The sequence below is a fragment of the Sebastes umbrosus genome, chromosome 21 (genome assembly GCF_015220745.1).
Source record: "Sebastes umbrosus isolate fSebUmb1 chromosome 21, fSebUmb1.pri, whole genome shotgun sequence".
NCBI lineage: Eukaryota > Metazoa > Chordata > Actinopteri > Perciformes > Sebastidae > Sebastes > Sebastes umbrosus.
The window spans coordinates 6,715,935-6,776,882 of NC_051289.1; the positions used below are offsets into that span (position 1 = coordinate 6,715,935).

Below are 60,948 nucleotides of genomic sequence, written 5' to 3' on the forward strand. Positions count from 1 at the left end.
TTAGCTCAGCATAAAGACTGGAAGCAAGGGGAAACAGGGTCGTATGTAGAAGGTAAGGTGAATTGCGAAAACGTGCAAAAACTCTTTTGAGACTCGCTACCCGACGACCTATCTTAACCTTAACTATTCGAGGTCAATGCCTAACCTCAAACATCTCGCCGCAATTGTGGGTTACCTTCTTAGACACGACCGGGAAACAGCTAGCCTGGCTCTTTCAATGGGGAAGGAACTGCCTACCAGCACCTCTAAAGCTCTCTAACGAACATGTTGTATCCAACACGTTTTCATCTCAACATGTCCCACTTTCTAACGTACTGGGTAGCTGGTATCAACTTTCTCATCTAACCTGGTACCTGGTTATTTAACACGAGACAATTTTCAGCCCATTCTCATTCCAAGGGCGTCAAATACCGCCACTTTGTCTCGGCCATCGGCGTTCGATACCGCCGGACAAGGCACCCTTTAGTAACGCCTGTATGAGACGCACCGGGCTTTCCATTAACTACAATGTAAACACATCCGTGGAAACAGTTAACGCTCAGAGAAAGCGATGTGGTGACGTAGTTTAAAGAGCGAAAGAGATAATGTTCGCGTCCCGTATGTTAAGTTTCACTTTCACGTTACAATCAGCTGATCGTTCGTGTCCATGTTCACAACGTCAAGTCACATTTTCACTTTACAAACGTGGTAATTTTAAGCCCAACCATGTTGTTTTTTTCCTAAAACTAACTAAGTGTTTTTGTTGCCTAAACCTAAGCTAAGAGTTTTGTTTAATTCACAACATTAAGCACGTGTTTACTGCGACCGAGGAGTCTGACAAAGCGTCAGTATGTGACGAGTTGGGATGAGAACGGGTTGGATTTTTATACAGTATTTGTGTTTTTGTCTGTGCTCTTCCCACTGGTTTGGGGCTGTATTGGAAAAAAAGGTGATTTCAGGTAATCATGAGTAAGAATCTTTGGACAGTCGATGAAAAATGTGCTTTGTTGGCACAGAAGCGCCACTGTAAATTTGAGTGCCAACAGGTTTACCTTTATTTTTTCCTTCTTTAGTCACAAATATGTAATTTGTACTAAATATAATGTTGTCAGGTGCTTTCACATGCTTCGCTGCCAGAGATTCCCTAAATCTAACAAGGTGCTGAGCATTTCTCATAAAAATGGTATCACACTGGGTGTAGCAGATTTTAGGATCACTTGCTCTTTTCATGTAACAGGCCGGCCACTTAAATCCAAGACGAAGCCTCAACCTCGCCTATTACACACACTTTAGTATGAAAATAGGATAGAGATGGATTTCCGTGCCTTGAGAAAGCTAACAATAGTGGGGTTATGACAGAAAAAAAGGGGAGTGAAACTAAGTAGAAGGAAGATGGGCTTAATATTTTGTACGCTCAGTGTACGTCTCAGTGTATCGGGATTTAAACTTCAACCTGCCGACTGAATTCAATATAGCAACCAGTGATGGAAGACAGATTGAAATATGGAAACAGACAGAGCCAGTCTATCTGAAGAATAGGAGTTGTTAAAAGCTGCAGGAACTACTGATGCATGTTATGGGTGTCTGCTGTTCAGGTACAACGCAGCTACACGAGGAATTCTGAGCAGGTTGGCCGTGTCGGAAAAAAATGTGCTATATTCCTCTATCAGACAGACTGATGCCAATTATTCCAGCTCTCATAAAGGAACACTAACAGGTAGCTGGCACGAGGATTAAGTAGCACGACTGTCTCGGCACTTTGCACCACTAGAAGAAGAAGAAATATTTTCAGGCAATAACATACAATAAAAAAAAGCACAATTCATTTATGGCAAGATTTTCCTTCTTGGGCACTTTCCTTTGCTTTCTACACGCGCCATGATAAGCCTACACGCGCCATGATAAGCCTACACGCGCCATGATAAGCCTACACGCGCCATGATAAGCCTACTTGGGGTCGGGGGTAAAGTGTATTCATGTATTTAGTTTGAAGGAAGGTTTCTACTATTCTAGGTTATCATAGTAAACTGGAATTTAAAGAGAAAAAAAAGAGGATAGTGGTTACAAAACAACGAGAGAAAGGGTCGCACGTCACATGGAATAAACCACCGGTTAGTCGAATCGTAATAAATAAGCGGTTCGTTTGGTTCGTCCCTCCGTTTCTTGAACATTATGTGTTTAAAACGCCGTCGTTAAAAAGGCTGTTGGCTTGAAACGATGGCTTCGCTGAGCAGCTGACCTTAAACACAAAGATGGGAGAGCAGTTTGTGCTAGAGGAGCTTTGAGGGGGAGTGATATGAAAGACAAAGAAGCAGAGTAGTAACACATTGATATGTCTTTGAGTTTCATGTCACTGCATTTGACTAGGCCTATCATCCTCTATCCGGCGGGAGCCCCTGTGTTAATCGGTTTTCTTCTCCTCGGGATCCTTCTCTCCAACATCGTCTTCCTCGTTCTCGCCCTCTTCGGGGCCCTCCAGCTCAGCGGTGCGTTGCCCCTCCTCCTCCTCGTCCTCCTCCTCGTCAGTCAGGCCCTCCCTCTTGAGCGCGTCCATGTCATCCGAACCGTCGTCCGACTCAGCTGTGCAGATGCCGTAGCACATCAGGCTAATTACACCCAGCGGTAGGCCGAAGAGGAAGCAGCCCAGCAGCGGAGAGCTGCGAAACACTGACTGATGTAGGGGAGAGGAGACAACAAAAGATGAGAGGGAGACACAGAAGGGGAAGTGTGAGGGAGTCAAAAGTGAAGAGATGTGAACGAGGGAGGGAAATAATGATGTAAATGAGGACAGAAGAGAGAACGATATTGGAATTTTCTTTCACAATCAAGTATTTTCATAGCGTCCAGTTAGGAAGATGTGTAAGGGCGCTTTCTGTTTAGTCCAAATCAGAGTTAAATTGATACTTTTGGTTTGTTTTCTATTTAGTCTGGTTCGGTTTCACAGTGCACAAATTAAAGGAGACCAAATAAAAAAATACTTTGCTGAGGGGCATGTACGAAGGAGTAAATTCATCTTTTTCGTGTCGAGAGCTGCCACTTCTATGCAGAGAATCGCAGACTTTGATATATTTCTGTAGAAGTGTTTTCACGTTGACTCAGTCCTCCTCTACTGTGCGCACAAATTCCTTCTCCAGTTTATCTTGAATGACTTTATAAACGTCTCTATATGTGGACTTTATTTAGCATAATCTGTATGTTCTCTTCAGCCCAGATTTCAAGAAAATATCGGACTTCTGCAGAAGTCCAGGTCAGTCCTCTCCTACTCATGTTAACCTGTCGTTTAAATGCTCATACAGGCAGCCCATAACCCGGCGTAAAGTACGATTACTGTGTTCACATCTGCCCAAACGAACCGCAATATCAGTGTAAGTGTACGATGTATTTAGAATATGTTCATTGCCTTACCTTGCCGTAAGACAGCCCTTTCTGATGAGGAACTGAAGCCGGTATTTATGCTCTCTTCAAAGCAACCAGGCTCCATTGACAAAAACAGTAATTTTACCTCGCAGAACACGAGAGTTGCTGGTTTACTGCTGCTTTAATTGACCTGTTTGTTTGTGTTATTGTGTGACTTTGGTGTTTTAAAGGGTTAGTTCAGATTCACTATAGTCAAAGAATAACACAAACAAACTAAACGATTGAGGCAGCGGTAGACCAGCAACTCCTGTGTTCTGCGAGGTAAAATTACTATTTTGTCAAAGGAGTTTGGTGGCTTTGAAGAGAGCATTGACAACGGCTTCAGTTCCCCGTCGGAAAGGGCTGGCTGACGTCAAGGTGAAAATATTCTAAATATAGAGTACACTTAAACTGATCTTGATTTTTTTTTTGGGTGGCTAAATTTGTTTTGCTGCTGCCCCCGTCCACAGCAGTACATTGCTTTGCTCCCGTGCTGGTACTCCTGTCAGTTTCTCCAAACTGGGTGCCGACCGTCATCTACTGTAGGTAATGCACTAACTACGGATGACACAACCCCCACTTCAAAAAAACCCTAACCATCCCTTTAAAGAGCAAAAAGGATGCATAAAATTCTGTTAAAATGGTCTACAAGCTCATTTTGGCCCCAGGCCCCCAGATGGGTAAATCTGGTCGTGACCTTATTTCTTTAAATTCACACATAAAACCACAAATACGCCAATGTTTTATCTCTTTCTTTCATTTCTCTCACTGCTTCTTCAACATATTACAGCACAAATGAGGAGCGAGTATCTGGCTGTTTAATAAAAGTGTAACATCTCTCTCAACAGCCAGAGTTTACTATAGTAAAAAGCCCCCCATTAGCTATTAGGTAGAGGGAATTCACAATCCTATTTAGAGATCCAAAAATATTTGTGTGAAAAATTGCAGACAGGCTTTTATGTTTTTAGCGGAGATACTACATTTTTTATTCATTCATTTATTCATTCATTTGCATTACGCCATTAAGCTTCACGAGTGTGTTTAGAAGGCAGGTCACAAATCATTTGCAGAAACCCGGGCAGGCTTTAATATATTTTAGTATTAATTAAATTTCTGTCATGTAATTTCCGGATGTCTGTATTATGTTATACTGTTTGTGTTTTTGCCTCGTAATGTGCTGTCTTGTTTGCTTTTGTTTTGTTTCACAATGATGACCACGTTGGAGAGTTTTACCCTTTTATCTGTAACACTTTGGGTTTCTTGTACTTTCAGTTTGAACTGAAGTAAATAAAGAAATCTCACACTTCAAACACGAGCTAAGGTCCACCTTTATACGCACGAAACGCTCTGAAGATATTTTCTGTTCTTTTTCTGTCTTCCTCGCTTATAATTATCTCACCTCCCATGACTACACACTCACACACAAACACATACTGTAGCTACATGTGCGCAAAGGTTGCATGCACACACACACACACACTGTAATGTTTTTAAAGGGGACCTATTATGCTTTTGTGCTTTTTCCCTTTCCTTTAGTGTGTTATATCATTTTTGTGCATGAAAAAGGTCTGCAGAGTTACAAAGCCCAAAGTCCAGGCCAAAGGGAGAAACACTGCTCCTGAACTGCCAGAAACGCCTTGCTTGAAGTCCTGCCTTTTCTTCCGTAACGTGGTGATGTCACGAAGTAACACATTTGCATAAGTATAGTTTAAGGCAATGCCCTCAAACAAAGCTAGTTAAGGTGGAGATGGAGCAGCGTCCGATTCTATCATGATACTTAGGTGCCGATTACTTAGGACCCTCCACCGCTTTCTACTTTCTCGTTTCCGCTCGCTGCGGTTTGTTTTGGTTGATGGATAACTTCCTTCTACCTCTGCATAGATTCAAATGAAGCAAATATATTGATTCTGGCATTAAAAAGTCAATTTCAAATCGTGAAAAAGAAAATCGCGATACATAGGTGAATCGATTTTTTTCCCCGACGCCTAGTAAACATGTTCTACCAGAAACCCAAAATAAAAGTATGCACCTGAAAATAAGCATAATAGGTCCTCTTTAAGAGTGAATTACTACAGTTTTTCTTGTAATGCTTCAGTAAGAGAAACTATTCTAGACTTTTCTCTTCATTTACAACCTGTAGATTCATTAAAATTTGGTTACAGGCCCCTAACAGTCGGCAACATTTTGGTAAATGGAAGTGTCGGTGCATTAATCCCTAAAAATCACTTAGAGTAAAACACAGTAAATGCTTCACATCCACGCCCTGAACCTGCATATAAAACTGAACATTTCTGTCACACGTACCACTCCACTCAGGCGAAACACGATCCCTGCGGGCACAACAATGCCCGAGTCACAGAAGGACAACTTCTTCTTTAAATGATCTCAGTGACAAATGAGTCATTTGGCCTTAATATAGCAGGATACATCAAGAGACAATGTACCTAGGAGGGAGTATTCGCTCACAACTTCTGTCAGCCGCTGAGCTGAGAAGGAGAGAGATATTCATGCCCCCTCCAGTCATTGCCACAGGAAGAGGGATGGTAATTGCCGGTGCCGTGTGACGCTAGATGAGGTAGAGATGGGTATGCTACGCTAACACAGCTGGCTGTGAGTCATTGGGCCTAATGTGGCTGCTTCCTCATGCTCCTGTCAGATGTGCATTTAGATAGACTCTCCGGGGTGCAAGGTGACGGCTGCTGTCTATCTGCTTTGTATCATGTCATGTCCCTGTAAGCAGGACCAGCCATGATGATGCATGCAGCTCGCTAAATTAGGGAAGCAAGAAGAGAATTTCCATCCTTTTACAGGTGTAAGACGAGCCGTTCACATGTGGATTCTTATGTCCACACTTTCCACGCTTCTTATTCATTGTCTATGTAAGCAGCCGTGCAATGCATTCTGGTAGCGTGGCAGCGCGGTTCTAGAGACGGGGCGTCACATTGGCCGCTCCTCATTTGCATAAAGTTGAGGTCTAGGCTACTTTATGCAAATCAGAGGAGTCCAGTGTGACTCGTCTTCTCTGGAAACTCCCTAGAAACTTTTAAACTAAGCGTTGTCTATCCAAAATAAAGACAGATTCAGCAACTGTATGGTCACATCACCTTTGGTGTTTTTTCTGGTCTCCGAGAGTTGAAAAATGATATTCCGTATCATAGCAACCAGATGCAACCAAATCGTCTCAGCTAAAAAAAGAAAAGCTGCGCCTCATTGCCCTTCTGTGTTCTGCATTTAACAATAAACAAGTATTTAATTAGTTTGTCATCTTTGCCATTTAAAATGCAACAATATACCTAATAAGAGCCTAACAATAAAATGTAATTTGCAGAAAAAAAAAGCCTGTTGAGCCAATCATTATCATCGCAGGGGATATTCCTTCACCATGACAGCCCTAACTGTTGCTAATGAGAAACAAATAACACCCTGCACACTTTGATCTTAGACAGCACAAAGAAATAATTGTTTTTTGTATTAAAACCTTTTTTCCGACAGCTATTATTCTTCCACTGATTTAAACTGCCAAACAAGACCTGACAGCTACAAAGTTAAACCTTCAATATAAATATTTCTCGGTACCTCAAGGTTAACTTCCAGAAGTCACTATCGCTTCTATTTGAACATGTTTCCTGTATAAAATCTATAATTTTCCTCTAGGAGTTCTCTACATCCCTGTAATGACATTGTTGAAGGACGGCGTTAAGCTTTACTCGTGGCTACAGTACAGCTGGAGCATTACAACCCAGCTGTATTTACATTCCTATCACACCCGCGGTAAAAAATAAACACCAGTTCCCCTAAAAGAACCAACTACTTAGGGTCAGGAGGCTGAACTTGCTTCTCCTCCCACTTTCACTCCATCTACTCCCGCATCACTCCACCTCCTCCTCCTGCTGCTCCGCTGCCTGGTTCTCCTTCACCGTACTGTGTTTACTGCCTGCATTGCATATTCTCCGTCATACTCCCCTCGTCTTGTTCTCCGAGTGTTGTTTTTCTCCCACAGGGAAAGAGCAGCAGCACTCCGGCATGTGTTTTACAGTGTTACTGAACTTGACGCCTTATGCAGTATACTGTATTTACACTAAATTGGAAAACCCAGTCAAGGTGAGGCATGACGTGAAGCATATCAACAAGTACAAGGTGTTCGGTGTTATTATAATAATGAATGGTTTAACCGTAGAGGTAAAGACAGACCAAAGCTAGGACAGAGGTATAGAAGTTGGGTAGCAGGACGCTATAGTAAATAGGAGCAAATAATATTAGCCTGAAACTAAAATAAAATAACCTTTAAGCTGCACTTATCAATATTTTATAGATAAACAATGGACAAATGATTATGTATAATGTGAAAGTCATACACATGAACACGAACCCAAGGAGAGGATACAGTTTCTCTTTGGTCTACTGAGCATTTTAGCGTCTTTCAGCTCATTGTTTTAGATTACGCGTCGCAATTTTATTGTTTTGGGTCACTATCATCTCTCTCATCAACATTATTTCCAAGCTAAACCCACTGTACGCTACCTCTCCAGCACCAAACGGCAGACAGACAAACTAGCGGGGAAACATAGCGATGCATTTCGCAGCAGGGAGTGTGAATATTGAACTTAAGGTGGCCAGAAACGCAACTCCATATTAATGCTAATTGTTGTGTCTGCTGGATGCGTACATAAGCAACATGTTTGTCAGATAAACTTTATTAGTAATTGAATAACTGAATTTTGGTCTAATACTTTTCAGCTAACGTTAACGGAGGTTACATTATGATGCGCTCTATTCGGTAAAAACTAGTATTGGCCGACGGTAAATTATAATGTTATCATGATGTGTTTAAATGTAATGGAGTAACATTTAGTTTTTTGGTAAGAAACGGTAATAAAGGAGTGTATGTTGAAGTACATGGGATTTATCGTTTTGTTTTGTTTTTGTTTTTTACCGTGGTATGGAATTGCTATCAAGAATCGTGGAATTTCACTGGTATTGGTATCGACAACGAAATTTCTGGTATTGTGACATCCTTAGTTATGAGGGTGATGTGCTGCAGACTGACATGTTTTCAACTATTTTGCAATTATTTATTGCTAAATGGTTTAAATTGAACTTCATTGCACTTATAGTGGTAACTAATTTAATTAAATAAATAAAAATATATGATATTATTATGATACATTTGAGCATTTTGAACTTCAATAATACTGTGCTTGGGAAGTATTTTCCGACTGCTCATGAAGTAGCCTAAAATGAACTCTCACCAACTTACCATAATGGTGGATCTGGCATCAAAGGCCACACGTTTGATCCTCTGGATGAAGCCATCACCTCCTTGTGCCTGCAGAGAGACAGATCATTTGATATAGTTTATATCCCAAAACTTCTCAAACTACTCACTCACGCAGCACGCACACAGAGTTTTCTAAGTCGCCGTTATCCCGTCATCTGGTCAGTACATCCCAGACACTTAAAATATTGTTTAATTAGCCGCTCCTCTGCACAAAACGATCGGATGTGCCCGACTCTAGTTTGTTCACTGTCCAGCAGTTCTACTCCGTCTGAGCTCATCTGTTAGCAACAGCACCTGGGCAGCCAATGGGTGATCTGTCCAGACGCTAATTCATCAGGATGGCCAATTACTGAGCTCTGACTGAGCAGGACTTCTGTGAACGAGCTGAAGGTGGACATGGGGTGATTTCTGTGGAAGCAGCTGTTGCACAGACTTATGCCGATGCTGTGTGAGGACTGCATAAGTAGTTTGAGAACATATTTATAGCGTGTTGTTGGAGTTGTTCTTTCTTAATTGGAAAGGATGGAGGACTGAGAAACCGAAGCCAGCCGATGTACCACTGGAGCAGTGAGTGGAGAGATACTTCAAATTTGTTTTAGCAATTCCCTAAAAACCTGCTGGAGAGATGCCTGCCAACTCTGTCCTCATCTGGCTGGTTCATGCTTCATGCGAGGTTAAACACACCGTCTGTGTACCTTAAAGGGATAGTCAGGGTGTTTTTAAAGTGGGGTTGTATGAGGTATTTATCCATAGTCAGTGTATTACCTACAGTAGATGACGATTTGCACGCCCCTAGCTTGGAGAAGCAGACAGGAGTTACCACACAGAACCAAAGCAATGTACTGCTGTGGACGGGGCCGGCAGCAAAATGTATTTTAGCCACCTAAAATCAGCCCCCGTCCACAGCAGTACATTGCTTTGCTTCCGTGTGGTAACTCCTGTCTGCTTCTCCAAACTGGGGGCATGCCGACCGTCATCTAATGTAGATAATACACTGACTATGGATAAATACCTCATACAACCCCACTTCAAAACACCAGAACTATCCATTTAATGTTCAAGCTTCTTATGAATTCAATTCAATGCATTTAACACACATTATTCTATGTATTTCTACATGAAGCACTGACTCACGGCAGACGTCACCAGCATGACGTGAAGACACTGAAGCTGTCCAGGCTTTGGCTGCTACTGGACTGCAGAAACATGGAGGTTTCTGTTGCTGTTTATTTGGTGGGAGGTGGTTTGTTTTGCCAAAGCAAAAAATAGCTCAGACCTTTTCTTGGAAAAAAAAGGACAGGACCTCTGGCTGTTTGGCTTATGGTCTCATACATCTGGTGACTGTAGTGTAGTGCAGAGGAAAGAGATGACTTTTCTTTTCCAGATTAGTGTGTACACTACAATACAGAGTCATGTAGTAATCTCAGTGTTTGACTCAGAGAATAATTATTGCAGATAATCCATTCAGGAGAGACAGCAATATGAAATCTAAACATGCAAAAGGAGATTGCAAAAATACCTCATCTGCTGAAAATATTTTGCAGGGAGGACTTAAAATGCAAGGCAACATGGTTGATTAATGAAGACCACTGGTGTGATTACAATGGTACAACACAGGGGAAGGGGGGGAGGGCGACACTGAGCTGAATGCATAAACAGAAATCAGGAGAGGAAGGAGGGAAGAGGAGAAGACTTGGACCTGTGCAGAACCGTTCAAAACACCGTTGATGAATTGGACCAGCTGCTCCATGGTCTCAATCGGCTCGCCGGGCAGGAAGTACTGCTCGTTGGATGTGTTGAGGATGATAACGGAGGGCACCGTCACCTCGCTGAGGAAAACAGGAAAAACAGCTTTTAATCTTCTTAACCTCGGCACCTTGGACTGCCATCATCAGAGTGCATCATTAGATGGGAACGAATTGGGGTTTCTTTAAGAACAAATTGCAACACGGAGAAAACAATAGTGAGATAAACAAACCCTTTGTACTCGGAGCAACCTAACTTTTCCCATGGGGGTTATTTCAGAGGGCTTTTATTTTTTTTGTCTGAGGAAGAAGGCGATGCAGCCTGGCCTATTTCAGAGTGGCATTTCTTCTATCTTTTATGCATACAGTGTGCAACTCAGGGGCTTTATGGGTCTGTGCCGGTCACAGTTAAAGAGACCTTTACAAATTACAGCTGACAAGTGAATCGCAGGGAGTCCAGAGGAGAGCATCCACTCTGAGACTTATACAAAACATATACAAAGAAGCCTCATTTCACAGAGACAGAAGCGCCACACGCTCTCTAGCACTTATTTCAACAAATCAGGAATTACACAACTCAGTGAGATAACGAACAAGGTCAAATAAAAAAGCAATCCCTCTTTCACACGTCTCACACAACACCAAATCCTGGCTTAGACAAGGTTAGACACACACATATGCACACACACAGTCCATCACGGCGCTGCCACCGCAGTGTACCTCAACCCGGCAACAAATTGCACGCACACGTATCCATCACTGTCCCACCCAGCTGGGATTAGGAGTGCAAACACACACACACACGCCTGTGCTGTAGAGTCATCAACGCCTCACTACTCTGTCCAGCTGAGATCTGCACGCACACACACACACACACACGCACTGAGTGTGTAGTCCATCTGACATCCAGCCTACTCCAACAGATGGCACCCATTTAAAATAAATATGGATTAGCCTATTCACCTCTGTGAGTGGAGACTACTGGGGGTTTGCCGCCCATAATGAAGGGTCACACACTGTACTCTATAGAATTAGAGCTGGCAGGAAACACACATTTAAGACATTTCCCTCTCCGCCGCCAAAAACGGCTGCCATACTGTATAATTTAGGGCTAATTATTTTTTATTATAGTGGAATTTTAACCCTGTTTATTTGGATTATAAAAGGAACAGTTTGACATTTTAGTAATTAAACTTGCGTTCTTATCTGTGCTTTAAGTATGACCCTAAAATTTCCTTCACATCTTTCACATTCAACAGAATGATAAAAGGAAACCCTCCTGATCTGTCATCCCTCAGCCTGTCTGTCTCATTGGTCGTGACTCACACAGTCAGGCGTATCGTAGCAATGCTGTCACTCATGATATACATGACAGCAGCGCAAGATTTAAAAAATGGCAACCTACGAGTGTAGTACGTTGGCAAAAAGAAGAGATATGAAAAATACAGAAGGGAATGGAAGAATCTGTTTTATTCTAAGAAATGAAACAATAATATATGTTAGCCTGTTAACAATCCGACTGCCCCCGGTCGCTATTCTGTCTTTCAGAGGATGCAGCGGGCTCAGTTTTAAAGAGTGAAGATACCATATGAAACTAGAAAATGAATCCATTGGCACCAACCATGTCATACTAGCTTGTTGAGAAGGAGGTTAAATAACGCTTCAAATTTGCGCTAAATTTTGGTGAGGAAAAACTGGCATGGCCATTTTCAAAGGGGTCCCTTGACCTCTGACCTCAAGATATGTTGATGAAAATGGGTTTTATGGTTACCCCGGGTCTCCCCTTTACAGACATGCCCACTTTATGATAATCAAATGCAGTTTTGGGCAAAAACCATGCAGTATAAATGGTTCAATTTAGCACCACATCTGTGTAACAAATGGTATCAACCCCAAAATTGCTGTAACAACTTATGAGACATAAGAGAGCATGGGAACGGCAATCACAAACTTATATACGGTGTAAGACCCATCGTATTAGACAAAATGAGCATTTTGAAATAATCCAATATTTGCTATAGTATTGAGGAGCATGTTATAGTCGGTGCTCCTCAGTCCCCCCACAGCTAAAAATACACCTCTAAACCTCACTATATGATTTGTTGTATCTACTTTATCTACAAAAAAAGACGACAATTTGTGGTTTTAGTGAAAGTTACATGGGAAATAATGTCCTAGTGAATATGCTATGTTACATTGTTGTAAGCGTGGCTTTAGCTCTATATGTGTGTTCTTGATCTAACGCCCAGCAAAAATACTAAACGTTGGAACTATTCTATAGAAAGATAAATGAATAAATTAAAATTCAATAGAAATCCAAGTGAAAACTGGATTTAAAAAATGCAATTTGCATGTTTGTTTTTTTACTTACGTAAAACTCTGGCTCATTATCATCAGTTCATTAGTCTTCCCCAAATTTTCTTTTTACTTTCTGTTACCGGAGGCATTTCTGGAGCTTTAATTATTTGCAAGAGGACTTAATTAAACAAACTGTGCTAATGATTATCACAGTGTGTCCAGGAAACATACATTTCATACAAAATAAAACCTGGATGGCGATTAATCTGCCCCTTTTTGATAAAAACATTTATTTGTGTGTGAGCTGAGACACACGTTGTCACCGAGTACCATCACGATACATTTATTAGAGGTTCCACAAATGCATTCTTTAGCATACAAATCAAAAGGCTGGTTTGTGTGGTAATAATCTTCCACCTTCTATGATTACAAATCTTCCCTTCACACAGACTATCCAGTCACCTCACATCTCCGTTAAGTTTTTCACAGCACACAATGCATCCCATATACGGGGTTAGCGATAATCTTATGTTTAAACAGAGGCAGAGACAGCCTCGGGCTCAGAGTGGTGCTCACGTGTGTGTGTCTGTGTTATCATGAGCGTGTCTATGTGCCTCTGGTGAATGCAGGGGCAGCCATACGCCAGACAGACCGCTGCCAGAACACAGTAATCGCTGTGATGACAGAAAGAGGGATAAAAAGCCATCAGATTTATTTCCATGCTTTTCCTAAGGGAGAGAATTAGTGGACAGTGACAGGCCAGGATTTCATTCCTCAAAGGAGGGCAATTAATCCCGCGCTACGGCAGCCAAATTCAGCCCCGTAAAACCCGGAGAATACATATTGTATCCACTCATACAAAATTAGGAAGGCTAATCACCTCTTTTATCCTTAAATATACACACTGCCTGTCTAATTTCAGCCGTGCACCGGGACTCTGTTGTTTCAATGTCGTCATATGTCCAATACAACTTTTCTACTGTATTCACTTAATTACACAGGACTTAGGGAGGCCATGTCTGCTATAATCTCCCTCATGCAAACAATAATATCCTCAAATTAAAAGAACATCCTGCAGTGGTCCATTACGCTCGGAGATTCTCACATAAACACACACACAACATTAGACAAAGACAGTCGTAATTAGACGGTGTGATACAAAACAGGCACGCCAACTGCTACAGCCTGTAACACTAGCAGGGTTCTGTCTAATTAAAAGTGTGGGATGTCAGTTGCGGGGCCTCTCCGAGCACGACGCACCAACAGTCGGCCTCGGCGCAAAAAAGCTACTGCAGCAGGGCTCTCTGCATTATTAGCGCTGCTCTTTGACAAGCTATTAAAACACTTGACCGCTATAGAATTAATCCATGCATAGCCTTATCCTCATATATTCCTCTTACTTTACAAGCAGATTTGCAGGATCTGGTGTGGGTTTTTTTTCATATGCACGTGTGCGTCATGGTGGGGGGGGGGTTAAAAAAAGGAATGACAGTCTGTCTGTGTAATTGACTTCTCCACAAGCGAGCATCCTTAATGGCAGAGGCTGACATTACAAGCGAGTCCAGATCTGGATAAGGAGCTGACAGAAGGTAATATGAGGTAGAGAATAAGAGGAGCGTGACATGAGAAGAGAGAGGTGTGTTGGATTGGAGACACTCACCCCATGATGAGGCTGTTAATGTAGTCGTTCCCATCCATGTGGCCAAACTGGAAGTCCCTGGAGATGCAAGACAAATCAATGGCATGAGAAAACAACACACAACAGAGCAAAATGAGCACGATTTCACGTCTCAGTGGACTGCTTAAAAAACTGGGACGCCAACTTTCCTGCACAAAAATGAAATGAAATAAGTAAAATAATATCCCCAAAGCTACATCCCGTGCTGTCTCCTGTTTCTCCTCATCTCTTCCCACCACAGAAAAAAAGACTCAGATGATTTATCTAAACGATAAGGCAGGAGGAGGAATTCAATTTGTATCTCATTGTGCTGCACTGTGTCTGAGCAGAGTGTATTGTGGGTAGACTAGGGAAAAGGGGGGAGGTGGGGTAGGTGCACGAGTCCAGGAAAGCCAGTGACTTCCACTGAATGACTGATTATGTGGGCCTCTACATATATATTATATTCATGTTGAATCATAGCTACATCTCGCACGCTCGTCCCCTGGGTGCTACACAATACTGCCTGCGCTTATATCAATGACATGATTATGAAGAGACTGAACTACATAATAAATCCACTAGATGCAATATAAAATCAGTCTGTGTTAGTGATAATATTGCTGACAATAGTGGGACAAACTGGGAATAAAGCTCATCAAAAAGTCAGTTTGTAACTCGTGCTGTGAAAGCTGCAGCAGTGTGGATCAGACTTCGCTGGAAAAGACTCACAAAATGTGGAAATTAAACTCCTTTCTTTCTTTATTATCAATACTTTGTCTGTAATTTAAATATTTACAGGTTTTGTTTCCCCCGTGCGTGTCCGTCCTCCCACTCCCACTGACACTTCTTGGCCAGGCCGCTGAGCAGGCCGGCCAAGAGGGGTGTGTAACTAACTGAGAAACTTGCATGTGTGAGCGGAGGCATGGAGCAAGTTATTTCTGGTAAACACTTGCAGATTTGTCCGTAAGTGTTTTGCCTGTTTACTCAAACGTTCCCTTTGGAAATATGCAAGTGCCTGTTGTTCATTTAACTCAGGACATTTTTTATAACATTATCGGTTACGTCATGTGGTTCTCATGAAGAGAGGAGTGTTTTCTGAAGAAAGGTTCCCACAGAATTAGTGTTTCAGGGAAAGTGTGTGTGTGTGTGTGTGAGTGTGTGTGGGGGTTGAACGACATTAAAGAATGTTTTACAGGAAAATCATGTCATCCTTCTCACCGGGAGCTCTCAGATAAACTATAAAACACAAGATGTCTTTGTGGACAGGGATTAATTATTGAACAACAAAGGATCATATAAAAAAAAGAGTGTTTTTGAACTATAATACTATGGTGGGTATGGAGAGAGAAATCACCCACATATACACTCTGGAGAGGATTTAAATCACAGATCACCACATGCAATATCAAAAGCAACCCTCTGTAATATTTTTATGTGATTTAAGCATCTTTCAAAATATTCAAATGGCAAAAGCTTTTTGTTAAACTAGAGTTACCGCCTCGTTGGTTCTATGCCATCCATGTCTGTCCAAAATGTCATCACTTCATCATTTTATTCTATTCGACATTTGTGTGAAATTGTCATAACTAGCATATGAATTCTTGAGTTACTGGACGTTTGTGCCAAATTTGAAGAAATTCCTCCCAGGCGTTCCTGAGATATCAGACGGCAACCCGAAGACATAATGCCTCCGTGCCGGTGAGCTTGCACCACAGTTAGATATTCTTATAGCTGTAGTAAGTGATTCATTTTGGCCACTTTGTGCAGCAAAACAAGCTGTGAATGCAATATTAACCTCCTGAAGTTTGGCTCTGTTTTGACCTTTAAATATCTGACTCTTTAGCTGCAAAACACTCCTTTATGTTCACCAGCTAGTCGCTAACTATGTCTGCTGTTTGGTGCTGGGCAGGTAGCCTACAGTGGCTTTATGGGAGCCTTTTTGGCTGAAAAACAGCTGCCTGCTGCTGCTGCATCTGGAAACAGCAAACGGTGGGAATGAACCAAAACAGTAAAGTTGCTGACCACAAAAACCAAAGCTTAAAGACGGTATTCTGTACACACGACATCTACTGCATGTCTGTTCTTTCTCAGTTGCTCTTCCTAAGGTTTCTTCCATTTTTTCCCAGTTAAAGTTTTTTTTGGGGGGCTGGGAGGGGAGTTTTTCCTTATCTGAAGCAAGGGTCTAAGGACAGAAGGTGTGTCGTAAGCTGTACACATTTGTGTTATTGGGCTATGAAGCTCTGTAGAGTTGAGGAGAACTGTAGAATCAAGAGATCACTACGAATTACATCTTTCACATTACATATTTAATCGGTTGTAAACATAAAGGATTTTCGTTGATGGCCTTTGCTCTCTAGAGAACACAAAGGCCTAAGTAAGTAAAGTACGTAAACTCAAAGATATAGATTAGTGCAGCTTTAAGATGTCCTGAAATGTTACAAATATTGCTCAACGTCTAGTTGCCTTTCAGCAGGTAAAACCATCTGAAAACTTAAAAGGTGCAGTGTGTAGGATTTGGCGGCATCTATGTGGTTGCAGATCGCAACCAACTGAGTTCCCCTCCGTTCACTCCTCCCTTTCCAAGACTGCGGTAACGTGAGCTGCCGAGTGAAAAATCGTGGTAATGCCATTCGCCTCCCCATCCTTACCATAATAAGACTACTTTAGGAGCAACGGGAGCCAGGCGGTGGCTGGGAGTACCACGGTTTTTCACTCTGCGGCTCACGTTACCGCAGTTTCACAGGTGTGTCGGAGAACATGGCGGAGCAACATGGCAAACTCTGTGAAGAGGACCTGCTCCCTATGTAAATTTGTAGGGCTCATTCTGAGCTAATGAAAACACAACGATTCTTAGTTTCAGATGATTATACACTAATGAAAACATAGTTATGAATATTATATTTCTGCTAATAGATCCCTCTAACTGTTACACACTGGTCCTTTAACAATCCAGGACCGTTTATGGACAGAATGTCAAAGGTTCCAGTTTGAGAACAACAAGACTTCTTGTCTGGTCTTGTTGCACTAACCGTCTGTGCACCAACTGGCACATAAAAGCCAAGACAATAATGACTCCTGCAGCATTTAAACCCAACACACACCCACTAACTGACGAAATCAGACTTTCCCACAAGTGCAATTTCCGTTCATGTAGGCAATGTGTTTCTCCCCCCCACACACACACGCAGACTAGCTCCCTCTCAGATCTGCATTCATTGTTCTGCAAAATGCTACAAATGGTGGGTGAGCTGAACGCCATGACTTTCATAACAGCATCAAACGGCGTCGGCTCATCCAAAACGTCAATCATCACCTCTGATCTGCCGGCTCTGTGCGCTGCCGCCGCCCACCACCGGGGGCGTCGCTCGACTTGTAATTACAAGTACCGTTTAGGTGTGTCGGAAGACTGCAGGCTGCTCTGATCTCAGTGGGGATTCTCAAACTCAAAAGTCTTTTTTTAAAAAAAAAAAAGCAGCACAGAGTAGCGTGGCAGATAGTCGCCCAATTGATGATAGGGATCTGTGTAATTCAATCAGCCCTAATGGGAACGCCTGGAGAGGGAGAAACACTTTGATCATAGCGGTTTGAGATGCACCTCTTCAATCAAAAGCAGAAATCTATCTGATGAAGGATCGTGGTCAGTGATTGGGGCGCAGTGAGGAACTTAAGCACAACATAATGATGATTTTTTTTTTATGTAATCCTTTTGAGGAAATCCTCTTGTCGCCTAGCACCCTGCTGGGAGTGATCAGAGATAAGGGTCAGCTACAGAACAGCGACCTCAGAGGTGATTTGAATTCACTTCAGTTAAGCACATTTGCTTTAACCTGGCTCCTCCAGCTGCAGGATGACCTACCTACTGTTCTCAGTGAATCACGCTGCTGCTGCACACACACCTACTGTTTGGAGCCCTTTATGTTAAACATTTGTGTTCTTGCATCATCTCTGTTTGCCACCATCTTCCTCTCCGACCTTTACAGCGCACCAGCAGCGAAAACAACCGCAACACAATTGTGAAATTATACATTTGAAGAGCATTCCCCTCTTTGTATTCAATGCCTTGTTTAATTAGTTCCTCTCCAGCAAAAAGAACAGGTCGAACAAGGCGGTGCGTAACACAAACATCCCATTTCCAGTTGTTATTGCACAATTGGAGCCGGAGAAAACAGAAAATTATGCATTAATACCGACCGGAGCTGAGTTTCTGACTGACAGCTGAAAAGAACACCTATATTTGGAAGCTGACATTTTGCATAATTACCTTTCTACTGAGCCTCAACGAAAACAGACGTGCCCCGACAAAGGCATAAACTTGCTCGCGAGTAGACAGGCTGCGCTCCCCAGTGAGTGCACCATCCTCGAATAAATGTATAAATTGGATATTCATCTTTGACCTCATCGCGCCTCCGTGCCTTACCTGTTAAAATGTTCTCTGTATTCCTTCGCCACCCTCTGAATCAAGGTCTTTAATCTAAAAGCAAATGAGAAGAGAGTGAAACACCACATGAGTCGAAGGCTAAGCTTTTTTTAGGCCGATGCCTGTAATTTGTGGAGAGATCTAAACAATAACAGAGAGCCTTATCTTTATTTAAAAGCCGTCCACTTGAACACAACTATAGTGGTGAGTGTGTGGGAGTCGTTTATACGGAGCCATGCTTTTTAATTTCAGTGTTCTTTGTACCTGCCACTCTCCTCTGTGGGGTCCTTCTCATCGATGACTGCAATCGCTACCAATTTGCCTGAGATGGCAGACAGGGATTACAAAACACACAGAAAAAAGAGGGTGAGAAAGACAATGGCAGGCAGATAAGAGTCTCTGGAGGAGACGAATCACCTCTCAACCGCCGAGAAGAAAGAGGCACCGAGAACGCTTTATTCATTCATCACTCAAACATTAAGCTAGCTTAGGCTTTCTACTCGGTTGAACAGGAAACAAGTGGTCACTTTCTGGTAGAAGAGCTATTTCGGTGCCATTCAAAAACCCAAACCCACGACAAGACAAATAGGTCTACTTCAAAAAAGTGTTACACAACTCTAAAGGTCTGTCATTCAGACTGGTGCTGGTTGGAGGCCAGACACCCCGTGTTGGTCGGGTGAGAGAACCAGCCTGCCCCCTGCTGGTCACTCACAGTGGTTATGTGGTGAGGTTGAGGTTATGTGAAGGCAGTGGACTGTCATGAGAAGGAATAATATTTCACATGCAGATCCAGATTGTGGAAGAGGGAGAGGAAGTTAAGCCAGAAACTACTTTTTAAATGTATAAATGTGTTAAAGGGACAGTGCTACCGTTTATGCTTGCTTGTGAGTTTTGTGTATGTAGATATGTTTGTGCTGTGTTCTTTGTTCGTTTGTTGTTTTGTTTCACTTTTGATGAGTAATAATATCATTTAATTTTGCAACTAGCGATTATTTTCCTTGTTGATTAATCTGTTGATTATTTTCTGGATTAATCGATTAGTTGTTCGGTCTATAAAATGTCAGAAAATTGTGAAAAATGTTGATCAGTGTTTCCCAAAGTCCAATATGACGTCCTCAAATGTCTTGTTTTGTCCACAACTCAAAAGATATTCAGTTTACTGTCATAGAGGAGTAAAGAAATCAGAAAATATTCACATTTAATAAGCTGGAATCAGAGAATGATCTCTAAGAAATTACTCAAACTGATTAATCAGTTATCAAATAAGTTAATTTAATAGTTGACAACTAATCGATTACAGCTCTATTATCATTCCCAAAATAACTTTGATTGCATTGTTCTATGGAAAAGAAAGGAATGCAGTGAACATGGGAATACAACCTGAGAAAACGTGCATAATTAACCTTCATCTTTTGTATATTGTAAGAAAAAACAGATCCATTCTGCGAGGTTGCTAAACTACGGGACCTCGAAGACCATTCACACCAGACAGCATCAAAGTGCGGCTCGCTGAAATAATTACATTTTTCTGAGGCCGGGAGGCGTGTTCATGTATTTCGGGGTGGGAAGAAATTCTTTGTAACATGCAGTAGGTCAACATGACACAGGAGTCCCAGGATCTGTTTACTGATTGGCTTCGGGTACTCTCTGACCGCACTTCGCCACTAAGAGTTTAACTTTTTCCAACTAATCAAACTGCCGCAGCTCGCCGAGCTCGGGGCAGCCACCGCAGCTTTGCCACATTGCTTCAGGCCACACTCTGCCGCTGCTCTGGTGTGAATTTGGCGTAAGTCAAATGTTTTCAATTGAAGAAAATGCCAAAATCTCAGGTTAAAAGAAGGGGGACCACTTTCTCATAGGTCACCATTTATTAAGTTGAAACTAATGGCTTAATTTTTTTTGTTGGCTTTTATTTGAAATTTGACAGTATATAGGGAGAGAGTGGGAGGTATGAATCGAACCCGGGACGTTACAGTTAGACATGCACTGTAAGCACTCGGCTACCGAGGTGCTCCCTAATAGTTATCGGTAATGGTTTCTAATGCTTTATAGATCAGTTACAGTTATTTTTTATCCTTTCTGTGTGGTAATGTAGTTAAAATGTTGATAAACCGATAATAAATACTTTTTTTTCTAGGAAAATATCTTAATAAAGTTATTAATAAAAGGGTCACTGGCTTTAGTTTCATATTCCTCTGGTAAAAGCTTAAAGAAAGAGCTTTTAGCACTCTCTACCTTCACTGTGAAGTGATGTAATCGAATTTACAAGACATCCATCTAACAACCTGCACGCATCATATTTCTTAATACCTGCTGAAGCATATTTATAGACTGGAGCAGCTCATTTTCTAATCCACCAGTTTGTGGACTATGGTGTTTATCCAGCTGACTATTTGTGTGTCTAAATCCAGTATGCAGAACGTTTGATGTTGAAGGGGCCAAATTCACACCACAATTTTCATTAGTTGTTGGGGTGATTGTGACATTCTCTCACTGTGCATTTGTACAATACTTTGGTTTACGATGTGGTTAAAAGTATGCCGTGTATTCGCTCTTTAAAAAGGGGTTGTTTGTGTTGTGGTTATCAGACATGCTATCCACTCTCTGCCCCTGAAGAACAGCCTTCCAGTGTTGAAACACGCCACAAAGAAAAACAAACTGTTGTGCTGCGAATTTGTCGAATAGATTTTGTTTTCAATAAGCCACTTATCCTCGCCTCCCTCTGTGTTCTCTCCCTGAAGTTTTGACTCATAAATAGATCTAAATTACAGCTCGGGACTATTCATTGATTTTGGTCACACTGGTATTTAAACATGGGGACATAGACTTGTGTGGGATGAGCGTTAAAAAGTCTCTCAAACCCCACAATGAGCCCAAGGGCATGAAACTTGACACTTGATTGAAAAGCTTTTAGAGACGAGGCTATGCCCGTTTTCACAAATTCACTTCGATCTAAACTCTAAGTTATTGTAACAGACTGAAGCTGCAGACGATGTCGCCTTTAATCAGTCACACAGTGTTTATCCAATTTACGGTGCTTTAGAGACTATTTTGTATTCAGATCTACAAACTGCAAATTTAGTATAAATGGGTTAAAGGGGCAATGTGTAACATCTGGCCACATGCTCCAAACAAATAGGGGGCACCATTTCACCTCTACTACTGGGTCCATACTATCGAAATGTACTGAACACGCAGTATTCGACCAAACTACTGAAACTCTGAGAGCAGGTCAAAATAAAACTGCTATCTTGTAATCTTCTTGTGTGGCGTCAGGTTTAGTTTACGTTAGCCATCTGAGTGTTTACTGTGGCTTCTGTGGTGCAAGTGGTATTACAAGACAGGACGGGCAACACTAGGCGGTTAGCGTGTTATTTTCAGTAGATATCTCTGCAACACAATACATAAACATCTTTGACATAACGTCAACACTGTAAGGGTCTTCACATTCTGTTGATAATGTTCATTTTTTTAATGTTTTAAACAAAAAATTCTGTCCAGATCTCACACATTGTCCCTTTAAAAACTGTGTAAACAAAATCCAACCGTCCAACTGCACTTCGAGAGATAACTAACTGCATCTAATATTAGAAAAGCACAGCTTTCTCTGCACAGAGCATCAGTTTACTGCCGTTTAAGAAACAGTTTGTATCTCACTCTTGAGCTTAAACGTCCTTTGGGAGAGGGAGTGTGTGTGTAGCAGAGCAACGTGGTCTAAATCTAGAGGGAAGTGACAGACTCTCCTATCAGAGACTCGACACACAATTAACGCCGACATTTTTACAAGGAACTTTTGACAAGAGCAGCTCTAAGATGTTTGATTTTTAATTATAAAGTAGTCATGTGGTTGATTGGATATTTAGGGGGCGGAAAGCTAAACATTAGGGAGTTTAGTGTGAAATAGCATTAAAGAGGGAGGCGGAGTAAAGCTGTGTACTTCAGATTATATGTGCTGCTCATCATTCTGTAATCTAAAAATGTTGACTATTGACTTTGGCTTAAGAGTAAAAAGGCCACAAAATATATAAAAAAAATACACACCAACATAATCATTATGCTCATGATTACATGTAAATAAATATTAAATAATGTTTCCAAATAAAACAGAGCTGAAACAATAAATCGATTGATCAGCAGAGAATTAATCAAACTATTTTGATAATCATTTAAGTGTTTTTTTTACGCAAAAATGCAAAATATATCCTAGTTCCAGTTTCTCAGATGTGCTAATTTCTTGCATTTCTTTGTCTTATGTGGTAGTAAACTAATATTTTTATGGTTATGGACTGTTGGTCAGATAAAACAAGACATTTGAAGACATCACCTTGGACCTTGGAAAAATAATTAAGCTCTAAAACTACACCTAATATGAATATATATTAGGGGTGGGGAAAAAAGTCGATACAGCATACTATCGCAATATTTTATTGATACATCGACGTCAAGTATTGATCTTTTACTATATAATCTATTAACCTCTTAACAATCTGACGGTGGGTATGGTGTAGCTATTCTGTCTTTCAGAGGTTGTAGCGGGCTCAGCCGCCTTAAAGCTAGAGTGAAGATAGTGGCATCATATGAAACTAGAAAACCTAAGGAATCCATTGGTACCAACTATGTCATGTTAGCTTGTCAGGAAGAACACTAAATAACGCTCCAAAGGAAAAACTGGCATGGCCACTTTTGAAGGGGTCCCTTGACCTCTGACCTCAAGATATGTGAATGAACTCTGAGATGAACAGAGTGAAAACTGTACCTTATTGGATAAAACAGATGTTTTTACAAACTGCATAATTTACAATACTCAATACTCAGCATATCGCAAAATGTTTAAAATTTCAATAAGATCGTATCTTGACTTAATTATCTTGATAATATTGTATCGTGGGGCCTCTGGTGATTCCAACCCCCCTTACTCTACATTTATATCTATAAAAAATAATATTATTTGGAACAGCAAGCCTTGGGAGTGAAGTGCATATTATGTATAACAAATGTTATGTATACGCCACCTGTTTCTCCGAGCTCATACAGTGTAAAGCCATCAATCTGGAGGTATCCTTGGAAGCGCTCCTTGTTCACCCACGAGGACAAACTAGCATCTTCGTACTCTGAAACACAAAGAGAAGCACAAAATCAACATTCAGCACACAACCTGTCTGTATTAAAAGCAGAGCACAGCCGTGTATTGATGCCTGTAAGAAGATGACAGTGTCTACCACACTGAGAGCGGGACACAAGCTGAGCTTTCATAGACAGAGGTCAGTTAAACAATGATCAGAAAGTGTTATGACAAGCCTCTGGGTTAAATAGCCAGTAGTACGAGGCTATTTTGGGTCTGGAACAGCCAATGGATTGCGAGTCAGAGCGAGCAGATTGGTCATCAATCCAGAAGTAAACAATCAAATGAATCACTTTGGATTAATTTCCTATTTATCAAATAGCTGGTTGTCAAGATATTAAAAAAAAAATGATTTTCATTCACAATAGATGCTGTTTTTTTCCAGGATGCTGGCTCACCTAACCTCGTTTTCACAGCCTTTCTGTCTTTAATAAAAACCCACACATTTGGTTTGTAAATTATTCTCCGTGCGTACGTAGTGTACATTCATTTTCAGGACACAGTTTTGGCAGATTTTTTACACAGTTGGGAGCAAATGCATAATTCAACAGATGCATTAGGTAAAAAAAAGAAAATGATAAAGTAAAATAAAGGATTGCTTCCTGAATGTGAACCACATGTTGCTGCCCTAACATCTGGAGGCGACATGCGAACAGGAACTAGAGTCTGTCCCTCGAGGGTATGAAGAGGGTGTAGCGAGGCTGCTTGAACAACAACTGAGAGAGGCAACGGGATGCTCATAATTGATGTCAAATGTAGCCGGGACCTCATTATGACATGCTAATAAGTTATCATGACCTTTCTGCTACCATTACAGTAATTACAGCAACACTGATGACTTTAACACGGTTCTTAAGCTGCTCCCCAAACGAGCTGGGAGCACAATACCGAACATGACAACCTAAAACCTGAACACGCTTTTAAACCTCCCCCGAGGTCGGCGCTTGTGCTAGAATCAAAATGACCTTAATGCTGTGCAATCTATTTCGCCGCGCCGCTGCTGTGCAAAGGCAGAGTTGTTGTTAAGGCTGCTGAGTCAGTCAATCTGGTAGACATTCCTTCCACAGATGTTCTGGCTTTATAGACAGCATGCAGCTGCCTGACTCTCTCCTCCCAGAAGAGAGAGAGAGAGAGAGAGAGAGCTGAAGGCCCCATACTGGGATCGTACAGCTCGACGAACCTCTACGTCGACTGAACCCGCTTCACCTTGAAACAAATTAGAGCTGCTCTCTTCCTGGGCGCCAACCTCGCAATCACCATACTGCCCTACAGGAGCCAGGAGCCTGTCAGCCCCCGAGTTCACACAGCGGGAGACCAGAGAGAGACATGAGGGGCGGGAGGGGGAGTAGAAACAGACAGTGGGTGGAGTGAGGATGATCCGGTGTCAGAGTTTTTGAGCGCGGAGAGGAGGCAGCTCTGACACGTTTCAAGGATGAAGGTTAATGGCGAAGAGGACCTCCAAGACAATTCAAATAGCGCAGAAACAAAAGCAGAGGGAGAGACGTTGAAGAGAGGGAGAGGAGGATAATTAAATAACACAGAAGGAGGCAGAGGATGAAAGATTGCTTTCTTACTATGTACAAAAGGGAAAACCTTCAAGACAAACAATGAAATGCTTCGGCTAGATGTCAAAATGCAAAAAAGCACAACAAAAAGGCAACAGATGCATGATGTGTGTAGCTCAGTTATGGAATCAGCTACTTCATATGGAAGAAAGCTGGTTGTTAATCACAATTTCAAGCTTCCTTTAGCATGTTAGCAGGTTATCGTTTCAACCCCTATTTACCACAGACCCATTTCTGCCTTTTTTAGGGGTACAGGGGGAGGGATAGCAGGTCAACAGTAGATGACACATAGAAGTGGTGTACATCATCTGAAAGCTGGGAACCTGAAGATTAATTTGAGATGCAGCTCAGCACTGTGTGTCAAGTTGTTCTAGTCAAAAATCAAAAATAATGAAAAATAATTAATTATTTTATTAATTAAAATAAATTGTGAAAGAGTATAAGGGTTTATAACATTATGATAGAAGTATATGATGGTCATTCTCATGCTCTATTATGTCTCATAAGTTGTTGCAGCAATTTTGTGGGTCGATACCATTTGTTACACAGATTTGATGCTAAATTTAACAATTTTTTACCACTTGATAATTGATAAAAATGATCAATAATCCCTCCAAAATAACACATTAAGACACCAAGACCTCGAGGAACACCATAGAAAAAGCCCTGCTGTGATTTGGTATCAAAAACTTTTGACATTTGGAGATTTCTGTAAGAATTTCATTTTTCTGCGATTGGATGGCGAGCACTGCTGTTCTGGAAGCTGCTCAGAAACCCCCTTATTGTCAATCTAGCTGGGAAAGCCATCCATCCTCTGAATGCTCTAGGTCTTTAGTTTGTGGTTGTAAAGTTTCATGAGGCTGTGGTTATCCCAGAGGTCACCACAGGTCTCAGGTTTTAAAAAAATGGTCTCAATGGTCATTCGTTTTTCCAGATATTTGGCCAGAAACTAAAGTATTGGACAAATTGATTATTATCACTGGATAACAGCACGATAGGAAAAGTCAGGGGATCACCAAAGCTCTTACGGTTCATCCTCTGGGGGCAATGATTGTTTGTACAAAATGTCATAGCAATCCATCAAATAGTTTGTGAGATAATTTACTCAAAACCAAAAGTGTCAACCTCATGGTGGCACCAGAAGAGAAGTCAGAGGATCATGTTACATGTGTGGTAAATACGGCCAACTCTTCTCCATGTCATCCACACTGACCTTGTCTGTCGTCTTTGCCGATTCAAATAACCGATGGAGTGAATACTCTCAATGTGCGCCGTCACAAAATATCATCAGCGTGTTATCACCTTTTCAAGTGTGATCTCATCTTGTCATCACATTCATGGACTGTTAATCCGCCTGTCATTTGAGTGCTACCAATAAAACACATGCAAATCAGCGCTGCCTCACAGCTGGCCGCATTATGTACAGTTCCATACAAGGAGTGACGAGGCCAAATCATAAACCACCGAAACAGATTAACAGAGAGCCTGATGCTGAGTATTAAAGGGATAGTTTGGGTGTTTTGAAGTGGGGTTGTATGAGGTACTTATCCATAGTCAGTGTATTACCTTCAGTAGATGACGGTCAGCACGCCCTCAGTGTGGAGGAACAGACAGGAGTTACCGCACGGAAGAAAAATCAATATTAGTTTAAGTGTACACTATATTTAGAATATTTTCACCGCTTAACCTTGCTGCCAGACAGCCCCTTTGTGACGGGGAACTGAAGCCGTTATCTCGCCAAAGCAACCAGGGTCCATTGAAAACAACAGTAATCTTAATTAAAATGTAATTAATTTGACCTCGCAGAACACAGGAGGTGCTGGTCTACCACTGCCTCGATCGGTTAGTTTAATTGTGTTATTTTGTGACTTTGGTTAGTTTCACCAAACTCACAAAATAGTCCAAACAAACTAACCGAGCAAGGCAGTGGTAGACCAGCAACTCCCATGTTGTGCACGGTAAAATTATATGTTTTTTCAATAGAGTCTGGTTGCTTTGGCGAGAGCATAGATGGTTACAGTTGCGTCAGTTCCCCGTCAGAAAGGGCTGTCTGACAGATAGTAAGGTAAACCAGTGAAAATATTATAAATATAGCGTACACTTAAACTGATATTGATTCTTTTTAGGTGGCTAAAATATGTTTTGCTGCTGCCCCCGTCCACAGCAGTACATTACTTTGCTTTCGTGCTGGTACTCCTGTCTGCTTCTCCAAACTGGGGGCGTGCCAACTGCCATCTACTGACTATGGATAAGTGCCTCGTACAACCCCACTTCAAAACACCCTAACTATCCCCTTAACTAATGTGTTTTTGCACTCAAACATGTTTGAAACTAGATTTACCCCTCGCCTCTTCATCATTTTATCCTGTTAGACATTTGTGTGAAATTGTCATAATCAGCATGTGCATTCTTGAGTTATGGCCAAAGAAGTGTTTTGTGAGGTCACAGTGACCTTTGACCACCAAAATCTAATCAGTTTATCCTTGAGTCCAAATGGACATTTGTGCCAATTTTGAAGAAACTCCCTCCAGGCGTTCCGGAGATATCGCGTTCGAGAGAACGGGACATTTTTCCTGTCTTCTTGCAGCCCAGCAGATTTCACTGCACACGCACGATGATCAAAACCATTTGGCCCTCGAAACACAACAACAGCTCCGACCTGCGCAGCAGTATGAGACTGAGGATTTGAGTTATTAAATATGTATGAGCTTGAGCCTCTGTGCTGTACTGTATTCTAACAGCGCACTTCAAAAGGGACGCTGTTGTTTGTGATGTGTACTAAACCAATCAAAACTCAACTAAATGTCAAATATCATTTTACACAAAGTGAGGGGGCCCGTGTTTGGACAGTGTGGCTTTGCTCGATGGCATCTATTGTTTAAATACACAACGTGTCAGAGCTGCACAGTGAAGAACAGGAAATGTGCTCTGAATTTCTAATACATATTGTGATGATAAAAGATGATAAAAGCTGCTTGTATATTCTGAGAATATTCAAGCCTCTGTAGCTGGTTGATAAACAATACAGCTAATAAAAAATGTAATATGTGCGCACTTCAATAAACGTCATAGTCTGCCATGAAACCGTCACTGGGTGTCTATGCAAAAGTTTAGCCAAATAACATTAGATTAAAAAGTGTCTGGCAGAACTTCATGCAAAATGAGTGTTAGAGAAAGCTCATCCGACATCCAGGCAGTGGACTTTTCTCTGAGAAACACAGCACAGCACAGCTGGACAGAAACCAGATTCTGAGGACCACAGCTGGTAAAAAAAGGCAAATTACTTTCTCTAATGCAGAGTGGGGTAATTTCTTTTTTGCAGTCATTGTAGGTAAGTGCTTAATGAGCGGTACTCTCATTATTTTTCATCCATTTTCACCGATAATAACCAGCGTTTCCCTTCAACAATTTCTAAAGGCTTGAGAGGGGGAAGGAGAAATGTGAGGAAGGACACAACCGTGTCATTTTCTGCCATGCTGCTCCCCTTCTCAGTCCTTGACAAGCTTAATATGCCGTCACCATGGCAATGCTAGACATCCTCCGTATCAAGGTCCTGGAGGACTCTGCAGAGTGTGGAGTTTTTGTCATCAGCGTCTGCTGCGGCGAGCCGCTCCTGCTGCGGTTCTGGTGCAGGAAGCCCCCCTTCCAGAACGGTCAGGTGGAGCAGACAGATGTGAACTCGCAGGCGGTGACGGAGATGGATTTCGTTCTCCGGGCGCTACACCGTGCGCCGAACCTGCCCAACAGCCACTACTGGGGCCCGTTTGTGTTGTCGCTGTGCCTGGATGCTCTACCCTTCCGTTTCCGCCTCCCTGCTCGGGCCGGCAACGGCAGCGAAATACAAGACATCATGGAGGAGAGTGGTGAACTCACACTGTTGCGGTGAGAAACTTCGAATTTGGCAACAGAAGAAAGCAGCTCCTCTAAACCTCTTATGTGTCATACTGTATGAATGTTTTGCAAAGACTTGACGGCTGTTTCAGCGATTCACTTCTTGGCTTTAAACAGAGCCAGCTCTGCACTGATGTCTTTGGCCTAAACTGTGGCCTCTCACGCCCATCCACCCTGGCCTGCTATGCATGTCCGCCCAAAGACAAACCACCACAACATCACTGGCCTCACCGCACACACAATAGTGGGCAGAGCCCTGGGTGCTTTATGATGGGGCCAGGCAAACCATAACTCAATGTGGTGAGGAAGATGAAAGAACAGCAGCCGAGACCGGAAAACTAGAAGAGCGCAGCTGGAGAAAACAAGGAGCGCAGGAAAAAGACGAGGAGAGTGCGCCCTACTGGCCCCTTAAACAATTTCTCCTGCCTTTTTATGACTAAATGAACAAAACTACCCCAAGACAACAGTAGATGATACTCACCATCATAGGTAAAGTAGGCCCCGTCCTTAAAGACTACAACTGCAGGAAGCTCTGGCAAAGTTACAGACTGTTGAAGACACAAAAAAAAGATTTAATTCAAAACCAACTTCCATGAATCATTTTCACTCTGTGAATGTTTGTGCACCTGCAAAAATGTGGGACAAGACTGTTGGCAGCAGAGCTTTGCAGCAAACTGTGAAACTTATACTGTTTTGCATAATGCAAAGACAGCATGCAAGCCTGGTTTGTGTATATGCAGTTGTGGGAGGATAACCACGCTAAAAGAATGTCATTATTTACTTTAAAGGGATGTTTTGGGGGTTTTAAAGTCGGGTTGTATGAGGTACTTATCCATTCAGCGATGGCGTTTGGCACGCCCCCATTTCGGAGAAGCAGACAGGAGTACCAACACTATCAGCATCTATTGTAGGTAATACACTGACTATGGATAAGTACCTCATACAACCCAACTTCAAAAACAGCCAAACTATCCCTTTAATCTATGAAACTATCAAGGATAGAAACATCAACTGGTTGCACATTACTCAAGAGTATCAATAACATATAACAACTCTTCACAAGTGATTTCAGTGTTTTTCTGATATTCAAAGGGATGCAAATTCAAAGCGTTACCTCTGGTAAGACTTCCTCTGAAGCCGAGAAGAAATAAGTGTAGACGATGAGCTCCACGGCTACGTCGTTGTACTTCTCCTGCAACGGCAAACAAGTCTTTCAGCATGTACACAACAGCTTTCAATAAACCAGTGTTGAACAGTTGTAAAGGCTGAGTCACTACAAGGTGTTACACACAACCTATTCTTTGTTACAGCAGCAGCAGAGCAGCGCTTCTATCAGTCAATCAATACACAGTTTTTTGCATTGTAGCTCTGGGTGCTTGGAGTAAACTTTTGACTCATGTGGGTGACATAAATGGTGCTTACTTTGAGGGGAGACTCCCCACCGACATACACAAAGAGCACATCGTGTCGTTTCATCATGTGCTCGACCATCTGCTTGCTGGGAAGCGCCCTGACGGCCGGTCTGGAGAGGGGAATGAAACCCACACAGATTAGTTCATTTTAATGAGTGAAATCCTATTCAGCATACAAATGTCACACTAATGATGTAGAAACTCCAACAACTCTGTTCTTGATTTATGTGCTGCTGGCACCACCCAGTGGACGCTCAACAACCTGCAGCCCTGAAGTCAGAGCCAAGCTTTTGATCAACCCCTCTGTCACGGATCTAGCTTGATTTCCCTCAAGGAGGCAAGGCATAGTTGATACAGTGGCTTTAACTGGATCAGCAGAGGGGTGAAACCCGCTGAGCTATGAAACAAATATGGCCCGCATTGATAAGCTTGCTTGGATGCTTCTTATTAGCACAGCTGTGAAATAAAGGAAGTTCTACTTATTTATCAGTTTCATGTCATGTGTTTTTGAAGTGGTGGTGTAAGGCGTACCCTGCCACCCTGTTGGCAAACTCTACGATGTCATCTTTTGTCCTTGGTCCTTTGTAATTATAGGCAAGATCCCCCTTTAACCTGCGGAGGAGAGACAGAAACAAATGAAATGTAAAAACCATTCAGTAGCATTTTGTGTTATTAATTCGCTGCTGAGTGAAGAAGACACCGATTGAAACATTCATGTGGAAATAAAATGGAAATCAATTACGTGACATTGAACTTTGCATTCAGGATCTGAAAAAACCTCATTCAGCGAGCAAAAGAGGAAGAACATAACAGAAGAGGCAAAGCTCAAACTAAATCGTTTGATTAGTCAATGGACAGAAAAAATAATCAGCAACTATTCTGACATTCAATTAATTGCTTTTGCTGCTTAATCAAGCAAAAATGACAAATATTAGGTGCTTCTCAAATGTCAAAATGTGCTGCTCTTCTCCGTTTCATACACTCCTTGGTCGCTTTCTTCGGTACACCTTTCTAGGGGTGTAAGAAAATATTGAAAACATTTAGTTTCGCGATATTAAGTTTTGTGATACTGTGTCGATTCTCAAAACCACTGTATTTTTTATTAATAATTTACATGCAAGGATAAAATCAGTCAGTACTTTATTTCACTGGCAAAGATATGTGCCCTCTCAAAGTAGTGCTAAGACGGACTTTGATAAATGCAAATGCAGATTCCACTTTTCTGATTGCAAAAAAAGGTTTTAACGTTTGCATATGGTGTAGTCTTCTTTATACTATGACAGTTTTCCTAAAATTAGATTTTAAAAAATCGCAATATTTTGCTATATATATTGAATCATAACCCCTGTATCATGATATGTATCGTATCGACAGATTCTTGCCAATACACCTTTCTAATACTGAGTAGGTATTAGACTGCACCCAGAACAGGCTGGATTCTTCGTGGCATCGATTCAACACAGAGCTGGAAACTGTGGATTTGTTGGATGCACATTCATGCTGTGAATCTCCCGTTCCACCACATCCCAAAGGTGCTCTGCTGGATTGACTACTAACAAATGAAGAACTAATGAGGTGGCCTAATTGAGTGCATAACTTTAAACACAATATATTTGGAACTCTCAAAACTTGTTAGACGCATTTTTCTGGTTCTTCTGTGGCCGGGCACAAGTTGTGGAACTGCCTCCCGCTATGTGTTCGATCAGCCAACACCATCGAATGCTTCACATCCAGGCTAAAAACACTTATTTTCTCTGGCTTTCTATGTGTTCTAGGTTTGTCAATATGTGTTTTTGTCATTGTGTCATTTGTCAATTTCTGCACCTTTTTCCTTTTTACAGTGTAAAGCACTTTGGTCAACTGCAGGGTTTTTATTTGTATCTTTTCTTTTTGCCTTTATTGATAGTGACAATGATAGCTATGAAAGGGGAAGAGAGGGGATGACTTGCAGCAAAGGGCTGCGGGTCGGATTTAAACCCCGGGCCGCTGCAGTGAGGACTCTGGTATATGGGGCGCTCGCTCAACCAGGTGAGCTACCAGGGTGCCCCGGGGGTTTTGTTTTTAAAGTGTGCTATATTAATAAACTGACGACTTTAAATTTTATAGACTACACAATTAATAAACTGTTAAAAAAAAAAAATCGACAGATTAAACGATAAATAATCATTATTTGCCGCCCTACTTTAGGCCATTAAAGGTGCTAAATGCGAGATTGGAAGCATTTCTATTGCTTCCCATGGCTCTCAACATGGCAACAGCTGAGCCGAAAGCTCGTAGCTAACGGTGCTAACAGTGAAAACAACGGTAACAGTGCTGACAGAACTAACAGTGTTAACCTGAGGGGAACCAGAGGGTGGGCGCTATGTCAACAAAGCACAGAGAAGCTCTGATTACAACACACACAGAGGGAGAGTGACTTCATTGTCTGCTCAGGTAGACATTACTCCTCTATATCTTTACATAGACAATAGTTGTTTGCTGTGTTAATGCTCTGGATCTCGTATAGAGCACCTTTAAAGACAGCATCTGTCTTTGGCACACTTAAAGTCTGAGCCTGACATCTGAGCAACACCAACACGTCTGTTACACGGTGATCTAATGAAACAGCAAATCTATCAGGAAAAGCTTATTCATCACTAATGTCAACTCAATCTAAATCCTCTCACCTCCAATGAAAAACAAAAACAAACGTCTGTCTCTAATTGACTTCAAACCAAATAAACTGCTGGAGCTCCTACAACAAGCAGACTGCATTACGGATTGCTCCGGTTGCATCAGCCCACAGGGCTTAATGAACTCGGGGGAAACAGAACTCTTAATCAAGCCTCCCGTCACCGAGGGAGGTATCTCATGTTCTGCGGTGGATGTTTCATCACTTGCTTGGGTTTAATGTTATGAACCCTGCCGTGATCCTGTGGCAGTTTCCCAAATGAGCTTGATGAAACTAAATGGGGAGCCCATTATGGCAGCGTGCAGATAAATGATTCTGTATCAAATACATGGAGGGAAGTCTGCCATGTAGGATGATCATTTCTCTCAAGTCAACATGAGTTCTACTGTCGAGCAGCTGGCGTCTACCTACATTCATTAATTTCGTATAATTAAAAAAAAAAAGTCACTTGCACTTCAAGAAAAATGAAAATGAGAAATCAGTTTTTATCACAAACTTGATTTGTTAATCAATAAATCAAAAGATAAATTTAAGTAATTTGGGACATACCTGAGAAATATAAGAGGTAAATGTAAATTTCAGTTGCTAAAGTTGATTTTAAACATAGTTGATCACGCAAGAAATGTCGAATTAATGGCATCGAGGAGTGTTGAACCTAATACAATTTAAGCTCGAGAGGTGTGAACAGAGTTTGTCACTTAGTTATGCCTTAAGGAAGCAGCAACAACACCTTGTTCCCTCCTGAATAAGTCATCTAACGGCATCTCAACAGGCCAAACCTCGAGGGAAAAAAAGACAACAGTGGGGGTAAACGTAATCCTGATAATAACACAAACGTAAGTAAAGACACTTAGACAATATAGTGTAATATAACACCAAATTACAGCCTAAAAAATGACTGTAAAATTGAATCAATTCCTCTCCGATACAAGCTTAAGAAATACTTGAGGCGTCACAGAAATAGTTATCTGCAGAAATATTGTATTGGACTAATTATCACACTGTGTCCAGACCCTGTAGGTCCGTACTAAATCCATTAAGCCTTTTAATCTCATATAGATTTCTTTTGGCTTATTCAAAGCTGCACTGAGTGGTTCAGAAAATTACAGCAATTTGCAAAAAAAAAAAAAAAAGGAGAAGTGTGCATGGTTGATTTGAATCAAAGTAAACAGTCAACTGTGGCTTTAAAGGGACTATTTGTAACTTTCAGAAATGCTTCTTAACAGCGACACCTGTGGCCGTGAAATCAACGAAAGTCAGTGTCGGGCTTGTGCTTGCTCGCTCTAAATATACATGAACGAGCATCGCTCAAAACAGTGAGTCGACACACGTCAGCTAAACCCACAATATCACTCTATATTTCAGCTGCTTGGCAGTAATGTTAGCTGACCAGACGAAGGTCTCTCCATGAACATGATTTAGATCTGGTCCTAGTGTTGGCTTTCCTGCCTCAGCGCAGGCTGAGGCAGCGAGGCTCTGCAGCGTGTCTCCCTGCTCTCTCCGCCCGCAGCCGGAGAGAGCAGGGAGACACCGGCACCCGGTCGGTAACGAAAAGACAAAGTAACTCTCTCCAGAGTCCCGTCACTTCACAAGACACGGAAAACCTCTGTTGGTCTGGAGGAGCTGCAGCATTTACTTCTGCACAAAAGTCCACTGTACATTCACTAGATATTCTCAGAGCTAAACTAACTCTTCTGCAGTGTGTAGTGAGCGCGCGTTCACGTCTAGAGGTGGAGCGAGCTGAGCGAGAATGTGCGCGCTGTCTGAGTGAAGGCGAGCAGGCAGCGGAGACAAGGCAGCGCGCATGTGTCCCGACCTGGTACATTTATACGCTTAAAAAGTTACAAACAGTCCCTTTAAGTTAAAAATGATGTTTAAAAAAGTTGAATTTAAATTAAAGTTAAGATAAGGATTATCTGTTGTACAAAGAGTGTCACTTACAGTTTTATTGTGGGGTAACCACGAACACCGAACTCTGACGCCATTCCTGCAACATAGAAAACAAATAATAGCATCTCAGACAAACATATGTACATCGAGAACCATCTTTCTCTTCAAATGGTTCCTGTTTTCATCTTCTTACAGGAGTCAAATACGTTTTTAATTTTAGACAAAATGCTGGATCGGGGAAATGGTTGATGATTAAAGGAATAGTTCAACATTTTGGGATATATGCATGTTCTCTTTCTTGCTGATAGCCATCTATCTATCTATCTATCTATCTATCTATCTATCTAGCCATCTATCTATCTATCTATCTATCTATCTATCTATATCTATCTATATCTATCTATCTATCTATCTATCTATAATGAAGCACTGACACAGTACACAGTTTTATTTTACTATATGAGACATAAAGCTGCAGCCATAGCCTATAGGTTTATGCTCACATTGTATAGCCAAAGCTAAGTGTATAATATTGTGAGGACTGGATTAATTACCAGGCAGCAGAGCCAAACTCAGCGGTATATTTTATTGCATATTTTACATTTTATATGTTTATAAATTTCTTATTAATGTTATTGTAAATATTCACTCATCTTAAGATTCTAGAGAAAATATTATATTCAATAAATATTGTTTATTTATTATACCTCATTCTCATGTTTAAATAAAGAATGAGTTAGTATTAAAGATGGCTCTGAATTAGTCATTGAATCAATTTCTGTACTTTTAAATATCTTCAGATATGTGATCAGGGACCAACCACTTCCTCTGCATGAAATTACAAAATGTACCCATCATTTTTCTCATGCTCGTATAGCCACATAAAAGTAGCACACCACCTGTTAAAAGTAGAAGAAAACAGGAAATGGCATCTACTCGGTTTCCTACGCCCTTTGAGTGGCATCAATCTGACGCTCATCTAACTCTCCGCTACAATCTAATAAGCGTAATTCCCCAATGTATTAAATGTGTCCATGGATTACTCTTAAAGCACAGCTTGCATAATTTAATGGGGGATTATTGTAATTTTACTCACTATATTAATACTCATCTTTCACTGTATGATGATAGAGTGAAGTAGTACATATATAACAATAGTATTGAGATATCATGATAATAATAATGTCAAAACACATCTTTAACATTGTTTGTGGTGCTTTTAATGAGACCTGAAAGCCTTTTAGATACAGGACATCATCATGTTGTTGAACAACACCAGTCAATTAGTCTGATCTATTTTAGTCTCCAGCTCACGATAAACAATCACCCGGGGACAAACCGGCTCCGAGGGGAGGATCTTGATGCGCTTCGGTGTTTACTCACCAGAGTACGCCGTGGCGTCCATCTTTCCCACGCGGACCGGCGACCCGGAGGTCTTCAGCTCGACTCCCACATCGTGCCATATGGGCTCTAGTTTCTTACAGTAGCCGCACCACGGCGCATAGAACTGGAAAACAACCAGGAGAAGGAAGCAATCTTTAGATCAAGTGCAACATACTGTCAACCTTATGATTAATCATGCAAAACATAACATTATCTATATAGTAAATAAACAAATCTCTATATTCTTTTAGAATCATCATCACATTACCCGCTGAATTTTTGAGTGTGAGCCAGGGTTGATTTAAAAAAAATCCTTGTTCTTTATTTTCACTTCAATTTCAATCTTATACCAGAGAAAATATTACATTCACCAAACTTAGTTTGACCTTGCTTCACAGTGGGGCTTTTAAAAGCACACCAAAAAGATGAAATACCCGGTAGAGGTGTATAATCTTTTGTTCTTCTACTGAAACGGATTTAGATGACTGTCTCGGCCTTTTTGTGTGTATGACCTTGAGCTTAGTTTGTGCTGTGCTGCTGCCACTATACGCTGAAAGACTTTGTGATGTCGTGAATGACCTCTGGAATGGATCCTTTAAGTACGAAACGACAACATTGGAAACGTAAATAATGGTCACGGCAGTAGCCGGGATCATCTGATTGGACTGCTGCTAGTTAGGACCAGATGAAGGGCTACACATCTTAAACCTGCAACAACTGATTTGTTTGGCCACTTGGGGGCAGCGGATGTGAGCTCAGGTGGATCAACCTGTGGGACCATTGTGCCGGCTGCAGGGTCTCCAGCTCGTCTCATGTTTGTAACACAAGCTGATGGATTTCAGTGGAAGCTTCAGAGTGTTTCTCCCACACAGTGCCGTGTTGGAAGGACATAGACAGAGGAATGCCCTGTCATTTACAGATGTAGTTGTTGGCTTTTGAGTAAAAAACAAGTTGCGAACACAACATTGACATATCATTATCTTAAGTTAATATGAACTTGTTAGCAGACAGTTGTTCATTTGCATAACCAGCATTTACAGAGCAACATTATTATTCATTTGGAGTTGTGTTTCTGTCTACGTGACGAAAGTAAGTCCAATATTTACTCCAATTTTAGCTGTTTTGGTCTCTACCAACTCCTGATGGAAACATCTGGCTCTTTAGATGCTAAATGCTCCACTTTGTTCACCAGCTATTGCTGACTTTGTCGGTCTGCCATTTATTTAGGTAGCGTATAGTGGGTTTATCGGGTGTTTTTGCTGACTACTTCTGCTGGTAACAGGACTGAAACAGCGGTGACACTAAACCATATACGTGTTATAAAGCCCAAACTACTAGACTAGGCTGATAAACTTCTTCTAAAAAGAGCTGCAGAGTTGGCTGATGATTCTCTGTGGGTTGATTACTGAAAACGACACCTTGTACGTTATGTAAGACATTTGATTCATTGTTATTATAAAAACACTGATTAGTGGAGCTTTAACAATATATCTACATTATATAACTGGTAGTAATTCAGGTCAAATACGCAATCAGTTCAACAGAATTTCTTCAGTCCCCAACAAATTCCTTTTCTAGTGTATTTTGCCAACTTAGTTTCAATTCGGACTTTGTGAATGGAGCTGTAAAACATCCCATAATTACTCAATTCTGAACATAGAGTGTGTATGAGAAACTAGTACCATCTATATAACCAGTTGACACGGTATTGAAACTTCCCAGGACTCACTTCTGCAACCCAAGCTAGGAGTGAAAGCAGCTTTGGGTGCTCAAGCTTGATTTGCTTATATGGACCCAGACACAAACTGGGATATAAACCCCTCCGAGCCCCCTGGCTTTGCCCGGCATGCATGACTTCTCATTCTCTAATCACAGTCTGCACACTCCCTCCGGCCCCCCCGCCCTCCTGCATCCCGACCCGACTGCTGCCACTTCCGCAAGGGATGATCCGGACAGTGGCGTGATGGATATGAAGTAAAAGCACAGCTGAATGGACCCAGACTGTGCGTGTGTGTGTGTGTGCATTAAGTCAGACTCACATCAACCAGCCAGATGTCGCTCACTCTGGTGTCTTTAAATCTGTCGGAAAGAAGAATGAATGACGGTTAATCCTATGCTATATACAAGGGATGCACCGATACTGGATCGGATATTGGACCGATACTGACTCAAATAGCTGTATCGTGACAGTGGGGCCGATCTATTCAATTTAATTTGTTGATGTTTACATACTATATAATTGTATACTGTAATTCCTGCTTAAGTTTTGACCAATTAGTTCCTGCATTTAAAACGTTTACACTTGAATTGTAATTCCTGTTAATTATAAAGATTTTCCACCAAGTCGTTGGTGTACGATTTATTATTTTAATAATAAATAACAATTAAATACATTTATATCTATGTTTTTATTGGTCACGTTTTGTTTTACAAAGTTAGGTAATCAGTGTTTAAGCAAGCCTGATGTTGCCTTACACATAAAAGAATGATCCTAGTCACTTCTTCGTCACATACAGTTTATTAAATAAACACTAGTATTGGATCGGTACTCAATATCGGCTGATATCCAAAACCCAGGTATCGCCATTGGTATGAGGCCTGGAAAAGTCAGATCGGTGTATCCCTATTATATACTGTATACTGAAAAACTCACATTACAAGATGCATGTTACGTGTTAAACATTAAAGAACAATGCCACAGCAGACAGAAGAACAATTACTTTTCAAGTTATGTGGTTGTCTGGTGGTATGTGAGAGTTATTATTTGTAAAAAAGTTGCAGAAAAAGAGGATAAGGACAAATTAGAGGATCTCACAAACATAAATACACAAGAGACAAAATCTCTACAGACTTCCCACCACAGGCATCCAATTAAAAAGCACTGAGCAACTTGAAATCTGAGATGAAATCAAGACTACCCCCCATCCTTTTTCTGCTTTTTAACAAGCCTCTTCTGTTTCATTATAACCATGTAGCCCTTTGGAAATGTAATGAACCCTTAAACATATAGAACAATTACATCAAACAAGAAATGCACAAGCAGGGTCTAAAATTAAGTTTTTTCCTCACGTGCCACTGTGGCAGGTCACTGAACATTTCTACTAGACACACAATTACACCCAGTTATTTTGTCTGCCTCTTCTGAAATCTATCTTGAACGCTTTAGAATTGTAACACTACGTGCAATATGTGTCACGATACAGAGATTACGATTCAATATATTGCGATATATTGTGATACTTTTAAGCAAGGCGATATATTGTGATTTTTTTCAAATCTAATTTTAGGAAAACTGTAATAGTATAATGATTTTTTTAAACTGTTTTTATGCAGTCAGAACAGTGGGATCTGCCTTTGCATTTATCACAGAAGACACTTATCTTTGCAAATAAAATAAAGTATTGACTGAGTTCATCTTTGCATATAAACTATTAATTAGAAATCAATACAAGGTTTTTGAGAATCGAATATATGTACAAATATAATCGATAATATAATCGAATAATATATAAAAATATTTTTATTAAGATGTGCAATATATAACATATAACCACAGTGCAAATATGTAAATACAAAATGCAGACCAGTGGGTTATAATAAGTGTGTTAAATATAAATGCCAGAATGGTAAGATAAGAATTAAATAAGAATATTTCTTGAAATGTACAGTATAAATTCAGTATTAACGATTGCACAGTTGAATTATTACACAAATTATTGTACATTATTTCTATTTATTTGTTAAATTAATGTCCTTGTTTCTCTGTAACATTATGATGAGTACATGTCTGCAATGTTTGTACATCTGAATGTTTGTTTTTTTCAATAAAAAAAAAAAACATCTGCATATATCTGAACCATCTCTGATATGTAATCTATATTAATATTTTATTTTGACTTTTTCAATAATATTTTGTTTGACTCCAACTAAAGGCCATCATCAAAAAATATTTAAATGTGTATTTTATTTGTTTGCAATACATTGATCTAAACTGTACCACTCTTTGTTTGTTGTTGTTGCTGTTTTTTATTATTATTCTTATTGTATTTGTGAAAATAAGAAAACCCAATAAACATATTATATATATATATTAAAAAAAACATAGAAAAATTACATCAAACAAGAATGCACAAGCCAAACTTGCCTTCTAACAGAGATTTGCAGCCACATGAAGGCTGTTGGTTTACTGGGAAGTTGCATAATCAGCATGTTATAATGTCACAGCAGCAGCAGGAAGGTGAAATATTGATCACTTACGTGTCGTCTAGGTCTTCAACAAATGCCAACACCGCCGAAGCAAGAAAAGCTGCTATAACTGTAGGATTAAGAGAGAAAAGAGCATGTTATTATGGTGAATAAAGCTCCTCCAGCCTGCAGCCTGCAGCCTCATGACTGATGAAGCATCCCCCCTCAGCTACAGCTCGTCCACTGCTAGCTGAGCATCACTTTCCCTTCAATGTTTCGACAACAGCAGCTTTAAAGGTCGTTTTAACAGACAGCTGTGATACTAATGTATTGTGTAGCGTTAAATGTATATGAATTAAAGGAGTGAACGTACCGCCAGAGATCAGGGAAGCTTTCACTTCTGCCATCATCGCTGCTTGGAGAGGAAACAAGCAAAGCAGGAAATACAAGATGCTACAGAGAGACGCTCTGGGCATGCGCAGAGTGACGCAGGTTCCACAGCGGATGCATGTTTCTTTATTTATGGTCAATTTAACATACATATTAATGTAAAAAAAACTATTTCACTGGATTTTGATGATAGGTTAGAGTTTATATCAATATTCTCAAAATTATAAACATAAAGAAAAGTGATGAAACTGTCGAAATGTATAATGAACCCTATAAAGAAGTGAATTTATCACCCATATACCTCATTATTTCTATTTATTTCTTAAATAAGTAGAAATTAGTAATTCATTTCCATGTCTACAATGTTTGTACATTTAAATGTTTTTTTTTTCAATTTAAAAAAACGCTGCATATTTCTTTGTATTGATATATTTTTACATACATTAATATAAAGTATTATGTGAGTTTAAAGAACATATCAAGACTCTCAAACTTATAAACACTAAGAAAATTGATAAAACTGTCTAAATGTATAGAAGTTTATTTATCCCCCATATATCCCATTATTTCTATTTATTTCTTAAATAAGTAGAAATAATGGGGTATATGGGGATTAATAAGTAGAAATAAGTGGAAATAAGTAGAAATAAGTAGAAATAATGGGGTATATGGGGGATAAATAAGTAGAAATAAGTGGAAATAAGTAGAAATAATGGGGTATATGACCCATTATTTCTATTTATTTCTTAAATAAGTAGAAATAAGTAGAAATAATGGGGTATATGGGGGATAAATAAGTAGAAATAAGTAGAAATAAGTAGAAATACGTAGAAATAATGGGGTATACTGTATGACCCATTATTTCTATTTATTTCTTAAATAAGTAGAAATAAGTAGAAATAATGGGGTATATGGGGGATAAATAAGTAGAAATAAGTGGAAATAAGTCTAAATAATGGGGTTATATAACCCATTATTTCTATTTATTTCTTAAATAAGTAGAAATAAGAAGAAATAAGTGGAAATAAGTAGAAATAAGTAGAAATAATGGGGTATATGACCCATTATTTCTATTTTTTTCTTAAATGAATTTCCTTGTAACATGTTATACATGTCTGCAATGTTTGTACATTTATTTATTTATTTTTTCAATTAAAAACCGGCTGCATATTTAATAATATTGTATTCATAAATTTGACATACATTAATATAAAGTAACACAAGTAACCCCCAATTTCACTCATTTTTATGATAGTTTAAAGTTTATAAAACTTATAAACACTAAGAAAAGTGATAAAACTGTAGAAATGTATAGTGAACTCTTTAAAGAAGTTTATTTATCCCCTATATCCCCCATTATTTCTATTTATTTCTTAAATAAGTAGAAATAATGGGGGATATGGGGGATAAATAAGTAGAAATAAGTAGAAATAAGTGGAAATAAATAGAAATAAGTAGAAATAATGGGGTATATGACTCATTATTTCTACTTATTTCTTAAATGAGTAGAAATAATGGGGTATATGGGGGGTAAATAAGTAGAAATAAGTAGAAATAAGTGGAAATAAATAGAAATAAGTAGAAATAAGTGGAAATAAATAGAAAATAATGGGGTATATGACCCATTATTTCTCCTTATTTCTTAATTGAATTCCCTTGTAACATTATGTTGAATACATGTCTGCAATGTTTGTTGCATATTTCTTTGTATTGATGAATTTTACATTCATAAATGTAAGTAACACAAGTAACCCCCAGTTTCACGGATTTTTATGTGAGTTTAAAGTTTATATAAATATATATATATTAAAACTTTGGGAACAGTTGACTATTTTCTATTTTTTCATTTAATCATGTTATCTTTATCAGACAATAAGCTGTATTTAACTGTATTAAAATGGGATAAAATTATACTAAAAATGACTCTCAATACTCACCACAAGGTGGCGCTTTAAGATAGTTAAAACAGGCAACAGGCCAAATCCAATGCACTGTTTCCTTCACTTACTGCAGGTAAATGTAATAATAGACCTACTACAATCATGATTTCCACACAAAACATCACATGAATATTTTTTTATTGGAAACATATTTTGCTTTGAGAATAATAATTTGTATCTAATACTGTCTGAATAGCTTCAAAGTTATTAAACATAATCTTCATTTTCAAAAATGTTATAATTAAGATTATCTTCATTCAACCCTATTGACATATTTACACACAAAAATATCTCACATCACACATGAGCACATAGAAAATGAAGTTACAAGGCATAGAATGGTTAGCTTCAGAGAGTGGCAGAAGTTTACAAAATAAATAAAATCTTTTATGTAATATTTTCATATTATCTGTCACGCTCTCCTCCTCACACATCTGTCTGGCATGATTGGCACATTGATATGTTTCTGCTGAGTACCATTTTAGTCATAGCATCACAGAGACTGTGGCGGAATATTTATAATGCATTACAAAAGGGTCTTAATAGAGATTTGATCTTTAAAATTAACTCATACAACATTTAATAAACATCAAGCGACTCAGAAAGAAAGAAACTTGGACCTTGATATGAAAATTTGAATAAAAAAATCCAGTTTCCTTCTATTGAATCATATTAATCATTATCATTATGTACGCTGGGACTTTTTCTAACTGAAACTTTTAAGTCCGAAGAGTATCCTTCAATTCAAGACAAACAAAAAGGAAGCATGAAATAGTTTCTCAGCGTGAGAAAGCGTTGTACTTTCTCATGGGGTGAATGGTGATCATGACTGTGTTACTAAATAGACTCATGCGGGGGATCGTCCTGTTGGAGCACCGTGTGCCAAGTTTGTGAGGGCTGAATGCCTTTTGTATTTGGAAGTGGGCACAAGCGGTTAGCCCAAATTGTAAGGCCACAATGACTTCTGCATTGAAAAAAACTGTCAAAACAATGAATAAAGATGGACTTCCTTACAGTTACACAAATATACACTTTCACTTGTATTCAAAACAAATAATGCTCCGCTGAGTTCCATAAAAGGTGCTACGAGAAGTGAAAGTAACCCAGAAAACATACAAAAGGCATGAATTTTAATCAAGTGTTGTTGATTATTTCACACAACTTTTCCTATAGAGAGCTTTAGTACAGCACGGTCGTTTGTCTTTCTTAAGATAAAGAGAGGACTTGTTCCCGCGTCGCAGGCCGAGCTGCAGACTCCCACATTCAGTCTGACTGAACCCACACACGTCATCTTACAGGACGGCTCAGATATGACCTCAAGTGACCCGGAAAACAAAGCTTTCCTTTGCTCTATTTCATCACTCATCACATGGTAACAACAACAGCGGTGAGATGATTCAGTTATCCACATAATGGCAACACTCACTCTCCGTTCCGATATATAGAAAAATTAATTGTTTATAAACATAAAATAAGCAACATTATGAGCTACATTACAAACATATATTACATTATTATTCAGACAAAACTTCATAAAAACATTCTCACAGGCATCCAAAAAGGCAGCATTAAGTTCTCACTTTGGAAAGTTGTAATAAAAATGATAATGACACTTAATATTTATTTTATTCTTTAATCTGACAGTAATCCGAGAACCAAGTGAAACAGATACATGTACGAAAGAGGGTCCCAACCTTTTTCCTTAAGGGACCCCTTTTCTATCTTTGAGTTAACGGATGACTAAGTGATTATTTTATGGATATTTCATATTATATCCAATGCATAATAATAACAGTACAGAGCAACTGATAAACTGTACAATTAACCCAAAGATTAAACGCAATAACTTCAGCAGGAAGTTTGTGTAAAACAAGTGATTTGCATGAATTTTGAGCAGATTATTTCTGTGAATATTGCATAAGAGATTTTAAGAGAAATTTTAATAACCATTAATACTTAATAGGCTTATTTTTTTTACATTATTCTGTGTGACAATTGACCATTGTTTTATTAGCTCTGCGTACTTTTCTGATGCAGGACGAGGCTATTTAGCAGAGAGGGAAGGTCTTCATCTTGCCCTTATCTTTAAATTAATTTACTTTAATGTTTTTTATTAATTCATTTTTTAAGTTTATATTTTAAATAATAATCCAAACTTTAAAAATAACACTTTCATTTAGGTTTCTTCACAGAAATTAATGAAATGCTGAGATCAATCTGTATATATTTTTTAAAAAGTTGTCATACATTAAAATCAAGAAGGCCTTGCGACCCCTCCGTGATGCTTTGGCGACCCCTAGTGGCGATCGGGACCCCCAGGTTGGGAACCAGTCCACTATACTGTATAAGCCTATTAGCATAAAAGCTTCATCAAGTTTTTTTATGCTAAAACAGGAAGACTTGGGACAAAATTTGCCCTTATGATTTCTGTTCTTTTATCTTTATCGGTAGCTAAACTTCACACGTTTGTATCTCGGCCGTCCAGTTTCACTTGGATCTCAGACTACTCTCAGACCAAAGAACCAACTGCATATCACAGCAACAAAACAAGAATCATCATAGCTGGTATTTTAAAAACAAAAAAAAGTTCCTACATGCTGGTGGAAATTGCACTATAAACAAACAAACAAGAATAAAACACCAGAGTGGTAACACTGTGGATAACACTTCAGGGAGATATGAGAAGACAATAGGCAGACATTTCTCCTGGCGAACCGGGCCGACGCCGTCATGAAGGTCCACTGGAGAATAAACGCGACAGCTGAGATAGAAAAAGAAAGAGTGCTGGATGATTCAGCTGCGTTTTTAAGCAACAGTGAAAGGTCCAATACTGTAAATTTGTCTCCAAATTCAGGTTGCTGTGTGGCCCTCTCCCCTCTGGTTGAACTCACACTCCAAACTGCAGACAATGATCAGTTTGAGGAATTCTTTTGAAGTGGTCAAGCTGCATGTTTTGAGACCTCTCCAGCTGTTTGCATCTGCCTCGGGACTGAAGAACCTCCATTGATGCTGCCACAGGTTGGGTGACAACACCTGGAAGCCCTCTGCAGCTTACAGACAATCCTGTCATGTTTCTTCTTGACTGACACTGAAGTAAGGCTCTGAATGAGGCACACTGGTGACGTCGCTTATTAAAGTGGCAAAGACAAAGTGGTGCATACTGTACATCTCCAAAATGGACTACAAGCAGCTCTAGAGTTTGTCAGGATAAGCAGCATTGACTTGGAGCAGCTATGTGCAGCGTTGCATAGCTCGGTTCCATTTAAGAGCACATTATATTCCTCATTGATGGCATCAGATGTCCATCAACAGGCGTCAGCGGCTCATTCCAGGATGTCAGTTTCAAACGGGACCAGATGGTAGTAGGACAGGTTGGTCACATACGCTTCTGTTTCCTCATCACACACGTCTGCTTCCATTGGCAAAAACTCTGTTCCATCCTCATACCTGGCAACAAATGAAAGATTAATTACTCAAAGGACAGGATGGACCTGTTAGTCTACACGCAGGAATCAAAAGTGTTGATTTAAGGCCCTGTGTTAATTGTCTACATCAACCCATAGAGACTGTAATTGCTAGTAAAAAATCAGCTATCTATGAGTTATGTAAAATGTTGCTTTGTGAAGTACCAAGAGGAATGTGTTCCTCTTTGGCTTCCTACACACACCCAGGGAAGGAAGAGGTGCACAGACACACTTCCTGCAGGGGAGGAGGTTCCTGGGGTTGGGTCACATTCAATGACTTCCACAATCACCAAAACACTTACTATACACTCACATGGAAATCCTGATATTTGTGGGAAAACATGGAGGTAGACATGGGACGATATGAAAATGTTATGTCACGATTATCCTTGCCAAAATACCGATAATTGCGATTCAAGATATTATCCCGATAATCATCGAAATACACTTGAAACTCTTAAATTGGCACTTAGGCACTATTTTTCACAACCCTCTGCCATGATATTGAGCTAAACAGCTTTTTCAAGTCACTCATGACGATATTCACGATTATGGAAATTCACTACGATCAACTTATTGTGAGTGTTTTTCATCGCGATCCATGATAAAATCCTATATCGTCCCATCCCTACAAGGAGGTAGGTTGTGCATCTTGCAGTTGGGTTGACTCTCTGGGTTTATAATCAGGCTGGAAACACTCTTACAGAGGGTATGCCTTTGCCAACCAGTCGAGTTTCAGTTTACATCACTGTCCGTCCAAAATGTCATCACTTCATCATTTTATCCTGTTAGACATTTGTGTGAAATTGTCATAATTAGCATATAGATTCTTGAGGTATGGCCAAAAAATGTGTTTTGTGAGGTCACAGTGACCTTTGACCACCAAAATCTAATCAGTTCACTTTATCAGTTGAGTCGTGGCAAATTTGACGAAATTACCTCAAGGCATTCCTGAGATATGATGTTCTCAAGAATGGGACGGACATGAGGTCACAGCGACCTTTGACCAACAAAACCTAATTAGTTCATCCTTGAGTTCAAGTGGACGTTTGTGCCAAATTTGAAGAAATTCCCTCCAGGCGTTCCTGATATCGTGTTCACGAGAATGTGATGAACAGACGGACGGACAACCTAAAAACATATTGCCTTCAGCTACGGCTGTCACCAGCACGCAGCACGACGTGGGGTCTTAATACTCACGTATGTTCCACTGAGTCGGTGGATGAGGGTCTCTCTTTTTCTTCAGGGAGACTGTGATCAAATACGATGGTTTCTGTGTTGGCCAGACAGAATCCATTTGACCGCATGATTTCTGAAAAGGTCCAGAGTGACGGTTAATTCATCATGACATTAGGGATGTCAATAGTGGTTCCATGTTTGTGTTACAAAATAATACTATTTATGTACCTGATATCTTGATTGGACTCTGAAAGCACGGCTGGATTCTGTGGACTTTGTCGTTCCTCAGCACCTGGTCCAGCGGTGATCGCTCGAAGAAAGTCAACATCACCTCTGACCTTGAATACTGTGGAGTCAGGATTTTACACAGATGTAAGTTTCCAAACATCTACCTTCTACTCTCAAGCAAGAGGTATCTTGAAAACCCTCTAATGCACAGTGAACATGCTAATAAACGGTTATAATTGAGTGACCGACCTTGCACGGCATGTTGATGGCATTCTTCAAAAGTCTTTCTACCTCGTTCAGTTTCTCCTCAATGTCGTTGGCGTCTTTGATTTTTACCAGCCCTGAAACACACAAATGTGAACATCCAAAATCAGGTGAGGATTTCAAAACCAGTTTATTAGATCCACCTGTGCAATCTAATGTAATTCAACACAACAACTTCACAATTAATCCTATTTTTGTGAAGCTTATAACCTCAAGAATTTGGTGGTACAATTACGGGAGCCCCCTCTTAGTCGATTCGTCAAATAATCGGTCGTTTTGGTCTCAGTCAACTAAGATTTCTTTAGTCGATTAGTCACTTTTTTTATGCTTTTTCATGCTGAATAAACTTATTTCCAAGAAAGTTATGAGCACATCTCTGGTAAAAACAAAATTTAAAGTGGTGCTTTTGTGTGATTCTTTAAGGAGAAATTCATTTTTACAGATCTGTCGATTAAATCAACTAATCGATTAGTCGACAATATCGTATGTGTGTTAGTCGTCTAAAGATTTCTTTGGAGGGAGACAGCCCTAGTTAAAATGTCAGAGTGTATGTCTCAACTTTTATGTTATTTTCATGTTCATGTTTTTTTCCAACCACCAAACCTATCACTAGAATAACCTAAATAAATCTTAAAAAAACATAAACAACTCTGAACTAAAGAGTCTAACAATCAAAAATGTTTAGTGCGACTATTTCTGTGCCTCTGCGATAATAAAAAGGGCAGCTACATTGACCTTTACTGCCACCAGACTGTTATCTGTACACACAAAAAGCCAGACAGGTCTGAATTTATCCCTATAGTCTTGAAAAAGGTTGCCACAAATGCAGAAGTGAAAAGGTAGAACACTGCTTTATACCGTAACCTTTATATTAACAATGCCCCCTGATATTTACCCAAGGAAAAAATAGACTACTTATCATTGTCTGTAGAACAAGAACACAGTGTGACGCTGTGAAACTGCCGGTGTAATTGCAAACATTTGTACGACAGCAGTAATAACAGAGGAAAGCGACAGAGAGAAAAGCTCCACAATAACACGATCATCCTGGATAACACTGGGAACGCAATTTCAGAAGCAGTGGGAGTGTAAAATCAGCACTCCTCGCAACACAAGGCTGTCGCCCATGTGAGGGAGCGAGCAGTCAGCAAAGCATCATTTACTGCCATGCTGACACAAATTGATGTGGTGAGGAGAATAATGATGAAGACTGCAGCCACGCTGACGATGAGTGTCTGTCTGATGTGAGCGGTACAGACCAAACGTAGTCACACAGCGGTTACTGTTACATGGAAGCACTGAGTAAGAGAGCCTGAAGCAACACTGTGCATAGTCACAGTCTCATCCATTAATAACGGCCAGCAGTGATGACATCATACTCAGGGGGATGTGAGGAGTGATTGGACGGTTAAATCATCGCTAGGAACCGAGGGAGACTCCCGTCCAGTCTGATCCTCAGACCGCCTCCAGATCATGTTCGGCTGTTTAAAGTCCCTTTAAGACCTGTTTGTCAGTTTTTTCTGTAGATGTTACAAATCATATATGTTTAAGGCTTATATATTGTGTTGTTTTGTCAAGTTTTAGGCACTTTAAGTAGTTCTGTTTAAAGTGAATAACAATAGATATTTTTATACGGATACTTTTGAGAGTTTATTGCCACACATAGACAGATAGAAGATACTTTTAAAAACAGAGTCAAATAAATAAATAAAGAAATACATTAATAAATAAAAGAAATATAGATTAGATTACTTAAAACAAAGTCATATAAATAAAGTATTATATAAATATAGATTAGATTACTTAAAATAAAGTCTTGTAAATAAATAAATACATATAATATAAATATAAATGGAATTATGGGAAAAAAGCCATATAAATAAATAAAGAAATAAAGAAATACATAAATAAATATAATATAAAAATAAATTAGATTGATTAAAAACAAAGTAAAATAAATAAATAAATGAAATATTATATAAATATAGATTAGATTACTGAAAAACAAAGCCATATCAATAAATAAATAAATAAATAAAGATTAGATTACTAAAAAACAAAGACATATAAATATATAAATAAATAAATATAGATCATATTACTTAAGACAAAGTCATAAGTTTATTTTATTTTATTAAGTAAATAAATAAATAGATAAATGGTGCCAATAATTTTTTTTTATTCAATATTTAATATCATAAAAATAGACCTACTGTAATAAGCATGCATGGTGCCATTTTGTGAGATGGTTGATTCTCAAATGGTTAAATTCAGAGAATTAAGAGCAGTTAACATCTTAAGCAGAAACAAAGCCTGGATGATAACTTCACCACAGAGACTTTAAACCACCACACCCAGCCTTGTTAGCCGTTATCTTTGTAAACACGTTAGTAAAGTTTATGTCCTGCCATGTAGGGCGCTAGTGTTATGAATCAAGTGCACGTTATTTATTATTGGGTGCAGGCACACAGAGCACCCACATGGAAACAGGGTGGGATTAGGAAGAATGTATTATCATACGTTATCAGAGGGTGTGTTGGGGACCAGTAACAACCATCATAGGTCCTCTGATCCCCTTAAAAAGCTGTTTTACTGACAGTTTGGTCGTGGAGTGGAAAGTCCAGAGTCGAAATGTGTCTGGGACACAGAATATTTAGAAGCCCAAATATGCTGCCATAAACAGATGATGTCTCTTTTTAATTCATATTTCTGGACAGACAGAGTTCAGAGGTCGCCATGTTTTGTGTAAGAATACATGACTTTATTTTGAATCAAAATTCAATAGCCACATTTGAATTTATACATACCGTTGTAATGCATTTGCATAAAAGTAAAATCAGGAGTGAGGTCTAGTGTGAGGGGATTTTTACTGCATTAACTAGCAGGCTGTGTGGAATACTAAGATAGACACAGGCCTGCTTGATGTGCAAAAGAGAAGTATGCAGGGTTATTTTTGCAACAGCTTGGTGTTGGTTGCACAACATTTAATCGTGGTAACCACAGTGGATCAGGCGTGTGTAGCCGCAATATGACGATGCACGCCTCCTCAATTAGAGACAGCAGAATCAACACATACCTGCTGTCATCAGAGGGATAAAACGGATGTTAAACAGTAAACAAGCTGTTGTGGATGACAGATATTAATATTTACTCTGAATTCCTGGTACCATAATCAGAATAAAACCTTAGTCTATGCAGTTAGACACGTGTACGGGGCAAATAATGCATCATGAAGGTAGAACAGTGAATAAAAGGGGTTTTGGAGAAGTTAATATGAGTCACATCCATCACTTAAAGTGTAAGACAAGGCACAAAACTCAAGTGTGCTATGCTGACTTGTTCTGAGCAAGAGGGTGGCACAAAATGTGATCAATCTTGACACCAAAATTGCAGAGAGACACCCCTCCTACTGAACCTCTCATCCCACTGTGGCACCAAATCACCAAAACACCAAACAAGGAAACACAGTGAGTTTCATCTCCAAACACTATGAGGATTGTCCTCTGAAAAATGTCTTCAAAGACACAAAATGCAGCTATGTTTTTTCCTACCGGGGTCCCTAAGTGTATTTCCTCCAATTTCCTGTGAAAGAGTCTATTTCCTGCATGGGCTTCCTGGCTACAGTGGTCTTCTGTCTGTGATTATTCATTGAGCCCTCAGTAAGTCTAATCTGGTTGTTTCTGGCCTTCACTCTTAATTATCTCCTATGGAAGATCAGTTTAAGCCGCAGTGTTTATCTGCCTAGTGCAACAAGTTTGTGAAATATAACAATAACAGTAACTATGTAGATACCATATGGAGCATTAGTGGACGCGCCCGCCTCATAATTTTTGTAATTGCACACTAAAGTTACCCGTCTGTTAGTTCTGTGACAGCATGCCGTGTTGACAAGCCACTTCTTCATCTATTAGCTGAAATAACACAGCAGAAGTAGACGCACAACAGGAACTCGACCGCATCCAAGTCATCCTCAAACACATTATCTACGTAAACAGTCATCAGATGTTGTAAGCAGCAGCAGCTATTTCACAGCTTGGATCTGATAAGCACATGTCGGCAGCCTAACGCTTTATCATCTAACCACTAACTTTGCACAGTTTCGTCAAGGTGTTATTTCTGGATGCCTCAGTCAACAAACAGAGGACATCAAACCTCAGTGAATGTCCATGTCCATGAGGAGGTCAGGCTGTGTTACACGCATTTCTTGTGTGTACAAGTACAGTACAGTATTTTATGTGGCATCGCTACTTAGTGCACTATATTTACTTAATGAAATTTTATTTAAGTTTCCATGTTCTAGCAGTAAAATCAATGCTTTCATGACATTAAAATATTAGTTTTTCACTACTTAAACAACCAATATCACACATTTAAAGTTAAGAGTTAGAGGAAAAGATTGACACCACTCTCATATCCATCCGTTAAATTTAAGACTACAGCCAGTTAGCTTAGCTTAGCAGAAAACTTATGAAACTGTTTTTTTTTGCACCGGTAATGTTTGTTTAATCTATACAAAAACCGCAGTGTAAAAAGGCACGTTGTTTTTATTATTATTATTATTATCATTATTAGTAGTAGTAGTAGAAGTAGTAGTAGTCATATTTTTTTATATATATTATTTTTTATCTTTTCCTTATTATTATTTTTTATTATTATCAGCATTATTATTATTATTTAGTTAGTTATTGAAATTACTTACAAATATGATCACAATTACCATTTATCTACGCATTTATTTATTCATTTATATATTTATTTATTTCTCCTCTTTCTGTGCTAAGTTAAGCAGCTACTGGCTGTAGTTTGATATTTAAGGGACAGATATTGATTTTCTCTTCTAACTTTCAACAACAGAGCGCATACGTTTATTTCCCAAAATCTCATACTATTCCTTTAATACTGGCACTAATATACAAACACACACACAGACACCTATCAGCCAATCAGAGCTGTGGGATGACACCCTTCAAGTTGTAGGTGCTATAAATATAATGCATCTATTTCATAATTCTGTCAACAAGGAAGGAAACAAGTCTTATCAAGTATACCTCTCCTTTGATTGATGTGTATATTAGTGCTATAATTACCGACAGGAATGATGATTCATAAGTGTCCAAGAATACACTACAGAGTATTTCTTATGGAGGTATTAGTGAATGAGTGTAAGAGGGAGAGATTTCGGACACAGTAGTGTCTAAATTCCTTGGTGGAATATGTCTCAGAAGGAATGTGAGCAATCGCTTCCTGTTCACTCTGGGGTCACATGTAAGGTAAGTGTTAAGAAGCCTCTGCAGACCAGAGGGACTAAATATGGGAAGTCCACTCCTCCTCTCTCCCTCTCATCATGACATCAGTCCGAAAGCTCTGCACGCCTCCCTTGTTGCTTAGACGCAGCACAGAAACAGGGAAACATGAGCGGAGCCAGAAAACTGGAGCAAAGTGGACTGAGAAAGGCCAGAGACACGTCTTTTCAGGAGGACTTTCAATCTTGAGTGGCAATTAGAAGGGATCCAAATGAAATATAGAACAGAGGTAGGAATTAAGGAAAGGCCATTAGGGGAATGTTATTAACCCTGTGGCTTGCTATCCAGCCATGAAATTATCAAAGCAGCTTAAAGTAACACTGGTGTCTCCTTCAGTGCCGATATCACAGCTCCATTCATCTTTTAGCTGTAATCAGGATATGAATGGTGACAGACAGTAAAAAAAAAAAGAAGTAAGAAGTGAGTCATGAGATCCAAAATCTCTCTTCCCAAAATGCACTGCAGACTGCGCTGGCAGCAGCAGAGCAGCGAGCTGTCAACAAGGTCTTCGGCTATTTCAGTGCCCGTCGGGCAGGAAGCGAAGCCTTCCAGTCGCCGCTAAAGGGATGTTTCCAAAACATTCGTATAGGCTCAGTGGGTAGAGACAAAAGGGAAGAGCCAAGGAATAAGAACAAGTTTGGAGCTCTGCCAAACCTGTTGGCAGTGCCACAGTGCCACAGTGCCACAGTGTCAAAGATCCAAACCCTGAGGGCCAAAGGTTTGGGCTAAAGACTGCCCTCTACAAAGCCCTGCAGCTTAGCTGTAGAAGATATCAAAGCACCTCACAAATTATAAACAGTGGGAAACCTCTGGGTCTGAAAAGTGAAGCCAATGCTGAAGTGCCTTAAACTTGCATTCTTTCTAATAGCCAGCAGGAGGCGACTCCTCTGGTTGCAAAAATAAGTCAGATTGTATAGATGTCTATGAGAAAATGAGCCTACCTCTCACTTGATTTATTTCCTCAGTAAACATTGTAAACATGAGTTTATGGTCTCAATCGCTAGTTTCAAGTCTTCTTCAATCCAGCATGATGTTCATTTAGTAAATTATGGTCCCATTTAGAGTCAAATAGACCATAAAGCAGGGGATGCTTTAGGGCGTGGCTACCTTGTGATTGACAGGTCGCCACCACCGCGTTGTCCGGTCTGGGAGTTGTCCGTGATTTCATCTTTTAACCCTTTCACAGTGTGTTTTCAGTTCATGAAAGGAAGTTCATGTAAGTTCATGAAAGGAAATTGTAACATTTTGGTCGCCTAAAAATGTTTTATTCAGCGTTCAGTTGTACTTAGCTCCACCCTCTTGTGTCACTTCTGGTTGCAAAAAAAAATAGGAATCCGGCATCTTAACCTAATATCTATAAAATATTTGAAGAAAACCAAACTAAATTTCTTTTGCCTTTTCACATCATTACTGTTATGAAAAACACATATCTCCAAAATGTCAACTGTTTTGGGGACAGCACCTAGCACTGTCACCTCACAGCTGGGTGTATATATATCACAGCTCTGCAGAGTTAAGAGTCCTCCCTGTGTTTGTTTGGGTTCACTCCCACACCATTAGATAATAGGGACACATCTGCCATTGGCTTTGTCAAAGCAGAGCTGAGGTTGGTTTCTGAGCACCAGATAATAGCTGCTCAAAGTGCCCAGTAACATCCACTCCCTCTAAAGAGTCATGATGCATCAGACGCGGAGAGCAAATGGGGAATCCAACTTTTAGGCCACAAAGAGGTGAAAGCAAGTCTAACAGCCTTTTAGCTCCCAAATATTGACCAGGATTAGAAGCATGCTGTCAACATGCTGGACTTGTGGTCTCTAGGCTATGTGATAAGTCTGCTATGTGACACCCGAAAGTGGACTTTGTTAAATATTAACCTGACAAACGAAAGCATGTAAATCTAGGCGATAAAGTGGTTCAGTTCAGATCAGCTTTATTGATTATCTTGACTATGTTTTCCTGCTTTTATTTTGCTCCCCAACACTTATAAATCAAATCATCTTATTAAAGCCCAATATTGAAGTGATGTCTAATAGTACCATCTACCTATCAGCTGAGGTCCCTGGAAAGAAATGCTCTCATGTTTCTTAATCGTAGTTATAATTCCCAGTTTGTTAAGTAATAGGGTCTGACTCATAGGCTGTATAATATATGTACGTAGTCTCTGTGACATCACCCATAGGTCTCTGAAGAGCTGTTGTGAAACTCAAAGTGGGTGGCTCCGGCTGATGCCATGTAGGCAGTGACGATATAGCTTCACTAAATCCAAAAATGGGCAAAGAGGTGGAGCGTTGGTATAGCCTTAAAATAATTTAAACAGGGGAGTTATATAAAACCTCATCCCCTGTACAGTTGACATGAAAGGGGGAATTACCTAGAGACCATGGCTTTGTACCAGGCTGTAAACATGTTTATTTCTGCTGTAAAGTTGGGCTTTTTAACATGGGTTTCTGTGGGTGACTTGCTTTTGGAGCCAGCCTCAAGTGGCCATTCGATGAACTGTAGGTTTTGGAACTTTCCATTTATCAGCACCAGAGTTTACCACTTGGTCTGACTGTAATCCACAAAAATGGATGGAAAAAAAAAACTTTTCAAAAGCACGAAACAGCAGCTGTTGTGCTACAGTATCTGAGGCAAAAAAACAAACAGGAATATAATTTTGCAGTTGGTTCCAGTGCAGGCAGAAGCAACGTTTTCCTCCCCAGTATAATCCACTACCTGGGGGCATTTTCCTGGTCTGGTAGAGCCAAAACCTAAACTTTCCAACAAGTTCAAAAAATTATCCGTAATGATATAGTCACTGTATAATTAAGGTGCTTTTAGTGTTGAGCTATCAGTTGATCAACAGAAACTTAATCTACAACAATTTTTATATTTAAATCTTTTATGAAGCAAAAATGCAGAATTTTTGCTCGTTCTGGCTTCTCAATCAATCATCGATTAATCTGTTGATTATTTTCTCAATTAATGGATTAGTTGTTTGTTCTATAAAATGTCAGAAAATGGTGACACATGTTGATCAGTGTTTCCCAAAGCCCAAGATGACGTCCTCAAATGTCTTGTTTTGTCAACAACTCCGAGATATTCAGTTTGCAGTCATAGAGGAGTAAAGAAACCAGAAAATATTCACATTTAAAAAGCTGGAATCAGAGAATTTTGAACTTTTTTTCTTTAAAAAGTACTCAAACTGATTAATCAATTATTAAAACAGTTGACAATGAATTCAAGGCAGATGCTATTAGCACCCATGGTGTCAGTAGCCAGCAATACTATTTGCACTGGACCCGAGCACACATTAGATACTGTGTATATGTACTGAATGTATATTTTTCCGAAACCTAACAAAGTATTTTGTTGCCTAAACCTAATCATGTAGTTTTGGTGCCTAAACCTAACCAAACTACAACTGAAAACTGAAAGAAAAACATTTTTAAATAGAAATAATAAGTAAACTTAGTGAAAAAATAGGCTTCTCACAGGACTCAAACCCTGGTGTTGCTGAGTTTCACCCATTCATCCACCTCAACCTACTCCCTACATGTACTTTGTCGCTATATTACTACAATTATTACCGTGTATATATAGCCAAATAGCTGCCGTGTGACTATTCTCACCCGGGTACAAATAGACGACACTCCGTTAATAGTTGACAACTAATCAGTTAATCATTGCAGAGCTATAAAATACAGCAGAGCAGATGAAGAGAAAGTTGAGGGGGCCCAGCCACCTCATGCACATATGGCCCCATAATTTGCAGCTACGCCCCTGATCAGAATTTAATTCTAACAGTTATATTATTATAAACACTTCATGTCAGATAACTGTCACATTGCCATCACATCAGCCCACTAACCTTCTATGAGTGGAGACTTGGAGAGCTCTCTTGTGTCCTCAGGAAAGGACTCCAGCAGTCTTTTAAACAGCCGCCCCAGATCCGCATAACTCCGGTGCAAGTATAAAATGTTCCTGTCCGACCACTCGGTCCGGAGCTCGAAGAACTCCTCTTCCTCTCCCCGCTGGCTGATGATGAGTCTCCGGATCCCGTTAACCCAGCAGTCCCGCACAAACATGTTGACCAGCGACGTGCCTTCAAACACGGCTGATGCCATAGTCCTCCTCCTCAGACGCACGGTCAGTCCAGCTCCAGCATGCTGGGGCGGGTCGGTGGAGGACACAAGAAGCCACAGACGATTGGAAAATAAAACAATCTGTCAAAGGGAAAGACAACTTGGGTAACTTTTCTTCAGTCTGGCTGCAGCAGCTGTGAGTGCGCAGGAGGAGGATTTGCTCAGCCCATCATCAGGCGTGATCTCAAACGTGGCATGATCTGAGAGAAAAAACAGACAGACTTCAGTTACCGCCCCTTAAAAATCGATTTGCCTATCGATCCAACAACAGTTTATGTTTCTATCATCCTCAGCAAAACGTGGAAAAAGATTAAAAAAGTCTCTCAAAGTTAAGTGCAGCTGCGCCCTCCTCCAGTCTAGTTTCCTAAATCCAGAGCATGTCACTCCACACACTGTCTGGATCAGCTTTAGTTTCCTCCCCTCTCCTTCCTCCCTCCCTCCCTCCTTTTGATTTATTTATTTATTTATTTATTTTGCACAATTTAAGACTATACAACATAACAAAAGAAATACATGAATAATATAAAGTGCAGGAAGAGGCAAAAAACACCACTGGGCTTATCTGAAGCCTCCACCTATAGAGACAAGATTATAATATGACTACATAATAGTGATAACAAACAATTAGAACAAGATATATATAATAACAACAATAAAAATACAGTAAATATATAATTATAGTTACACCACAGTCAGCTGTAATGTCAGTGCAAAAATAGATTAGTCTTAATATTTAATCACCTATTATGATAGGTGTTACAATGTATTTATTTTTATTTTTATTTTGCACAATTTAAGACTATACAACATAACAGAAAAAATAAAAATAAATGAATAATATACAGTGCAGGAAGAGGCAAAAAATCCACTGGGCTTATCTGAAGCCTCCACCTAGAGACAAGATTAATATAAAGATATAATATGACTACATAATAGTGATAACAAACAATTAGGACAAGATGTATATAATAACAACAATAGCAATACAGTAAATATATAAAAAAAAAACAAGTGTGTGTGTGTGTGTGTGTGTGTGTTGCGTGGAAGTGTATGGTTAGTGTTTGTGAGGAGGATATTGATTTAAAAATCTATAAAGAGTTCTGGGTAATCGTAACCAAACAACATTGTGAGTGGGGAAAAAATAAAAAACATAAAAACAGATACATGGACAACATGGGGAAAAGCAATTACAAAACAGCAATTAAATGACCCTTTAAGCGACTTTTGAAAGAAAAAACTTTTGAAGCTCCTTCCTTCCTTCCTTCCTACCTTCTTGACAACAGGGTATTATTATGCAAATAATGCAAAAGGGCTGCAACCGTCCATCTCCTCATTTATAATCAAGAGGAACTGCTTATTTTGCTCTTTTTTTCTTTTATATCCCCTGGATGGATTTGATGACGTCTTTCCTTAATACACTTAATCTTGAAATGAGTTGAAATAACCACAGGAGGAGAAGAAATTCAGCAGCTCTTGTGCCAGCAGCTAAAGGAGCATTAACATTTGCCTTTGCAAGATTCTCCATTTCTGACCTCACATAACTCATGTCTCCATAAAATAACAGTATTTTACTTGTCTGCTGTCAGGGTGACCCCCAAAAATGGAGCAGATCTTCTCTGCATTGCACACTAATGTTTGACCAGTGAAAAAAGCTTTACAGGAAGTTATCGCTGAGTCAATTATGACAATTCAGATGCAATTACTGCAAACGGTTCTGCTAAAAGCAATTAATAACAATACAGTACAGGAAGCATGTTCATTGCAAGTAAAAGCCAGCTGTCTTACTGGACAGACACACACATGCACATCAATCTGTGCAGAAAACTGAATATTGCACTGTTGAGATCACAGAAAGCATTCCTGCTGTAATGTGCACATTACATTTGATGTGACGGAGCAGGTGGTTGCTGCAAAACTCTGCATTCATGCCCTTTGTGAGCTCCCAATCACACCTTTGTGGGTGTTTCAGTCTGGCTATTGCAAGTGTAACTACTCCAAACAAGGCCACGCAGCCAGACAGGGAAATATAAAGTGTCATTTTGGCACATTTAAACTGTCTACAGAGGTCTTCCTGGCATGTGATAGTTTCATATTCAGTTCCCTGTTGCGTTGTTAGTGAGGAAACATATTGGATGGCGATGACGTCAAACTGTCTATAGTTTAAAATATGTTGCTACAATATAGAAATTGGGGAAATATATAAATAAATATAGACTCAGTGAGGGATTCCTGCTTCTCTGGAAGTTCCACGTTGTCAACCACAGATACAGTTTCATTATGCACCGAACATGACATCTTATTTCTCTGTAATTTTCTGTTATTGATTCATGGACGAGTTGTCTAGAAATGTAAACCACTTACTGAAAGTGTTTTTATATGCATTATAGTGGAACTGTGTCTGGGCATATCCACCCCTTAGAAAATAATACCAGATTTGCAGTCAGTGATTATAATCATTTCTGCAACTAATGATTATTTTCATTGTTAATTAATCCGTTGATTATTTTCTGAATTAATCGATTAGTTGTTTGGTCTATAAAAGTTCAGAAAATGGTGAAAAAAAGTTGATCAGTGTTTCCCAAAGCTCAAGATGACGTCCTCAAATGTCTTGTATATTCCACAACTCAAAGATATTCAGTTTACTGTCATAGAGGAGTAAAGAAACCAGAAAATATTCACATTTAAGAAGCTGGAATCAGAGAATTTTTTTTTTTTTTAAATACTCAAACCGATTAATTGAATATCAAAACAGTTGCAGATTAAGTTAATAGTTGACAACTAATTGATTAATTGCTACAGCTCTAATCATTTCCTATTAAGCAGCATGTTTGAATGCCACATTTCTTATACTGGTGACTTCAAAATGAGATAAATTGAATTAACTAAATCTTGCTTTATGAGAATAATGTCTGAAGTAACTAATACTAAATATGCAATAATTTTGTAGCAGTAGTTTTGTGAGTGTATTGGATATTATAAGGGAAACATCAAGAACGCTGTGGAGCAAAAAAGTCATCTCAGTGTTTGTTTGCAGAACAGAATCATATTACATAGAGCTCCTTTCTGCTGTCCGCACAGTAATCTGTATCATTACAACAGCAGAAATTATACAGTGGGATGAAAATGACTGTGATGCACTGTAATCATAAAATAGCTGTTGTTGA

The 60,948-nt window shown here is 39.7% G+C and overlaps 2 protein-coding genes across 2 annotated transcripts; both read right to left on the minus strand.

Annotated features, from left to right (window-relative positions):
• Nucleotides 1–1,926: 1,926 nt before the first annotated feature.
• Nucleotides 1,927–41,375, minus strand: LOC119480620 (protein disulfide-isomerase TMX3-like). The gene is made up of 16 exons (XM_037757086.1): nucleotides 41,266–41,375; nucleotides 40,965–41,022; nucleotides 38,747–38,786; nucleotides 36,708–36,831; nucleotides 35,376–35,421; nucleotides 31,295–31,375; nucleotides 30,774–30,873; nucleotides 30,466–30,543; nucleotides 29,833–29,899; nucleotides 23,786–23,884; nucleotides 19,038–19,095; nucleotides 18,774–18,827; nucleotides 14,357–14,413; nucleotides 10,353–10,482; nucleotides 8,633–8,701; nucleotides 1,927–2,650 (listed from the first exon to the last, which is right to left on the minus strand). The coding sequence occupies exons 1-16, from the start codon at nucleotides 41,366–41,368 to the stop codon at nucleotides 2,381–2,383; spliced, it is 1,434 nt and encodes a 477-aa protein (XP_037613014.1). The 5' UTR covers nucleotides 41,369–41,375; the 3' UTR covers nucleotides 1,927–2,380.
• A 4,068-nt stretch (nucleotides 41,376–45,443) lies between these two features.
• On the minus strand, nucleotides 45,444–58,188 carry pxdc1b (PX domain containing 1b). The gene is made up of 5 exons (XM_037757445.1): nucleotides 57,511–58,188; nucleotides 48,343–48,434; nucleotides 48,094–48,211; nucleotides 47,887–47,998; nucleotides 45,444–46,669 (listed from the first exon to the last, which is right to left on the minus strand). Exons 1-5 carry the CDS (start codon nucleotides 57,764–57,766, stop codon nucleotides 46,546–46,548), a joined length of 702 nt encoding a protein of 233 aa, XP_037613373.1. The 5' UTR covers nucleotides 57,767–58,188; the 3' UTR covers nucleotides 45,444–46,545.
• Nucleotides 58,189–60,948: the final 2,760 nt, after the last annotated feature.

What these genes read in the sequence shown, in the direction of transcription:
- pxdc1b (XM_037757445.1), bottom strand. Translation starts at nt 57,766, where the DNA reads ATGGCATCAGCCGTGTTTGAAGGCACGTCGCTGGTCAACATGTTTGTG. An exon ending in CCATCAACATGCCGTGCAAG is followed by an intron (nt 48,212 to 48,342) that starts GTCGGTCACTCA and finishes CTGACTCCACAG; the next exon opens with TATTCAAGGTCAGAGGTGAT. An exon ending in GAGTCCAATCAAGATATCAG is followed by an intron (nt 47,999 to 48,093) that starts GTACATAAATAG and finishes GGACCTTTTCAG; the next exon opens with AAATCATGCGGTCAAATGGA.
- LOC119480620 (XM_037757086.1), bottom strand. Translation starts at nt 41,368, where the DNA reads ATGCCCAGAGCGTCTCTCTGTAGCATCTTGTATTTCCTGCTTTGCTTG. An exon ending in TTTGCCAACAGGGTGGCAGG is followed by an intron (nt 30,874 to 31,294) that starts GTACGCCTTACA and finishes TCCCCTCTCCAG; the next exon opens with ACCGGCCGTCAGGGCGCTTC. An exon ending in GTGGGGAGTCTCCCCTCAAA is followed by an intron (nt 30,544 to 30,773) that starts GTAAGCACCATT and finishes TTGCCGTTGCAG; the next exon opens with GAGAAGTACAACGACGTAGC.